This window comes from Phoenix dactylifera, chromosome 7, assembly GCF_051530095.1.
Source record: "Phoenix dactylifera cultivar Ajwa chromosome 7, Ajwa_hap1_PhDact_Kaust_v1.1, whole genome shotgun sequence".
Lineage (NCBI taxonomy): Eukaryota > Viridiplantae > Streptophyta > Magnoliopsida > Arecales > Arecaceae > Phoenix > Phoenix dactylifera.
In genome coordinates this window covers 5,339,855-5,403,956 of record NC_143196.1, presented here as the reverse complement: position 1 = coordinate 5,403,956, position 64,102 = coordinate 5,339,855, and the positions used below count along the sequence as shown (strand labels likewise).

Genomic DNA, 64,102 nt, shown 5'->3' with positions numbered 1-64,102 from the left:
GTTAGCAGGTTTTAGGGCTATAAAAACTTGGCTTAGGATTTGACCCCAAGGAGAGGTGGCATCCTCTCCTTCCTCAGAGCCCCGGGAGCCACCAGCTGTCCTCCCCTTCCGGCCAGCTCACAGCTCGGCTGCCGAGGGAAGGAGGAGGTGGCGGTTTTCTGTTGTGCATGCTCTGTGGGGGGTCTCTCCGTTGGCCACCTGGTGGTACTGTCCTTTCAGCCCTCGGGGAGATGGCAGCCTACTCTTCTTGGGCCTGCAAGGCCTGCTAACCCTTCCCTGGCCCAATACTATTTAACTGGGCCCTACAGTATTGGGCCCGGTCTGTATTGGGCCCGGACATTACATCGGGATGCAGCGAGAGCACCATTCCACGAAATTCATGCAGAGTCACACAACCCCCATCAGATCCAAAATTATGTTGAATCAAAACAAGTTCATTCACGTTTATATAATGTTTTGTAGAACCAACAAAATCTATTAAAGCCAACCTGACCTGAATAAAAGAAATTCTTTCAAGTACATCAAACAAAAAGTAAAATGCACTATTTAAAACATTATGTCAGTGATGTTTTGTTTTTTCATATAGTCTTTTTTATTAAAGATATAACAGATATTTTATCCAACTTAAAAAAAAAAAAAAAAAAGTATATGTTCAACTAAACATAAGTCATTTTAAAAAGTATGTTTTCTTTATCATTTTTTCATGATCAACCAAATATAAAAATATCACTTTCTCAGATATTATATATTCAGACATCAACTTTCTAAAAAAAATGCTCCAATGATGTAAAATTCTTCCAGTAAACTAAATCAGTCCTCACACATTAATAGGCCGGGCCTTGGATATAGTGAAGCCATGTTGATTAGATGCTGGATTAATTTCTAGATTATGGGCGGCATTTTTAGTTAGATCATTTTATCCAACCCAACCTAAACCCAAACTACCCAATCTGATTTGTTGGGCTCAGGTCAAGTATGGGTTAGTTGAACCCCAACTAGGCAAGGGTGTTAGGTTACGTTCGAGTTAGACTCACAACCTATTAGAACATGAGGTACATATTGAAAAACATAGTATATGATATAATTTTTTAATGGCTCTTTTTTTAAATGAGAAAACAGAGATAGAGAAGGGCTAAAAAATAGAAGTCCAAAATAGTATCTAGAAAATATAAAACTAATAATATAATATAATTTAAAAGATCTTTTTTTTTGTATCTAGGTAATATTGCATATTTAGGGAGTATCTCATACTCCGTTCCTTCCCAATCATCCCTTTATGTATATTGATCAATGATAGTGCGACTCATTAATGCATGCATTGATCAAGATATTATCCTATTTTTTTCTTTTGCAGTTAACCACCATGAAAACCCTTAAGCTAAGCATGTTCTAACCTAGAGGAGGAAGAAAATATAACGAACTTTGATGATTAACATTAAGGAGGTGTCCCAATGGTCAATGATCAGGTGGCAAGCACTTAACTTTGATGGAATAGGGTCCAACATAAAAGTTCAATATCATATAAGAGGCCCTCCATAAAAAATGGAGAGTGATATAGCAGGCTTTACAAGAAAAGGGTAAGGGATCCTGAAGTTGGGATTGAATGCAGAGTAATTGCCCTAAATCTAATAACTATAATAGAGTATGAAAAAGCTTCTTCCTATTAGGTCTTAGGCTTTAGGAGGGATTGATGAGGTGTAATCAGTTAAGAACTGAGATGGTAGGAGGTTGTAGTTGTTGTGTTTGTGTCCGATTGAATGGCTATAATTATATAAAGGAGAGAAGTTGGTTTAATGGCTTGGATTGAGAGTTGTAGGATCTAAGGATGACAATGGATTTGAGGTGGTATAGTTCTATTGGATGGAAGGGAAAAGGAAAGGACTCTCTCCCATCCATCTCCAACCAGTATTGTGCTTGAATCTTTTGTGTGAATGAAGGATTCACCTTCTTTGCATGAATCTACCATCGAATCATTCGCCACACCCATCTCAAAGCACTCTAAGTTCCATCATTCATCTGCCTGCATCAATATCAAGTGACCAATGGATGATCCAACTATAGATTACCACGAAGGAAGGTGAATTTTTCTTTTGTACAAAGATATAACCCCAACCCCTCTCAGTCCTAGCTGTTAAACTGATTCCAATCCTCACCCTTTATTCATGTGATTTAATGACTATCATAGAGAGTTGAAAGATCTGCTATATCCTAATGCTTTTAGAGCTACTTTCATGAGAATTCTTAAATTTTCTTTCTCCTGCTAAAAAAAATGATATTATAAATTTTTTTAGCCATCGTAAGTTTGAAAAGTAAATTAATGGTGAGCATTATACCTAGAATGGCATTTGATTTTTTTCATTTTACAATACAGTTTATGAAAAAAAATTGCATGCTTGTGCATGAAGAGAGAAAAAGAGAGAGAGAAAGAGGCCATCTTAACATTTTAAAATTCGATATGCTATCTCTTTTGTGTACATGGTTGTATTTATATTCTTTGGCACGTTATAAGAATAAGACTTTTTTCTTACTTCTAAAGGGACTATATGTTCATTTTCTTAGTCCAATTATCTTCAAAAAATTATACAATTGCGTACAAACAATTTGAAAATATTGTTTACGACACGATTTGTCTCAAAAAAGCAAGGTAGTTTTTGAAGATCTTAATATACCTTTTTTATGAACTTATGCAATTAATCTTCAAAACTTTTCCTGTCTCTATTATAAAACTATGCAAATGTGGTGGGGTGCCTAGAGGGCTATTTTGTGATAAAAGTTTGCTCAATTTTAAGTATCAATTACTCAAATTTGTACAAAACTATTTCAATAATTTTTATTTGGATTTCTTCTAGTAACAATACGGCCGCCAAGAAATATATTACAGTGGTGACAATCTAATAGAACTTTAAAAAAAAAAAAAAAGTTGTAGGGAGCAATTTGTTAATATTTGAAGTTGATCAACTTGTATCTTCAAGTCATATCTTGATTTTCTTATATCTAAATTCTAAATGTTAATTAATCCAAAATTAGGCTAGAAACGATCAACCTATATTCTCATCTTTACATTGGATGATTGTATTGATAAATAGATTTATTGAAGGAATATAGCAATGCAAAATGAAGTATTCGTGAAGAAATTGAAAATATAACTAATATAGATAATCATCAATATCATCCACACTTCTCTTTGATGTACATTGCAAGTGAACAAAACATGTGCAACTTTGATTGGTATTCTTGAATGATTTGACTATAATATTTCTGAAGAAAAAAAAAGAGAATGATTTGACTATAATACAAGTTGATTTTTATGTATTTCTCATGGCTTGTGTTTAGCTTAAATTTTACCAGCTCAAGCTAAAAAATATATTGAAAAAACAAAATTTCAAGTCTTCCATCTTCATTAAAATGAAAATTGGATGAGTTTACATCTAAATTTTGATTTAACACAGATGAGACAAGAGCTGAATTCAAGATGCCAAATAACAATATTATTGCATCACAATGGGCCTCCATCAAAACCGTTATCCCCTATTATCATTATTATAATGAACATTATTTACCTTAAAAGCAAAAAATCAATTTTTTTATAGTAAAATAATCACTATTGCAACAATATTATAACAAAAAATAATGGATAATAATGAAAATAATGAGAAATAATGGTGTTATATTTCCATTCATTTTTTATTATATAAAAAATATTATTTTTCAGATAAAATAATAAGAGAAATTTAATACAAAAAATGTCAACTCTTTTTTAAAAAATTATTTAGAGAAATGTACAAGTAAAACTATTGATCATTTACAATATAAATTCTTATAATGTTATATATGTAATATAAACTGTGATCATAAATGGTTCTAACACTTATTTTAAAACTTGAAAAATTTGTGGCCAACTTAGGTTTGGTTAGAACAGGCCATCATTTTCTTTTGGCAGAGAAAATAGGCCATGGTTCGACAATCAACTGCATGAATGATGGAGCTTGGAGGCCACAGTGACATTATTGCTGAAATCCTGCACACCATCAGATTCCTTTCCTTATTTGGGCCCCGGGCGGCCAGGCACGAAGACCGCAAAACAGCTCAAACCGGGAAGTGAGCAGCCGCATCCGTCAACGGTTCATTATCGCGCAATAAGAGATCGTTTGACCGTTGGATGGCAGCTGGTTAGCGGAGACAGATATAAATATTAATCAGACACAAAAATTCCTCTCCACAAGGTAGTTAAATTTTGTAATTATAAAATCAAAAATATTATTAAAAAAATAAATTATTTAAAAATAAATTAATCAAGTAATCTATTAATATGATAATTTAGTTTTTTTAAAAAAACTTAAATAGAATTATAAATAGGACAGGATATTCATATATGAATCGAATATTTATACAACTGTATTCATTTTTTATTTTTTATCGATAACGATGTAGATATGGATATTAGCGAGGTTTTTAAATTTATACTTGTATCTTGGTGGATTTAGATGAAAATAAATATGATCGATCCACTTCTACTCTCTCATGGCTCAATTATAACTCTTTGCGGTGTAAAATATGCACGATCAAGTGTCTTTAGCTTTATTTTCAGTAGCCTTATAAAATCTGGTTCACAAATATCTTAATCTTATTACCTGCAAATGTCTAGCTATGTTGTTTTGATGATAAATGCAATGCATGTCACGTCCCACAAACTAAATCATTTGATTGCACTTGTGGATGTTAGTTTGCGTGTTGAATGAGGGGAGAATACGCGTGAAAGTGCCCGTCGCTATTAGCCATTGGAGGCTAAACTCATTTATACACAAAATTTCGTGGTTCTATTGTAGCTTGTTTCTTTTCCAAATTGTGGTTTATGATCAATTATTTTAGCTTAAACTAATCAAAATATAGTCTATTGCAAATTAGATGGTAAGATTTTATTCAAAAAGAACATTGTAGGATTCACTTGAGCTTCTATTAACGTTTTGCTACCCATTCCCCTATATTTTCCCCTGATCTTTATGTTGCAATAGAGAATTGACATTATAAATAAGAAATAGAGGAGCATTGGCTGGGATTTGGCCATTTCCATTCTAAAACATCATTTTAGAACTTAGTTGGCTGACTTATCAGTTGTGAGGAATACAATAGTGATACTTTAACATTTTTTTTGTTATGCGTTTATCCAATTAGCTGCAAGTTTTGATAAATGACTAGATGAAAAATTGAAATTTAGAAGGAACATGAAAGGATGCATTTATATATATATATATATATATATATATATATATATATATATATATATATATATATGATACACCTAGCTATAGCATGTACCTTAAAGCCACTCATAATTTCAACATTGTCCATGCAACAGTAAGCAAAGAACTCCATGTCGTCCTTGTTTTTGGCCGTGAGGGGGCACACTTCCCATGCGTCCGTCCTTGGCCTCAGAGGCACACTTACCAATGCCTTATGAGCACTGAGGACAGGCATAAAGCTCACCAACTTACCCTCAGCCATGGCTTCTTCCATCTCAAACCCCACTTATTCCGCCTGTGACAAAAACCACCTCCTCTTTTCCTTATAGTCCCCCAACCACCCCCTCCTCCATTCCAAGGGTTTAAGCGGGGTTTATCCCTCGCCACCTCTCCCTTCCGATCCTCGCAACAAGAATAAGAGAAGAAGATGGTGGGCTTCTTCCTTCTCCTCTCCCTTCTTCCTCTCCTGGGTCTTACTGGTAAAAAAATGGACACCATCTGTGTTTTTTTCCCTTCTGTTCTCTGTTCTCTTTCTGTCATTCTCTCTGGAGGCTATTGAGTTGTTATTCTGCTTTCAGTTGCAGGTCAAGAAGCCATTGAGTTGGTACACCTCCATGAACCAAGCCAACTAAGCCTTCAGTCACTCTCCCACACCACAAGCAAGCCATCCATTGGAGTCGCAGTGAGTGAAGTAGACCTCCCTGTGGTATCATCCAGTGTCTTAGCGGCAGAAGGGTGGCTAAAAACCCATGTCTTAGCTCACTTCCCATCCACCAATATCACCACTATTGTGGTAGGAAAAGGAGTCCTTTGCAACAGAGGGCAGGAGCACCTCTGGGGCTTGGTCCTGCCCTCTGTGAAGAACCTTTACTACTCTCTTGTGAGATGGGGTATGGTGAAAGAGATCAAAGTCTCCGCTGCCTTCTCCTCTGATTGCTTGCAGTACCCCTCCTCTTACTCTAGATTTCGAGGTGATATAGCTCAGAACACACTCCAACCTTTGGCGAGCTTCCTCCGAGAGACTAGCTCAGGTTACACCATAGACCATTCTTCCAAAAGAACCAACTTGGTGTTCTCCGCTTACAGAGAGGCTTTGGAAAGGTTGGGTCGTTCCAGGGTTAGAGACATCAGAGTGGTGAGAAAGCTCTCTTCTTTGAGTTCTCTTCTGTCCGTAGAGGGGGCGAAAACATTGGGCCTTCAAGTCCCTTCTCATTTAGCTAAAGCCCCAAGGTTCCCATCTGTCCCACTTGCGCCGCCGCCCCCTGATGCCTCGTTTTCTTTTCCGCCTGATGCCTCGCCACCGATGGTCACCGCCAACCCACCTGATGCGTTCCCGGTCCCTCCGCCGCCGTGCTTGGTGGCGCCGACGGCCTCTGCGCCGGGCCCAGGGGAGGAGCAGAAGGGGGGCTTGTGGTGTGTAGCTAAGCCGACCGTTCCGGCAGAGAAGCTGCAGGAGGCAATGGATTATGCTTGTGGGGATGGTGGTGCTGACTGCGGGGAGATTAGGCCAAATGGGAGCTGTTATTACCCTGATAATGCTGTGGCCCATGCTTCCTATGCTTTCAATAGCTACTGGCAGAAGATGAAGCAGAGTGGAGGTAGCTGCAACTTTGATGGAACCGCTGTACTTATCAACTCAGACCCAAGTATGTAAATCATTTGTGTTTTCACAGTCTTTGCTTATGATCTTTCTCCACAACACTGTTTTTTTTTTTTTCTGGCTGCCTGTGGATCTATAACTCTGATAAAGTAATGCTAGTGTTGTTTGTAGCGGTTTTAGTGCAAAACTAGTAGTATCATATTGCTGTTCCCTTCTAGGTTTGCCAGCATGAGTGATTTGAGCTGGGATTTATTTTTCAATGAATGTCCTTGGATTTTTGATCTTTTGACTGGTGCAGGAAAAGAGATCACATAAATGAGATGTAGAATGGATTAATGATTCTTCTGGTTGAATTGCATATACTAAGCTAAGAAATTTTGGCATAAATCTTAAGCCTACTTATTATTTGTTTAAAAAATAAGGTTCATAGCTGACCATTGAGGCAACCAGCATAACAATTATGAGATTTGGTTGCAAAATTGAAGATGAGGAACAATCATAACATAACATTGTAGCTAAACGTGTATTGACATGATTATATAGATGTTATATTAAAGTGCATCACTCTTGATGGAACCACCTTTACATCATTTTATATGTATATTTTGTTACTGCCACATATGAATGATATGGATGGTTGCATTTTCCTGACACTTACTCCAAATAAAATCAAAATAGTGCTTTATAGCATAATAAGAGTTGGGAACATCATTAGCAGGAAATTAATTTGTTAACTGATTCATCTCCATGGTCAGGTTGATCATCATATCTTCTTCACTATGTCAACCAGATAATACTGCTTCTCCTCTGGATCTTCCCAGATAATACTACTGCTGAAAATCTGAGTCTTGAATAAAAAAAATGACTCTGTAATTTTATGCAAATATAGGAAGGATAATAAGAGAATCCATTATTTCTATTGAAACTTCTCCTGCAATCTCTCTCTAGTTTCTCTAGTTCCTCTCTCCCGCCGGCTCTCTCCTACCAAATAAATAATGGGAATTAACTCCCATTTCAGATTTCATTATTTCCAATAGACTACTCACCTTCTGTCTCTTCGTCTTCCGTTCTCCTAAACAAAAGGAAGGAGGAAGAATACATCTATCTCCATCCCTGTCTTCCTCTCACATCTCTCCCTTTGGCTCCCATTGAATATCACGAGTTGTCCATTCCCAAATATTATCCGAGTTGAGTTATGAAGCACAGTGACTGACATCAGGGTAACTTTGGAATATGCAAGATTGAAAAATTTTCATTTAGAAGTAAGGCATGCATTCTATGATGACTAATCACATATTGTATTTATCTTTTGGTTACACATCTAACTACATTTAATACTTTTTCTTTTTCCCAGATTTTATTGACTGCATGTATCTATTTTCTTTAGTTAGTTTTGTAATTTTAGTTGCTCTTTAGATTATGGGTTTCACATATCTATGACATTTGTTCTCAGAAAAATGCAAAATACAATGCAACACATATTCATTTTTAGTTTAACTAGCATCTATAACCTTTCCTAGTTTCAGTTCTTGAAGTATAAATTATAGATATAAAGCACCGATTTAGGAATTTGAGTTAGCAATATAATCCTGCATATTCATAGCTGAAAGAACTAGGGAACTATTTTATATGATTTTCCTTGTACAAAAGGACAGCAGGCATGACGTCAATATTTATTAGCATTATATTGTTGATAGTTTGATGCAAATTTTGATGTGTAATTTTTTTCTTTTTTAGTGCCTAGTGCCCACCCCCTGCCCCCCACCCTGTACAAAAGTTCTGGTGCTGTGCTGATACAGCCCAAATGTTTATTTATTTGAATACAGAAACATCACAGGATCATAGAGAGTTGACTTGTATTCATTTTGTTTGTGGTTTGGTGGCCAAACTTATGACTGAATGATATTACGTGTAAAATTTTTGAATCTGTGATGATCTAACTTTTAAATTATTGCTATGTAAAAGTTACATAGTGAAACAAACTGGGTCAAGATGATGAGACCTTTGTTGTTAAAAGAGGGAAAAAAATATGACATTTCCACTAGCAGCCTCTTTTGTTGTCGGATCACATGGGGCTTAGGGATTTTAGACTCACAATGCCTGACATTATGGAGGTTGCATGTGATGATCAAAATGAATTTGCATGTTTACAGCAGTGTGAAGATTGTATTGCAAATTGTAATGATTCAGAAATATCATGAATTATAAATGAGAGTGGATCCTGAACTCTACATCATAGCCTTCATCCCACTGCAAGAGCGTTTAATATATTGTCATTGAGGAAATAACATAACAAGATGGTTTATCACTTAATGATCATGACAAAGACTTGGTTTAGGTTGTGTGACAAATTATTTGTCATAGTTTGGCTTGCATAGTTTTTTCTTTTTTCAATATTTTGCTTTCACATTTAAAACAAGGTTGAGGAGGCATTTAAATTATAGCATATACAGCAGTTTTATAAAAATTCCTTTATGTACAATCCTCATTGTTTTATGCGATAGTAGTTATTTAGATTGAACCTGTTTAAATACAGACTGCACTTTTTGTTGACCCTTGGAATATTATCCGCAATGGGTTGCAGGCTTTCTCCAGTGTCATTTCGAACTCAGTTGAGGAGGGATCAGTGCTTGGGTGCTCTATCGTTGCTGAAGAATCCAGGCAAACTTTTCATTTTTGAAGAATATCTTTTAAGTTTTGACTGCATTTGGTAAGAAATTTAGAATCTGACATCCTTTTAAATGACCAAAAGCGTGATAAAATTATTAAGGAGAACTAGTGATTCACAATATAGCATCTCTTTCAGGTTCAATCCTGGTTTTAAGTACTTGTAAGAACATGGGCTGTCAAACAGGTGGTGTGAAGGGTAAAAAAAAAAAGAAGAAGAAGAAAAGGTTTGTTTTTTTCGAAAAAAGAAAAGGACCTTTTAAATGCCTGGAGGCCTGATAACATCACTAAGGTGAACCAGTGCTTCAGAATATAGCATCTCTCTCAGGTTAATATGGTGGGGACCTTCTTATAGGTAATTAGAAGAATATGGGTTGTCAAACAACAAGTGTTATGAAGGTTTTAAAAAGTAGAGTACTTTAGAAAAAAGGGACAAAGCAGTGTCAGAAATTATGGGCCCACCATGCTTCCGTTGCGCGACTCTGATGTTGTTCAAGCTGATGTTATTTATTTCTAATATTGTGCGCTGCTCTGATGTCGCTTCTAAGCGCTGATAAGAAGATGGTTGTCAAACATGTGGTGTGAAATGGTAAAACAGAGAAGAAGAAGAAAAAGAAGAGGTTTGCCTTTGAATAAAAGAAATGGGACTTTTTAATGCCTCTTTTGGATTTAATACAGTGGGACCTGCTTTTAAATACTTACTATATGACTATGGGTTGTCAAACAGGTAAATGTGAAGGTAATAGAAAAGAAAAAAAAGGAAAAAAAGTGACGGGAAGCTCTCTCAATATCAGAGCCAGGTTTCGATCCTGGGACCTGTGGGTTATGGGCCCACCACGCTTCCGCTGCGCCACTCTGATGTTGCTCAAGTTTATATTATCTATCTATATATTACCAAAATCAAGTCTCAGGTTCAAACAGGGAAATGGTTTTGTCCGCATCTATGGGTACAACTAGGTCAAGTAGGCAGAGATCTGACCAAAACTTTGACATGATTTGGAACTATCATAGACTTGATTCCTTATACAGCAAAAAGATAAGAATAGGTCTGAATGAAATTGGCCTCTATCCAATTGGACTCCAACAGATAGTTCAAATCAGCTGGATGTTGGACAAAATTAAAATAGTTCAAAGCATTTTTTAGAGCATTAAACTAACCTGACCGACATAAGCAAAACATTGATTGGGTGGAAGACAGTTTTTAGATGTGTTATAGATAGGAACCTCAGTGAAATGAGCTATAGCCAAGAGTTTGCATCCCTCCCAATGTTTTCCAAAGTATTTGATTTGAGTTATTCTCGAATTTGAAATGTTGGTGGTACCCCCACCATGATACACAGAAATGACACAGATGGAACTCTCTGAAATTACATTGTCCATTCATGCTTCCATTCATGTGGTGGACAGGAATATGGACATGGAGATGGGAAGGTGGATAGGTGACTAGGTGGCATCATTAGAAATACATGGTAGCCTACCATTGTTCATTCATGTTATTTGTTATAAACAGGGGATTTACAATTTGATGGCTTTATAGTTGCTAAATGAGTAGTGTATGAAAACTTAGATTGAGATTTCTTTGCATTGCTATTTTTGGTAAGAATTTGTTGAAAAGGATATGTGGAAGTGAGGTTATCTCTTACTTGCCTTTTGAAGTTTATATGGATTTCACAAAGCTGCTGTTTTGATGGATTCGAAAGAGAGGTTCTGCCACTTAAGCATAAACCTAAAATTTGGTGCATCATTACTTTGAATATCTGTGAAATTTCTATGCAAAAATCACTTGCAATGTGATGTACAAGATGGATTGCAAGGTTTAATAAGCAGAAAAATAAGCACAGCTCAGAATACAGATGATGGATCACTTCGCAAACTTGTCATCCCATTTTAAAAGCTTCTAACATGTAATCCAGGAAGTGACGTAACAAACTTGGAGAGATTATTTCATATCGGCTTTTGAATTAGATGAAGGGCCCAAGGCTCTATGTTTCAAAATGTACCATATTTTTTTTTTCTAACCTTTATTCCAATTTAGTATTTTAGGGTGCTGCTTTGCAAGTGAATCATCATTTGCTGTAATGCTTGTTAGTTTTTACCATTCTTGATATAAATTGAGCTCTTTTAGGTACATCATCATGACATTTGTAATACGAAACGAATTCTTTGAATTGCATTATGCAACTTATGCTGAGTGATTGCTGTTGTTTCATAGGCTGCCCCCATTGATCTGAGCTCATTCTTAGGAGGAGATGGAAAGCTTCGGTGCTAGTTTTACTATGACTTATTCTGAGGTCATGTATGTCTGTTTTATGAATGTATCTAAGTAATTCAACTCTTGTTTTCATATTTAGGCCTTGGAGCCCAGGTTGTGTTTTCGCATGAATAGAGTTTAGAGCGTATCAAAGACAATAGATTATCTTTCTATCTTGTTTTCGGGTCTGCCTTTAGCATCTCTGTGGAATACTGGTAGTTAAATTCAGGAAACTGCTTGCATACGCATGGTTTTATAGTTTTCAATTATATATATATATATATATATATATATATATATATATATATATATATATATATATATATGCATGATGTTTTGGAAAACTGAGAAGGAAAAGAAAAAACTTTAGGGGCTCGTTTGGTTCGCGGGAAGTATTTTCCCTTCTAGGAATATGATTCCTGGGAATCAGATTCCTAGGAAGAGGATACCTAGGAAAGCACTTTTGGCATGTTTGGTTAACCATGGGAAAGTGATAAATTTCCAAAGTGCTTATGTTTGGTTGACCATCCACTTTCCTAGGAAAGTTATGTATAATTCCTATTATGCCCTTAATAAAAATTAGGTCTTTAATGCCTCTTTAATGCTTCTTTAATGCTGAAGGGTCTTTTTGGGAAAAAATAAAAAAAAAGTGATTCCCACCTCATGGGAAAGTAACTTTCATATATTTCTCATGGGAAAAACTTTCCCATGAAATGTGGGAATCATATTCCCATGGGAATACAACTTTCCCATCTCTCTCCTTTGAAAACTCCAACCAAACAAGAGGCATTTCATTACTTTTCCGTTGACCACACTTTCCCCCCTCCCTTTCCTGCGAACCAAACGAGCCCTAGAAGGAAGCCACTGTCATTGCACCAATCCAGTGGATGATTCCAAGATAGTATGGGTACCTTTTTCTCTTCCGCTTTTGATCTATTTAGTTGTCTTCAGAAAACAAAAAGAACAGGAGGTGAAAAGAGTATACTTGGGTGTATTCAAAAATCAAAGGAAGCAAGGATAAAAATAAAAGATATGAATTCAAAAACCATAAACGCAGGGAATCTGAAAAAAACTGTTATTTTCTTTTTTTTAAAAAAAGAAAGCCACTCTAATATCAGAGCCAGGCTTCGGTCCTCGGAACGGTAAGGGAAAAACATTCACTCGAGTGATGAGGCATCAATCCAGTTGAGTGTAGGACTGCTTGGTTATGAAGGCAATGCATGAAGCTATGGAGTTGATTGTTTTGGCGGACGCAATCACATAATTATTTTTATGAAGATTTGAAGCAAGCAGTCCTTTGTAAATGGGATATGCTAATAAATGTTTTGCTTAAGAAATGTCATTACCTACAAGTTAAGGGGAAATTTCTGCTTAATATTCTAGCCATTGACCCTCACTTTTTTTTCCCATTTGAAATGTAGAAAGCCTATACGGATTCGTGTGGCATCTACTCATGGCTAGTGTGATAGACAATCCTCCATCTTGAATTTAGTTTACCTACTAGTATATAACCTGTGCAATATATGAGGTACAATTTTTTTTTTTTCTCTTTTCCACCATTCTTAAAATGCAAAATAGCAATGCAATGAATCATGGTAAATGGAAGACTTTAACAGACAATTTTTTGTTGCATATTAAATAATAAATTTTAATAATAGTCGAGCAGAAACACTCAGTATCATTGATATCGTATATAAGAGCCTTTGCCTATCAATATTAACAGCAGCGTGGGTACATTTTTTTCTCTGAACAATGTAATTATAATATATAAAAAGCTTCAATAGCTAAATATCTCTTACAATGAACTCTAATGATGCCAAGCATATGAAGATTGATATCTCTTGCAATGAACTCTAATGATGCCAAGCATATGAAGCTTGAGATCATTAATATCTGTTGCATACTAAGTAAAAATAAATAAATAATGATAGCTGAACGCATAACGGGTGGCATCCACATGGCTCAAAGGGTGCTTAACAAAAACTCTGCAATTCGACCAAGGAAATTTTGAACAGTAAACCCAGCTCCACAACCATCCATATTTAGAGCACCACTAAATTGGTTCAGGTCCAGTCATTTGGAGGGAGGACCCAACATAAGGGCAGATGAGGAGCCGTTGCTCGCAAGGGGTTGAAAACCTTGAAAGACTTGCATATTTTTCACTTTCGGTGATTAATTAGGAGCCCTGTATTTGTCTAAATATTCGAAACAATTGCAAGTACTAACCAATTCATATATGCATTGTCTAGAGCAAATTATGCACTTCCATCTACTTATTTATAAATAACTCAAACTTTGTTCACATATATATTCATATATATATTAATATTACATAAACTTATCTAAGGTTAGAAGTAAATTACAAAAACCGTCCTTTTTTTTTTAGTAAAAGATGATTAAATATATTAATTGAAACTTAATTTCCAAGGAGTTAAGAGACTTAATTTTCAAGGCAAAATATATGAAACTTTAGCACCTTAGTAATTGAGGGTGAACCATTTGAATCCATTAAACCTCCATCCAACCCACTTTGTCGTATCCAACAAACAAGAGGATAAGATGGTCGTCGGTTCGGTTGAACCAACTTGCGTTTCCCGAACTCGGATCTCGTTTTGTCAACCGTTTCTGACCGTTATAAATTGCCTCCTCCAACTTCCTTTTGAATCCACGCGCTTCCCGCCACCAAAACCGGACGCTTCTTCCCCTCCAGGTTCTGGTTTTCCTAACGCCATCCTCTCCAACCCTTTCAAGAAAAGGTCAACCCCCTCCTCCTCCTCCTCCTCCTCTCCTCTCTCTCTCTCTCTCTCTCTCTCTCTCTCTCTCTCTCTCTCTCTCTCTCCCATTGATCCTTCATGGCGTCCCTAAGCTCAGGAGTCCTTGAGAAGCTCCTCCAAGACATGGAATCGTCCATGGTTTCCAATGACAAGGCCTCCCCTGATAAGCCCTCCGCCTCGGTCCTCCTCCAAGTCACAGCCATTGTCCCTGCCCTCGCTGGTCTCGACCTCTCGCCCGACCATGGCTTCTACCTCAGAGTCTCTGATTCCTCCCACTCCGCCTACGTCTCCCTTCCGGCAGAGCACATCGATCTCATCCTCTCTGACAGACTCCAGCTTGGTCAGTTCATCCAAGTCCGCCGCCTCAAGCCTGCCTCCCCCGTCCCCGTCCTCTGTGGCCTCCAGATCCTCCCTGGTCGCCACCCTTTCCAACAAGGCACCGCCGACCTCCTCACCACCGACCCGGCTACCTGTTCAAGCTTGGATCCTGGTGACCTTTTCACTCCAAGTTCCACCCCTCCTCTTCCACCGCATCCTCTGCCGGATAGGAAGAAGCAGCAGCGCTCGGTGAGTGCTTCGAGAATGGGGGAGAGGAAGAGTGGTGAAATTGGCCCGCGGTCCAGGTCCATTCCCACTTCACCGGAGAATGGAAGGGTGAAGAGGAGGGAGCTGGAGAGGAAGAGCTCCGATGTTTTGAGCGAGCTGAAGAAGATCAGTGTAATTTGTGTGGACGAGGATAGCTCCGATTCTGATGAATCGACGCTCTCTTGCACCTCCTCATCTTCGTATTCTTCTTCATCTTGCGTTTTGAGGCCAAAAATGATGAGAGAAGGCTGGGAGGCCCCAAGAAAGATCAAAGAGAGGAGGCCTGACACAAGGCCTCTATCCCGGAGTCGAAGTGCTAATGTGAGTTTGCCCTAGCTTTCTCCTTTGAAAGAAGTTAGATGCCCTTCAGTTATGGCTTTCAAGAATTCTTAGGATTTAATCTTTGTTTTTCTGGGCCCTTTATTAGTGTTCAAGTCCCCTCTTTTTCATCTCAGAATACTTACAAGTTTTCATATTCCATTCCGATTATCGGTATGAGTTTGGTCGCCAATCAATCATATGAAATATTTTGACTTTAGCTGCTCGCAAGATTGGTGCAATGGGATACATGTTGATTTCCAATTTGCACAAAAGCTGTTAGATATTCTTGGGATCATGGTTTCGACTAATTGATGCAATTTAGAGTAGTAATTCCATCTTTCTTTTTGAATGCTCTGTCTAAATTTGTTTTGCCTTAGGATTAGGGAAATCCATGCTGATTTGATTGTTTTGTTTTCTATACTCTTGCTCTAATAGGTTTCTCCTGATAGACCAACTCCATCTCATTCAAAGATATTCAGAGATGACACTTCAGATAACCTACTGACAAGCAAAAGAGATACTGAAAGAGCTTTTAAAGTGCTATGTGGTACTGCAAAGAAGAAGCCGACTGGTGTCTCGAGCAAATCTTGCATGGAAAGCTCATACACCACAATTTCTTCCAGTCGATTCAATGATATAAGGTGGCCGGAGAGCACCGTGGTATGGGCATCACTTCCATCAACCTTAGTGAAGCATGGAAAGGTATTAGGACTGCTGTATAATTTGTGATAGGAAGAGCTCACTGTCTTGGTAGAAATGATTGTTCCAACAATTAGCTTTGCAGGACATCTTGAGGCAAAGAGATTTGGCACTGCATGCTGCTGTGGATGCATTGCAAGAGGCATGTGCTTCAGAACGACTGATTCAATGCTTGAGGTAAGTTAATATTAACCAATCCATTTTTTGAGGGAAGAAAGAAGGGTTGGACAGGTACCAATCTGGTTTTATTAATGCAAGAGATAGTAGCACAAAGAAGTGCTCATTTTCTTGAGCTCAGCTCAACTGACAGAGAATTACAACACTTAGTAATACTAGGATTAATTTCTCTGAATTTCTTTTCACCCGTCGCACTTGTCTGACTCATCGCTAAAAACTTGGTTAATGATTCAGTATGCAGAAGTTCTCATGAAATAATCTTTTGTTTCTCTCCAACCATACAACCAAACAAATCACCACAACCAGCACATCCCAAACCTTTCGCCACTCAGAATTGACGAAAGCTTCCCTCCATGAAGTCCGTAGAGACAGCAAACTCTCAGGAAGGAATGTACCCCCAATGCAGCCCCCAAAGAACTCAATATTGCACCAGAAAATTCCCACTTAACTTGAAGATTGTTGGTGGTCTTCCCTGTTGCATTGCAAAGACAGCATCAAAATGGGCCATAGAAACTTCTTTTCATCAAATTTTCATCAGAAATAGTTTGGTTCTGAATTGACAGCCATGAAAATACAATAGCCTTTGAAGGTAAAGAAACCCAAGTTAATCAGAAAACTGCTCCCCTTGCTCCCTCTTCTGTAAAAGTGTTTTCTGGTTCCTCAAATAGCTCTGGCTGAGAAGCATACAGAGTGTTCCAGTTAGCCCTCACTGATATAAAAATGGCATGAGCTCTTGATCTAGGATGAATCTAACCAGTATAGATGATTGTAAGCTGAGATCCACGCTTGGATTTTACGTGACTCATATTCCTTCATATGGAATCAGGCTGTGGTAAGCTTTTGTTAATTCATATATTCTACTGCAATTCCTGCTCCAAAATACCTCTCTTGCCGTATATGTTGAGCCTGATCCTTCTCTTGGACCACCAAGAACCAACTATGCTATAAATATGCCCACACTAACTTCACCTATGTTAATCATCTATACATTTTGTTAATTTTGTATCCTATCATATTCAGCAATAACAAGAAAACATTTTTGAAGCAAAACTGTGGGAGACCCACCTCTTCAATAAAAAAGACAGCATGGATCCATCACCATTCATGAAATAAAAGGGGAAAAACTGAGTATTGGAGAACATTTTTTTTTTTTGGTTCTAAGAAATATGACCCCTTCAGAGACAAGGGCAGCCAAGCCTTGCTCAACAGACTAGTGTTCTTTCTGCTTGTTAGACAGCCATGGCTCACCTTGTTTCAATTCGTGGAAGTTCAAGGAACAAACCAGGGCTCAGCCAAGTTCCGGGAGAGCACAACCAATTTACATCAAAAAAAGTTAGAGCTTCCAATTACACTCCCACAAGGATTATCCATGTTTCTGATCAAAAGAGTGGTGAAATGCCTTCAATTAATCTTACTTTGTATTATCAAAGCAATTCCTTTAGCTTTTCATTTAAAAAAAAAAAAACCCTTAAAAGTAACATTATGTATTATTTTCAGTTCAAACTTTGAAATTCCTTGACAGTTCTCATCCAGGAATTGGTATTGGGGTGATTTGCCCTCTGATTACCCTGCTTTATCTTGTATCTGGTCTCATGCTTTTCTAACCATCAAATGCTGCAATGAAGACAGCAGTCATTAATTGAGCATGGACTACCATGGCAACCTCAAAATGTTTATAGTCTCTCTACCCAAAAAAAGGAAGAAATAAAAGAAAAAGAAAATGTTTATAGTTTAAAATATAGTTCATTCTCAACCTTCTGACTGCGTTTCATATCAGCCAATTAGACGGTGAGGTACATAATAAATATGTGACGCATGTAATATACTAAGAAGTCCACCCCATACCTACCTTCAGTTGAACCAAATAGATAGACAGGTGCATATATTGTCTGTGAAGCATGTAATATAGTTTGAACTTCCCTTTAACATTTTTTTGATATTCTATATTTTTGCTATTTTCAGCATATATTCAGAATTACAGTCTGACAAGGAGGGTGATCCGCAGTACGTAGTTGATAAGTTCTTGAATTTTCATCATGACCTTACCCAGGCTAGATTGATCATTCAATCATTAACCAGACTGAGCTCATCAAGAACATGTGGTCATAACTCAGCCAGTTCAGCTTCTATCAAAGCAGCAGCTAAAGTGGTGTCGGAGAGAAGAAGATACGCAGTTTCATGGGTCAAGGCAGCTTTGGAGTCAGATCTTTCACAATTTCCAACTGAAATGAGGGAATCATCTGAACTAGTAGAGGATTCCATGACACATGGAAGGCTTCTAAGTATCAAGAAGAGAAACAATACTTTGCACAAGTGGAGCAATCTGTTGATGGCTGCTGACTCGGCAAATATATTGCAGTCTGAAAGCAATAGATGGTTCTTAAAATATATTGACAAGTTTCTAGATGTTGTTGAGAGTGAAAGTGGTTATACTGCATGCGAGTCTCAGGTTGCCAGCTTACTTTGCCAGTTGAAAAGAGTTGATGACTGGTTAAACACAATTACAAACAAAGAGAGGGCCTGGCCAAGTGATCGAAACAAAGACGGCATGCTATCAGAGGAAGAAGATGCTGAAGCATGTGAAAGAGTGAGGAAGAAGATATACAGCATCCTTCTAAGCCATGTATCAAGTGTAGCCTTTGCTCTGGAGAGCATGAGTGCAACTGATGAGGACAAATAGCAAGGGTAAACTAATTGAGGGTAAGGTATCAAGGTCCAAGTAACAAATAAGTTTGGTGTAACTCGGCTATCTAGGTGTTTGCTAGTATCTTTTGTATACTTTACAAGCATTAAAGTTAACAATGTTCACCTCTGGCTAAAAAATTCCTGCCTCCTAAACTAAATTTTATATTTTTGTTGGCAAGCCTTGAGTTCCAATAACATCAAGAATGAAAGGTATCAATTTGCCATCCTAGGCTTATACTATTTGAAGTTATTTCTGGTAGAATTTGAATTCTCTCATGGAATTTTTTGCAAGTGGGTACATGTAAAATATACACTCTCAACCTACCTGACTTCTAAACGCAAAGGCAGCTATAAAATTCTGATCAGGAGCAACTCAGGTCCCTTTACGTACTCCATTGAAGATGAAATAGCTTTTTCCTAAAGCCAAGGTAACACTAGGAAATTGTTTGAAGGATCTATGGACAAGGCTTGATAATACTCAAAAAGATTTGCATTCGCATGTTGACATGCAAGCAGGTTCCACTGATTTTTGGACCACTGGATGCCTTTTAACAGGGAGATGAATTTTAATCTAATAACTTTCGCAACCCCCTACCTTTCCATCACACACACATACACACACACACACACAGAAGAATTTTAACAAACAGATCTGTAATCTCTGCATCTCATCTTCCCTCTCTACTTCTTTGATTGATTTCTTGTTCTTTCTTGGGAAGCACTATTTTTCTGAGACCAATTTAGATTAATGATTGGAAAGCCACCATTCAGAGCTGAAGTCGAGCCTCTGCTCATTGCAAATGATGAGGAGAGTGGCGCAAATCCATATGTCTTCGATTCATTCAGAATTTTCTGATCTTTTCATCATTCTTCCAATAAGCAATAAAGATATTCCAAAATATTAACTCTGAGATGAGCATCATAGTGATCAGAATGGATCACCAAATTTCGAGCATTGAGGTGTCTTGAGCTATACAGAAAGAATAGATAAAAGAAATCCATATGTCTTCAATCTCCCTGAACAAAAAAGATAAGATCACATGAATGATGATCTAACCAAGTTTTATTTTTCTTCATTTTTTTCAATAGGAAGATGTAAACATTGATGTAGTTGAGTTAGAATTTATGCATGAATTGAATTCAAAAAAACTCTGGAGTATCTGCCATCCACATCTTCTCAGCATGAAAGTCCAGGTTGTCATATAAGAGTGAACCAAAGAATTCTTAGATATTTTGAATGTCTCCAATTATAATGCCCATGCAGGAGAAGCTTGGTCTTTTAAATAGCAATCCTTAAATAATTGCCAACTAATCTCCTCCTAAGCCCTTTGTTTCAAAGACGGATATCAGTGCTGAAGCTATAATTTTCCTGCAGTGCATGAGCTCCAAATTAGAACAATGTAAACAACATTTTCCGCAAAAGATTTTCTCACAATGTTTAAATCATCGAATATTTAATGCGTTTGATGTGAATATCAAGTGATAAGGAAAGCCAACGCAACAGGAAAGATTAAAAAAAAAAAAAAACCCCAAAAGTTCATGTAGAACTCTGAATCACTTGTATTTTTAATCAGAATATACCCATGCACATGCTACTCGTGCGAAGAAGGAAACTTAACAGATGATTTCAGGCCAAGAAAACGTTATGGGGCATATTGAGGTTGGGGTCCTCGAGTCCTCGCTCGATATATATACACATTAGAAAAGAAGAGTTTACAAAAACTTTTTATAAAGAATGCTAGAGCTATATCAATCACGCTCGAGTGCAAAGAGCAAAACCAAGTCTCTTAAAACCTCTTGATAAAAGAATTATTACTAATAAAATTTGAAAAAATTGAGATGACGAAAACACAGCGACGCCAGGGTGAAAGAGACAAATTATTGCTTCTTAACACACACAAGTTTGTAAGTATAATGGAAGTTGCTTCTAAACAAAGTTGCACTAATATACTACACTATACTAGATATTATACTATATAGTACCATACTATGTTACATTATATTATATTAGATATATACTGTATTGTTTCTCTCTCCAAGCCTATGTCTGCTAGCTTTTCTTCTCGTCCTCCTCTCTCCACTTGCACTTAATCCTTAGATGTTTCCATTTATCATTATCACAGTCACACACTCACACCTTCAAATTCCGCCATCTTAAACCAAGTTTTAAGTTCCGACGCCGGCAGCTATCAACCATACGCCCTGGAAGACAAGTTTTTGGCCCGGGACTGGATGAGCCCATTCGCGCGCGCGCGAAAGAGGAGAGGGAATGCCCCCTTCGCCTCCCTCCACTCCCCTCCTTCCCCTCCAATCTTTCGACATCGCCAAATTCGCCAACCGCTTCGCTGCCCACCTCCAACTCCTCGCCGCCGCCCTCCACAAAGCCTCCGCCGCCGCCGGCCCCACCCCCCTCCTCTGCCGCCTCCGCGCCCTCCACGCCCACATACTTGCGTCCGGCTTCAAGCCCCGTGCTCACATCCTCAACCGCCTCATCGACCTCTACGCCAAGGCCGGCGACCTCCCGTCTGCCCGCCGCCTCTTCGACGCCGCCTCCCCTGCCCCCGCCGACGCCGTCGCCGCTACCTCCCTCGTCAACGCCTACGCCGCTGCCGGCCACCTCCCCCTCGCCCGCTGCCTCTTCGACCGCACTCCTCTCCCCGCCCGCGACACTGTCTTCTACAACGCCATGATCTCCGGATACGCCCGCGCCGGCGACGGCCTGCCGGCTCTCCTCGTCTTCCGTGAGATGCTCCAGGATGGCTTCCGGCCGGACGACTACACCTTCACCGGAGTTCTCAGCGCCGCCGCCGCCATCATTGGTCTGGAACCCACCCACTGCGGGCAGCTCCATTGCTCCGTGGTGAAGTCCGGCACGGAGCACGCCATCTCTGTTTCGAATGCCCTCATTGCCCTGTACTTCAAGTGTGATTCCCCTGATACAGCGGTAATTGCTCGGGAGGTGTTTGATAGAATGGTCGAGAGAGATGAGCTCACTTGGACCACAATGGTTGTCGGGTATGTCAGGAGAGGTGATATAACTGAAGGTCGTCAAGTCTTTGATGACATGGAAGGAAGGTTTAATGTCGTTTGGAATGCGATGATTTCGGGGTATGTGCATTGTGGGCTTTTCTTGGAAGCATTGGAGATGTTTAGAAAGATGAAGTCAATTGGCATCCCGCTTGATGAATTCACCCACACGAGTGTGCTCAGTGCTTGTGAGAGCGCCGGGCTTTTCAATCACGGAAAAGCTGTTCATGCTCACATCATTCGTTCAGGGTCTGATCTCAATCCTGTATCAGCATTACCTGTTGAGAATGTATTGGTCACCCTGTACTCGAAGTGTGGAAAGATCGATGTTGCAAAAAGAATTTTTGATGATATTGAAAGAAAAGATCCTGTTTCATGGAACTCCATCTTGACAGGGTATGTAAATTGTGGTCACATTGATGATGCACTTGCAATTTTTAACGTTATGCCTCATAAGCATGAGTTGGCATGGCTGGTGATGATATCAGGTTTTGTACACAATGGGCTTGCCGAGGAAGGGCTGAAGCTATTCAGTCGAATGAGGGCTGAGGGTGCCAAGCCTTGTGACTATACATATGCAAGCACAATTGCTGCATGTGGTGAGCTCGGAGCGTTGAAGCATGGACAGCAACTCCATGCACAGCTCATCCAGTTTGGCTATGAATCAAGCAACTCAGCTGGAAATGCTCTTTTGACAATGTATGCAAAATGTGGGGCTGTGGAGGAAGCACACATCGTGTTCCTTGTGATGCCCAATGTGGACTCTATATCTTGGAATGCAATGATTGCAGCCCTTGGGCATCACGGACATGGGAGAGAGGCAATTGAGCTATTCGACCAGATGATTGGGGGCGGTATATTTCCAGATCACATCACTTTCCTCACGATCCTATCCGCCTGCAACCATGCAGGCTTGGTAGATGAAGGCTTTCGGTACTTTGAATCCATGAAAAATGATTATGGTATTAGCCCAGGGGAAGATCATTATGCTCAGTTGATTGATTTACTAGGTCGGGCTGGACGTATTCGAGAAGCTTGGGATATGATTAAATCAATGCCCTTTGAGCCAGGTCCATCCATTTGGGAGGCTGTTCTATCAGGCTGTAGAATTCATGGGGACATGGATCTTGGAATCCATGCAGCAGAGCAGCTCTTTAAGATGATACCTCGACATGATGGAACATATGTCCTTTTATCCAACATCTATGCTGCCATCGGGCGATGGGAAAATGTTGCAAGGGTTAGGAAATTGATGAAAGATCGTGGGGTCAAGAAGGAACCCGGATGCAGCTGGATTGAAGTTGCAAATAAGGTTCATGTGTTCCTTGTCAATGATGCAAGACACCCTGAGGTGCAGGAAGTATACAAATTCCTTGAGATACTTGGAGTCAAGATGAGGAAGCTGGGATATGTCCCTGATACCAAGTTTGTTCTGCATGATGTTGAGTCTGAGAAAAAGGAATATGCATTATCTACTCACAGCGAGAAGTTGGCTGTCGGATATGGGCTTCTAAAATTGCCTGCTGGGGCTACAGTTATTGTTCTTAAGAACTTGAGAATTTGTGGGGATTGCCACACTGCAATCATGTTCATGTCAAAGGCAGTTGGTCGAGAGATCGTTGTCAGAGATGTTAAGCGGTTTCACCATTTTAAGAATGGAGAGTGTTCATGCGGGAATTATTGGTAAAAAACAGTTTAATTTATACAAGTGGCATGTGCTTGAGATGGCGAGCTTCATATATAACACTCATATTCATGCCATCTCTCAAACTGTTGGAATAATTTTTGAATGCATTCCAACTGTGAAGAAGCTCCCAACTAAGGATCAGCTTAGATTTTAAACTTCCAGTTTGGCCGTCTACAGATCTGACAATCCCTCTGTTGCTGCATCAGTAAGTAGGACTTTAGGATATGACAGTTGATTAAATAATAATTTATCAGACACCTGAACCTTTCAGACTTGCCTATTGTTATGCTGACACTGGAAGTTTAATGCAGGTTCATCAATTGCTGAGACCTAGATTAGGACAGAAGAGATTAGTCTTACCAAATGTTTGGAGGCTGTTTGGAGATAGTTCAATGACAGTGATATCTCCTGTGAGTCATAGTAACTTATTTACATTCAGTGTTCACATTATCATTATTGATTCATATGTTGGTCATTCTTTATTCATAAACTTGATATTGCCATGGACCACTGGTTCCATGGGAGTTGCCTTAATACAGTCTATTGCCTTAATTTTTGAAAAGACTTACAATATTAAATATAGGTCGCCATGCTTTCAAGTATCTTTGTGTATTTTATCCTACTAGTGTGTCAAGAAATATGCTAAGAACATAGAGTAATTAATTGTGATGTTGATAGCTGAATGCATATTGGACCCAAAACTTATGAAAATACCTTTATATTTTGCCTTCCCATGCTATTTTGTTGTTTAAAATAATAAACATGTTGTAATATTTGTTTTGGCAATTTGGGCTAGATACATAATGCATATCCAAGATTATCTGGTGGACATGACTTGCCAAAACATGTACGTTAGAGATTCAAAACAAGCTAGATCATCGTCATAAAACAACTCAAAATACTTTAATTCAGAGTAAAAGGTTCATACGTTAGTGAGCACTCATGGTACTCTTTTATGTGCATAATCTTATGTGCTAATCGATATGTACAGATAATTGGTATGGTACATAATATCATAGTAGGTATTAATTCATAGGATGATATATGCAACTAAGAAAAATATTGATAGTCTTACTCGTTTGTGGAGCAATTGTTTGTCTATGAGGACACTAAAAAAAAAGAAGTGTTTGTTTCTTTGATGATCATCATCCCAAGGTGTTCTAAAAGTAACAAATTACTACTTGTGAGGACCAAGGGAATCCATGTAGGATGGAATTAGATCAGGCGAACAAGATTGCAAGGAGAAGAAATTGGTCATGTCATGAAATGCAGAAATCTTGCTATAATGCTAGTATAATGAATATAATGATATGATGATAAGAAGAGAAGAGGTGAAAACATTGGTTCAAATTTGTGGACCCATGGCCAGCTTTAAACAAGTAGTGCTTCCATATTAACTCCTCGAGACCACTCTGCTTTATTGTAAATAAAAGAGGTCAGTTGGCTGGGTTGGCTAGGTAGCCTCAATCTGATTTTATGGATCCACTTAAAGTTGGGCCAGGTTCACAGTTTCAAGGTTTAGGTCTGCAATAGATCCAACTTGGGCCATGTAGAACTTTAGTTCAAGATTAGGCTGAACTGAGTGCCAGCCACCCCTGCTTGCCCATGTCCCATTTAAGCATTGATAAGAAACTATAAAACTATATGATTGGTTCATGATTTAATTTTAAACATATGACCTCCTACATGCAGACAATGTAAAAAGTAAGATTTGTGCTGGTCGAGGAATCTATCCCATAGATGTTGTTCTTTAAAAACATTTGATGCTGCAGTTAGGAGCTTCACACGAAGAAGCCCTCCTATAAAGATAGAATATGGCCTTCAATAACTCTTAAGAAGGCATAGAAGGTGTATCTTCTTCTCTGTATTTGATTTCATCTTTCCTTTGATGCTTGCTAATGGGCCAGTTTTTCCAAATAAGGGATGCTATGTAATGAGTTATAATCTCAGATACCCATCTGACACACGTCATCTGGATGATTTCAGACATGATATTTCTAAATGTGAATCTATAAAATTTCTCATTGTTATGCTCTCATAGATACAGTTCTGTTTTTTTCTGGAGAAAATGTTAAGGTGACTGATGAATATATATGCAACAAAGTTAAAGTAGGCTGACTTGATTGACATGTGATGTTCCTCTTTTTAAAAATAAAAATTAAAAAAAAAGTGAGAAATGATTCTTTCTCAAAGGCTATGGCTCTTCCCAGGGAAACTGAATTGCGAACGATCAAGATTTTAAATATCGGTAGGATGGGGGTACATCGCACAGTCCCGAGTGTTAGGGGCACCATTCTATGTGTCAGGGCGGGATGAGTTTGGAAACAGGCCGGGACGGAACTGGATTTCCACCGTCCTAAGTGTTAGGATGCGGGGCCTCCCATTCCGGATGGCCCTGTCCCATGGTATTTAAAACATTGCAGAAGATAAATGGCTGTTCTTTACAGACTTGGCTGGAAGCCTTGGAGCAGATACACATGAAAGCTGTAACACTGTGACAGTGAGAGTGGTGATGTGCTGCTTCTGAATGGTATGCACTCAGATTTCTCATATGCAATCGCTCATAGGAGAATTCCTGAACAGCCAGAAAGTTGATAACTGCCTTCTTTTCTATATAATCCACCTTGATTTGTATTCAGATGGTTCTGCCTATTTATGTGATAGGGCTGGTTAATTATTAGCATGCAGTCAATGTGAACAGACCAACTTGCTAGTGCTAAGTTTTATTCTTTGCTTCATTGGGTTCAGAAATAGTTCCAAAGGGTTTAAAACTGCTGTCCTATGTTCTTGCTTGTGAGAGTGGCAGTTCCAGTGGGTATGACCAAAAGTGCTAAATGGAGACTGAAAATATTAGAAGATGGCTGCTGACTTGGCCTTCAAATGAAGCATTCAACTTGATGCTTGGATTTTATGAAGTCTGAAGCACTAGTAGCACTATAATTGTACAGATCTGTGTTTTTGAACTCAAATTTCTCAGATTTTGATGGTCAACCATGCTGCCTATCTTAATTGTATGGTACGTATTTGGAGCTGGTAAATTTCAATGTGTTCAATTTAGTATGTCTAATGCTAAGCACCATTGGAAGAGTAAGGCTGAAGGGTGTGAAATGGATAATGAAGTGTATGTGCCCTCATAAAAGATAAGAAAGCATGTGAGCTAAACCACTAGGGGGTTTACAGAGATGAGGACTGGAAATTTTACAAATTGAATTTGCATCAAGTGGACTTGATTTGTAGTTTCCTGGTTAATTTAGAGATGCAAGCGTTCTTCAGGGAGATTTCAAATTTCTACCTATAGAGCCTGGAATTGTGGGAAGCTGCAATGTTACTGGTTTTTCTTGCTGCTGCTGATGCTGCTACCTCCTGTCTCTCTTAAGCTAAGGGGTGTTGCCAGGGAGGTGTTCTAGCTGTTAAGTGCATGAATTGATGCATTTGGCTGATGAAACCCAAAGTTCAGAGTGGAAAGGCTGCAAGAATGACCAAATGCTTGGGAAAGGATTGTGTATCCATTAACATAGATAATGCAGCCAGGGAAGGTAAATTTTGGCTGGTCTGGAGCAGAAATTGCTATAAAATGAACAAGATACGGAGATTTGCTCAGGCTTTATCTTCTACCTGTGCCGTGAAGGCAAAGGCAAAAGTAATTGGGGCAGCTAATATGAAGGCATCCAGAAATCACAACTGGTAACCAGGGCCTTCAAGACTGACATTCTCGAGTAAAAAAATTGTGGAAAACAGTTATCCGGGAGGTTTCTGCTAGACTTTTGTAAAGAAATTATCATTTTTGCTTTGGAGGTCTCTAAAGCCACATGCCACCCGTGATCATGGAGCAACCAGTCTCAAGGTTGACTGTAGGAATTTTAATTTCATCTGATAGTTACTCATGACATCTATAACATTTACAAATGGATGATGTTTTGCTGGTGATGATGGTTTGTCTTTCTCATCTAATTTACATATAATTTTACATATATAAAAATTATAATCATCAATTGAATTATCTTATTTGCCTGGTTTCTTTTTTCCTAAGCTGAGCTCTCTGATTTTACTTTTCCGAACTTCTGTGAGTTCTTTCAATTCTTCTGAATTTTGGATCTTTTCACCACGCTTAATGGCTCCCAAACACTAAGCATGCATGTACATGCACCATTAAAGCTTTGGATGATGTACAGGATCTTTTGCATTGATGTGCAGCAATACTCCTGACACATCTCTTGAAATCCTGTAAGTACATGATGGGTTTTATGTGAAGGAGAGTAACCTTTTCATTGGCAGTGCTGCCAACAATACATTGTCTTGCCAGCAGAGTACAACATCTCTAAATGTCAGGGTCCTGAGGCATCTCAACAAGATAGAAAGCAAAGACCCCCCAACGGAGGGAGACAAGCGACCTGATAAATCCCTCGGTAGTACATAACCAACTATATTACTCTTAAATGCCAAGAATTCCATGACTAGCTGTCTTATGAGTGCAACAGGTTATTTTACATGCACATCTGGTGAGAAATATGAAAGAAAAGTTCATAGTAGTCATGCGCCCAGCAAGTATAGAAGCACAGAAATCCAAAATTACAAACTGATTATGTTTTTGTTTTTCCTATTATATGAGTGGTAAATGCCCACAAACTTTTGGCAGATCCACTGCATTCCTTCACCTGGAAAGCACAATCTCATACAGAGGATGGTTGTAAAGTTGTAATCATTGGATTAAAGAATTTTATCATTCATATCAATTGATAAAGTTTTCCTCCTTTTCTTGCACTCCCTTTGTTCCTCAGAGAAAATAAGAAATATATAAGAAATGACTTTTGGGGGGACACAGGTTAGGCAACTTGATGATCATGACAACTGATTCCTCAAGAGTGCAAAAGCTAAGCAATGGGGAGCGACAGCAGCTTAATTTCAACGGTTGCACCTTATGAAAGGCAAGCCTGAGGAATGAGACAGCACCAGTGTGATTTTCCGGTTTATCAAGGTGCCTGTGGGTGATATACTCTCACCCTTTTTTTGTATTATTTTCTCCTTTATTCCCCTGCAAAAGAGAATGGGGGCAACTGAACTAATTGATGAAAAAACGAACAACTAGACAAAAATAACAAACAAGATGCTTATATCAAAATTATTATAGAATGCTTTCTACCTTCCAATTCCATCTAAGATACCAAAACTGTTTTGTGGAAGCAATCAGAGTGGCATGCAAATAATTGTTTAGACATATAACCCTATCTTCAAAGACATCCAGATCGTTCCAGACAATGGTGATCCTATATCCACGTATGCATGCTCATCAGTAGGCTATATCATCTGAAGAGGTGATCGCAACTGATTTGTCCAACCAATTGGTGATATATGGTGGTTTGAAGAGGCTAGTCCAGAGGATCTAATGGAACGAAAAGGTGCTTTTCATGATAGGATGATCGTGTTGGGCTACAACAATATGACATTTTTACCAGATTATTACTTGAATTGATCATATATTGTTTTTCTTTTAAAGTCCCCACTAATTCTATGCAATGTTTATTTGTTTCAAAGAAAAATGCATGGAAAACTGACCCTCATGGTCTTAGCCACATGAAACTATGTATCACAAACCCGGTTTCTGGATATATCTCTACTGGAAAAAATAGAAATTCAAAAAGGACACAAAAATGTAACATGGTTGAGAGAACTACAGACATCTGCAAAATCTTCTTGAAAGAAAAATGATATAACCGTGCATGTGAATAGATAGTCAGAAAGATATTAAATATGCAGAACACCAGCCGCATGCATAACCCCTAAATGTAAAAATGGGCATATTTTAGAGGCATAGTAACAACCAAGCAAAGCAACCCAGTCCAAGCCTGAGACCACTCTGGTCTAGGCCAAGCTGTTGATGAGCATCCTATATGAACATTCTTTGCTTCAATGGCGACTACAACAATACCACAATAATAATGAAGTCAATGGCGACTACAACAATACCACAATAATAATGAAGAGGCACCCACTAAGGAGAGGTGCTTAAAATATAAGTTAAGAAACTAGAAAACTGATTTCCAACCATCATGACATATTTAAGTTAAAAGCTATGAAAAGTTACATCAGCAGTGCTGTACATCTGCAAAAAGGATTTAGTATGCTTAAGATAGCAGAGTTATATGAATAGAACTTAGAACTGACTAAAGCAAATTACAAGCACATATAGCCAGCCTCAGCAAGCCCCTCCAGACTTATAAATGCATCGTTTACCAATAGTACAATACAAACTACTAAATGTTTAAAGCACCAAAGGTATCTATTGATCCTTGTATTGTTTCTCATATATTTAGAAAAGCACTTGGTCCTGTTCTGATATTTAAGAGTTTATTCATCCATCTGAACAATCTAATTTGATATTCATATTTTTCTCAAAAATTAAATTGCGACCTCACACTAGGTCTAATGTTTTAGATGACTTGAACTTTGTCCGAAAAGAGTTAATATTTTGATGGGTCAACAGGAGTTTCAGCTGTCATTAAGTCAGCTAAGTGCTAAAATTTGAGAGTGTCCCCCACTTCATGTCAGTAAGCTTTGATTGCTGACATGATTTTAGAGATAACAATAATAAAAATTTTATTACTATAAGAAACAAAACAAAAATGTTCAGCCATGTTTATAGCACATAGATTCCACTCAAGTGTATAACTGCCAACAGCAAAATAGAATGGCAAATATACTACAACAGCAATCATCCTAGTCCAGATTTCTCAACAAAATGGTAACAGAATGTACCTTTTTAATTAAGCCTTCAGCAGACATGACTTCGTACAGTTTGTGCATAAGCATTTCTTCTTCAACCTTCACATCGATAGGCATAAAATCAGCAAGATAATGAAAAAGTAACCATCAAATAACTCATATATAGCTAGTATATAGAACCTAACAGAAGAACTTCTAGAACAGATAAATCAACCTGAAGTCTATGTAGCTCATGGGACATTGCACGATAAGCTTCCATAAGGACTTCACTTTGCTTCTCCAGATGTCTGCATATCAAAGGATGACATAAACATATATAATGGTACTACAAATGTTCAAAGAAGAGTTGCATGCGAAAAATTTACTTGAACATTTCGGTTGAGTGTCTTGCATCCATTTTTCAGACAGAAAAATGATCCTGTAATATAAGGTTTCAGAGGTATGAGTAACAGTTAGTCAGAAAATTCATGGCAGAGATCGCATATTCGAGGCAAGAACAATGAAATTTCAATAGCCATAGCCAAACATCTGGTTACCATTTTTAACTGTGATAATGTCAAATATGACTAGCAAAAAGGAAGAAAAAGAAAAGGGAAGAATAAGGAATAACTAACGATTCCACCCTTAGTAGTAGAAAGCTTCACTCAAAGATCTCTTCAAAAACTCGTTCCTACACAACTTCCTTAGTTATTTGAAATTCTTTTAAGAGATCTGCATACTCACATCTGCTCCTCTACTTCAGGTAACTAAGATTCCACCAAAACCAAAACTCAGCCTTATCCTTATTTAACTTCCTGATCCTTGTTTTGATCAGAGAAAAAGATTAGTTGTCTGAATAAAGTTTTACATGATAACCAAAATAAACTAATTCTAACCATCAAGCTAGAGCTCAAAGTTCTAATCTTGTTGAATACTTTCTAGCCCACTAAAATGAATGAAACTAAAAATTTTAAGTGTTAGATGAATCGAAAGTAATGATTTCAGACCACCACAGCAGAGCCGGCAGCACCCTCATCATTGCAAAGGAGGCACCACCACTATCACAGCAGCAGCACCACCACCAGCAGCAACAACTTCTGCTTGTGACACTACCACAGCAGCAACCGGCAACAGCCCTAGTTCCTCCAATACCATCTTAAAAACCCCCAAAAAAGGAAAAGAGAGCTAGAGAAGAAGAAAATATTTTTTTTAAAAAAAAAACATAAACAACTTAGCTCTAAGTGTCAACACCCATTGCCATTCACTGACTGCTGCTCACCATTTGTCAATCTTCGACCAACAACCGCAACCATCGCTAGAGCATGCTTGTTTAGGGTTAGAGAGAAAGGTGGATTTGGAGGAATGGAAGAAAGAAAAAAGTGAAAGAAGTTAAAGTAATTTGGATCAGGTACCAGATTGACTCGTACCAGCTGAACTAGTACCCGATCCATTTACTTGACTCCAATTTAGTGCCCAAGTAACTGTTCAAGTCTTGAAACTTAGGTTCATGAAAAATGTGTACTGGTCTGCTCAGTAAGTTTCATAATTTTTTTCTCAACTTCTGGGGCTTATGCCTTTAATAGCTGCTTCTGTTGTGAATAACTTGCTTTTGAGTATAAATGCACAATGGCATATTTTTATTCTTATAATGATCCTTTATATGGTCCAAGAATCCCTTCAGATATGGACATAACTTATCATCTTCATTTTAAAGTCATGTCAACCTTAAGTTTTAGTGATATTAATTTTATCATGGTAGTTGAAGGAACAGCACTAGCACCATTGGTCATATATTCATCATAATCGATGGTCCTATAGACAAATGCCCTCAACTGTAGCTGGTAACTAGTTGAACATTAATTAGAAATACTAAGAACATCAACATTGAACTATAATGAGCAAGGCATGCATGCATGGAAAGAGTGAGGGATTGCAAATGTTAGTTAGGCTATCGTGCCCAAGAACTTGTAGCTAAACACGCTATATCTACCAAGGAACCATGGCCAAAGAACACGTAAATCAATTGAGAGCACAGAATCAGAGGTGCCAATCCATTATGACCCTTGACTTTTGCAAGTTACTGAAGCTAGATATGTCTCAAATGTTATCCTTGGAGGGACTCCTTGAAGATTATAGTTGGTGATTGCTTAGAGAGGTAAAGACTGGGAAGTGAAACTACACCCTCTTTTCCAAGAAGCTAGCACTCATCATCACCAAGGTTTCCATTTTGTCCACTACAGACATGGACATTATAACCTAGGCTCTAGGAAGATTGAGAGGTTTCAAGGAAAAAATATGTATTTGTTCCTCATTGGGTATGATAGCCTAAAGCACAATTGCGGTTACACATGAATATGGAAGTTGAATGTCATATTCCAAGTATGATCCTTCATCATTAGACTTCTAATATTTCCATGACCACGTCCAAAATTAATAGATAAAGAAATAAGAACGAAGACCGACTACCCTACTCCAAAAGCCTTCACTAAATCTCTTTCTTCTTCAGTCTTCAAAACCTCCACCAACCCTTGTCCAAACAAGAAAAAGAACATAGAGTGGGAGGGAGGCTAGGGAATTTGCTCGGTAATGCATCTTAGAAAAGAGTGGTACCTGAAATGTGTTTGCCAATGGCATGGGGTCATAAGCAAAAGCCAAAGGGGCCAAGGGAAAAGACGGAGGCCCTATCACTCAAACTGAGCACGAGGCTCACGCAACCTCCCTAGTATAACGGAGTCGATCACTACTCTTTCTAGAGATCAACCCGCTTCTTCCTCCAATGGTGGATGGGAACTGCCTCTCCTTCATTAGCAAATAAGAGTGCCTCTCCTCTCCTCCACAGCCAAGAAATACATATCTATAGGCGTGGAAGTTCCATTCTCACAAAGTTTTGAGTTTCTCGGCTTTTGTACAAACTCCTCGGTGCCCATCAAAGAGAATATTTAGCCGAGATTTCAAGGTTGTCCTCTTGTTTTTGCTCTCTAATATGAAGCTTTAATTATGCATACTAGTTTTTATAGGATGATTGGTCATAGATTGCCTGCAAGTAGATATAGTTCAATCATGCATTTAGGATGTTCATAAGTATTTTCTAAAATTCTTCCATATCAGAATGAATTATCTTGTGCTCCAACAACTTGTCATTGGATCCTATGACAAAATCTTGCACCAGGTATACTTACATCTTTGACAAATTTACATAATCTAATAAGTTAATACCTATTTTTTGGACTTTGATTTAGTTTCGCGTATTAGGAAGCCATATGCCAAATGTTGCGGCAATGTGGTTTGTCAATGAATGAATATAGTTAATCAATGGACGATTTTGGGTTCTTGGGATCTGTATTTATTTGTTGAACTAAATGGAGGCTTCTTTAGTAGCTGAATGTATAGATAGATGGCTTGCTTAGCATGATTCATGAACATGGTATCTCTCTTCATTCCTTGTTCTAGATTGAGACAACATGCAAAATTCTACGTTGATGCCTGTTTTCCATGTGGGTTGTAAGTGGCTTCTAACATAGGATGGCTGCAGACCTCCCTCTCCAGTCCTAGTTTTCGATTTTGTATATTTCATGTGAATGGTGGCAGCCATGTCAAGTTCACAACCAACTCATTGAACTAGAGATTGGACTTATATTTTCTGGACCGATTGGGTCAGGTTATCATTGCTCTGATGCAAACCACTAGCATTGGAATTAATTAGAGCATGTCCTAAAACATTGCCTGATCTTTAACATGCAAGACCTCCAATTTTAGAAACCAAAATGTGACAAGAATACAAAAGACATGAAATCATTCTCCAACAGAGAAAAAGGAACATTTTTTTCTTCCTAATATTCTATTCAGGTGTTCATCAAACATACAGATGCATAACAGTTCTACGCTAGGCCACATAAAGACAAGCAATTGAGCTATTACCTACTGTAACCTCTGGAATAACAGCAAATAATGCAAAAGCTCCTGATTCCTCGGATAGCAAGTCCAATCCAAGGAAGCAACCCAGCGTTCCCGAGGAGAGCACTCAAATGAAGATGCAACCAAGAAAAAGGCAAACTACCGCCAAACCCAGAAACAGAGAAGAAGAAGAAGAAGACGACGAAGAAAACGAGGAGAAATCCCAAAGAATGAGGATAAGATCTACCGTGGGGACCTAATCTTAGAGATTACCACGATGATTCCACTTCGCCATCGATGGGAACAACTACAGGAACCGCCATGGAACAAGGTCTTGAAGGAGATCGTCGCCCCCTAGAAGAGTGGCGATGATGCGGTTGACGGCATCACGGCGGCAACAGATCCGTTGGAGTTAGGGTTGGATAAGGGAGCGGATCCGAACGGGAGAAGAAGAAGAGGAGGAGAGGGGTGGCTGCCACGGCTGTGATGGAAGAAAAAAAGAAGAGGAGGAGGAGGAAAGGGGCGGCTACCGGCTACGATCGGAGAAGAAGAGGAGGACGGGTTCTTCTCGAAGAGGAGGAAGTGAAGACGAGAGCCAGCGTTCTTCCTTCCCAATCTCTAATAAGCGGTGGCAGGTGAACCGGCCATGGGTCAGCCGCGGGACAATCTCTAATAAGCGGTGGCAGGTGAACCGGCCAGCAAGTCTCACCTGACGGTTTGGCAAGTCAACCGGGAGGTCCGGGATAGAGAGAGGATAAACCCCTTTATCCCATTCCCAAATGTATCCAAATCAATTAAATATAAATAAAATTTTGAGCAACGGACTAATACCTTTATCTATATTTATATTTATTTTTATTAAAAAAATAATATAAATATAGATAGACAACTATATCTAATTTTATTTACAATCCTATTTAATTTTATAGCACCCATGATCTTTAAGATAAATAAATGATCACATTAATATGATATTAATTTGGTTTATCATCTATTTTAATAATACTTTTGATTATATAATTATAAAATTTAATTATTTAATTTATATTCGTATTTATATCTATACTTTTGATATCTAACTTATATTCGTTCAAAATAAATATGGAAATAGATTTTTTACATCCGACTAACATTCATATCTGTATATGTATTCGTCAAACAAAATAAATATAGATATATATATTGCTAGTATCCGATTTGTATCCAATCTAAGTTCGGCTCTAAAAAAAATATGCTTCTTCATAATGCAATTTGGTAGAGCAAATAATTTTTCTTTCTCAAATTCAACTCCTCATCAAGACTCCTCAAACGCTTTCCCTCAAGCACCCACAACAATTCCATCAAACTTTTAAATATTAAATTTCAAGTTGACTTTTGCTAGACCTGATGGGTAGCAATTCAATTTGGCATGATAGCTTTGAACTTCGAACATTGGGTTGTGACCATTAGACTGGCTTTCACTTTAAGGCCCTGTTTGGGGGAGCTTTTAGAGGGCCAAAAAACACTTTCTGGCCCTCCAAAAGTACTTTTAGCTAAAAAATGGTGTTTGGTAAATTTTTTGAAAAGTTGTTTCAGCTTTTGCGGGAAGCTGAAAACAGCTTTTGGAGGGAAGCTCCAATTTGGAACTTTCCGAAAATGCTGTTTTCAGCTTTTTCGGAAAGCTATCTTTTTGACCAAAATACCCCCATGTAAAAAAAAAATTCTCCCCCCAAAACCTCGTCGTACCGCCTGTTCCTCTCCCAACTGACCTGCCCCAAACCCCCCCTCCCCCCCGCCCTGTTCCTCTCCCAACCCACCTCCCAACCCACCAGCACCCCCACCCCTCCCCCCGCACCACCGCCGCCGCTGCCGCTGCAGTGCCTCCCTCTCCCTGCAGTGCCCCGCAGCCGCACCCCCTCCCTCTCCCCCGCCGCTGCAGTTCCCCGCCGCCGCACCCCCTCCCTCTCCCCCGCCGCCGCTGCAGTGCCTCCCTCTCCCCCGCCGCCGCACCCCCTCCCTCTCCCCTGCCGCTGCAGTGCCGCACCCCCTCCCTCTCCCCCGCCGCTGCACCAGTCTCTCTCCCCCACCGCTGCACCCCGTCCCGCTCCCCCACCGCCGTAGTGCCGCACCCCCTCCGGCGGCCGCCGCGACCTGGCCCCCTTACGGTGCTACGGAGAAGGGGGCAGAGGAAGGAAGGAGAAGAAGAGAAGAAAAAAAGAAAAGGAAAAAAAGAAGAAAAGGAAATAAAATAAAAGAAAAGAAAAGAAAATAAAAGAATAAATAAATAAATAAATAAATGCATAAATAAATATTTATATAAATGAATGAATGAATAAATAAATTAGATAATAAATAAATATATTTCAATGGATAAAATAATAAATAAATAAATACATAAATAAAAATATATATACGAATGAACGTATAAATAAATAAATATAAAGAAAAATAATGAGTGAGTGGCAAATAATCTGATCCTTATGATATTGATAAGTACAGTGAATTTGTCGCCATTGCAAATAGTTAAGTAAAGAGATAATCTATTAAACAGATAAATGGTTATTTATTATTATATTATACTATAAGTATATTATTATATTACATTATATCATAATACATTAATATGTAATCTTAAATAATTTAATATTATGTTATATTATGAAAAATTAATTTATACTAATAATATATTATTTTATACCTTTATTATTGTATTATACTATACATATTATATTATATTACCTTATATCATAATACATTAATATGTTATTTTAAATAATTTAATATTATGTTATATTATGAGAAATTAATTAATACTAATAATTATAATATTTTATACCTTTATTATTGTATTATACTATAAATATAATATATATTACATTATATCATAATACATTAATATGTTATGTTAAGTAATTTAATATTATGTTATATTATAGAAAATTAATTTACTCTAATAATTATATTACCATTATGCTATGCTATGCAATATCATATTACTATATTATAATAATAATATTTTATATTATAGTAATATTATACTATATCGTATATTATGTATTAATATATGTTATGTTTTATCATGCTCTATTGTATAATACTATGCAATGTCCTTTATAGTAATTTTATCATATAAAAGTACTTTCTCAGTTTGTTTACCAAACATATGTTAAAGTGCCACATCACTTTAAAAATATAGTTACCAAACAACAAACAGCTTTTTATAACAGCTCTACTTCAGACAGCTCTACTTCCAACAGCTCTACTGCCAACAGCTCCCCCAAATAGGGCCTAAGTCAGTCAACCAAACTTGTTTCCATTTGGGACTTCGGAGTTCGGACTAGGCAAACAATTCCTTTTTCCAGTTCTACGGTCAAAATTATATTTTTTTTATTAAAAAAAAATTCTAAAACACTGTATGGTCCCATAAGAACTTCCGTCTCTCACCGACATTTGCTAAGTTAATCAAGCCTCGCAAACTTCTCTCCTCTCTCCACCTCCATCTCACATACTCTTGCTAATCTAATAAATCAAGCCTCATAAACTCCTCTCCTCTCTCCAACTCCTATTGTCTCCTGATCGTTTCCTCTTTTCATTTCATTCATGATTATGAGAATTGTAAGGAGCTTCCAAGTTCCAACTAGTCCAGTTCCCTTGTTTCTCTATAATTGAATAAGATTTATAAAGCTCCTATGCTGGCTCTCCATTTTTGATTAATTTTAAAAGTTTGATCTTTGGACTTTTTAACGTGTTGTGGAGTGTACAGTATCCAGAGGATAATTCAAGACACTCCGCTATTTCTTTTCTGCTTCCAGGATCAAAATATTACTCTCTATAATAAGGCATATTAATTATTACTAATATTATTAGAAGATTTAATCATCTATTTGTAGTATCTTTTGAGATGCCTCCAATCTATTTGTTGCATTTCATGGGACAACATAATTTGAAAATTGATGGTTAACTATACCACAAACTTAATGGCATCAATATCTTATTTAATTTTGTTGAAATGATATCGAGATATATGATTATTGGAGCTATTTATTTAACAAAAAATAGACACAATGTTGTCTCAATGGACCAATGCTTGGAGTCTTAGGCCCTGTTTGGGGGAGCTGTTGGAAGTAGAGCTGTCTGAAGTAGAGCTGTTATAAAAAGCTGTTTGTTGTTTGGTAACTATATTTTTAAAGTGCTGTGGCACTTTAACATATGTTTGATAAACAAACTGAGAAAGTACTTTTATATGATAAAATTACTATAAAGGACATTGCATAGTATTATACAATAGAGCATGATAAAACATAACATATATTAATACATAATATATGATATAGTATAATATTACTATAATATAAAATATTATTATTATAATATAGTAATATGATATTGCATAGCATAGCATAATGGTAATATAATTATTAGAGTAAATTAATTTTCTATAATATAACATAATATTAAATTACTTAACATAACATATTAATGTATTATGATATAATGTAATATATATTATATTTATAGTATAATACAATAATAAAGGTATAAAATATTATAATTATTAGTATTAATTAATTTCTCATAATATAACATAATATTAAATTATTTAAAATAACATATTAATGTATTATGATATAAGGTAATATAATATAATATGTATAGTATAATACAATAATAAAGGTATAAAATAATATATTATTAGTATAAATTAATTTTTCATAATATAACATAATATTAAATTATTTAAGATTACATATTAATGTATTATGATATAATGTAATATAATAATAGACTTATAGTATAATATAATAATAAATAACCATTTATCTGTTTAATAGATTATCTCTTTACTTAACTATTTGCAATGGCGACAAATTCACTGTACTTATCAATATCATAAGGATCAGATTATTTGCCACTCACTCATTATTTTTCTTTATATTTATTTATTTATACGTTCATTCGTATATATATTTTTATTTATGCATTTATTTATTTATTATTTTATCCATTGAAATATATTTATTTATTATCTAATTTATTTATTCATTCATTCATTCATTTATATAAATATTTATTTATGCATTTATTTATTTATTTATTCTTTTATTTTAATTTTTTTTCTTTTATTTTATTTCCTTTTCTTCTTTTTTTCCTTTTCTTTTTTTCTTCTCTTCTTCTCCTTCCTTCCTCTGCCCCCTTCTCCGTAGCACCGGAAGGGGGCCAGGCCGCCGCGGCCGCCGGAGGGGGCCGGGCCGTGGCCGGCGGCAGTCTCGGTGGCCGACGGCGCCGGAGGGGGTGCGGCACTACGGCGGCGGGGGAGCGGGACGGGGTGCAGCGGTGGGGGAGAGAGACGGGGTGCAGCGGCGGGGGAGAGGGAGGAGGTGCGGCGGGGGAGAGGGAGGGGGTGCGGCACTGCAGCAGCAGGGGAGAGGGAGGGGGTGCGGCGGCGGGGGAGAGGGAGGCACTGCAGCTGCGGCGGGGGAGAGGGAGGGGGTGCGGCGGCGGGGCACTGCAGCAGCGGGGGAGAGGGAGGGGGTGCGGCGGCGGGGGAGAGAGAGGCACTGCAGCGGCAGCGGCGGCGGCGGTGCGGGGGGAGGGGTGGGGGTGCTGGTGGGTTGGGAGGTGGGTTGGGAGAGGAACAGGGCGGGGGGGAGGGGGGGTTTGGGGCAGGTCGGTTGGGAGAGGAACAGGCGGTACGACGAGGTTTTTGGGGGAGAAATTTTTTTTTTTACATGGGGGTATTTTGGTCAAAAAGACAGCTTTCCAAAAAAGCTGAAAACAGCATTTTCGGAAAGCTCCAAATTGGAGCTTCCCCCCAAAAGCTGTTTTCAGCTTCCCGCAAAAGCTGAAACAGCTTTTCAAAAAATTTACCAAACACCATTTTTTAGCTAAAAGTACTTTTGGAGGGCCAGAAAGTGCTTTTTGGCCCTCCAAAAGCTCCCCCAAACAGGGCCTTAGATATATTGAGAAGAATGTCGATGTAATACTAATAATGCTTGAATCTTGTAAGTTTGGTCAAAGATTATTATTCAAAAGAATTTAAGTTCACTTTTGAGCCTTGTTAATGATAAACGTCCTTCATCACCTAATCTATGGCGGATAATTTTTTTTAATTTATTTGAAGTTTCTACTTTTATTCTTCTATTTTGTTACTTTTTCTGTGTTCAAAGTCTTATTATGCATTCATCGAATTGTATAAGATTGATTGGGAAATATATCCAAAAGACCAAAATTTTCACTGTAATCGAGTATTAGATACTTCCTTTAAATTTTTAGTACAATATTCCTATGATTCTAGCAATTTCCATCTAAAAAATTTTAAAATTTTTATTCCATTGCTTCTGAAAGATACAAGTTTTACTTTTTTTGAGGTACAAAACAAAAATGCATTCCATTGAGCTAACATGGATGCAATTGTATTTTGAATAGCGATTTCTCTGACAAATCACGCCTGTTTTTGAGTTTTTTAGTTCTTTTTGACATCAAATTTTTGAGTTCTTGTTCAGGTATTTGTCCCTTAAATGGTTGGATTTTGTATGCTATTTCTGATTGATGTTTTCTAATGTATATTATTTCATTCTATAGTTTTATTTGAAAAGCACTTCATCCATATATATGCATTATTTACTCATCATTGTATTATGTAAATACTTATTGATTCACGAGGTTCGTATAACAGGTTTTTGTTTTTGTCTCTCTATGCTACAAAATCAGCATGATGTTAAAAATGCTTGAGTATTACATTTGCTTTGGCTATTGATGGATCTTCAATGCTTATTAGTCTTGTCAGCTTTTCACTATTCATGTCTGATTAGAATGAAGTGCAGCAAGTTACAAATGACTATTATGAACAAGGAAAACAGAATATTGATAAAAAAAAAAAATTAGTAAGAAAATATTGAGAAAATACTAAAGTTTGTAGTTTTTTCCTTCTTTTTTTTTTTTTTTGCTGCTGCTAAGACATGTAATTCATATCACACGTGTACGAATACATCCAATAAAGTTGAAAAACAGAGTATCACGGAGCTTCCGAGGCAGCTTCCCATCCTCCGCCCACACGATGCTATCGGCGTGGTTGACTACGTAGGTAATCACCCAGTCCGCAGCTCCATTCGCTTCTCTAAACACGTGCTTAGTCAGAGCAACCCCTCCATCCCTCATCATCAACTAGATGTTTGAAAGCAATGGATGGTCGTCGGCAGCAACCCTCGGTCCCCTCGAGATCCAGCTAATGACCATAGCTGAGTCACTCTTTTAGAATTTTTTGAAGTATTATATAGTTTTGGAGTATTAACAAAATATTAAAATTTTGTGGTCCTTCCCTTTTTAGGACCTTTTTGGATTGTTCCATAGTTTTGAGAGTTGCAAGCCAAAGTGGTTGAGGGCAGCAGTAACAATCATGTGGAATATCATAGAAGGGTGACTCTAGAGGAATTTGCATGGTTCTGATATGTAGGTATGGTAATAAGATCTTTGAAGTATGGAACTACACTTTATTTTCTCAAAGGTTGTTGAGATTTCTTCATATATATGGAGGCTCACTTTGATCAACATTATAGTATAACAAGACCTTATTCATTCGAGTCATAGTGCACAAGCATGGGCATTCTAGATACCGGCAATAAATGAACAAAATATTCAAAAGCAATTAAAAACTAGATATCTAGAGGGGCTTTGTTAAATTACCCACCTACTTGGAAAACTGCACTACCAAATTTATTTTTGAAACTAAAATCATGAATTTGATGGAGATGGGCACACAATATGTTATGCGAGATTAAGCATATGTATTGTAACTAGTTGTGATGAATGTTCCAAATATTCAAGAGCAAGTGGAAACTAGATATCTAAAATAGAGGGGCTCTCTTAAATCACCCATTTATTTGGAAGATTGCACTATAAAATTTATTTTTAAATTAAAATTATAAATTTGAACTTTTTTTTTGGTAGGACGGACGAATCATACATATCTAGTATGAATATATTTCATAAAGTCAAAATATCCCGAAGCCGAAGTGGGATGGAAGGCAAACCAGTCCACAAGATAGAGTGCTGACCTACATAGAAAGCAATCCAATCGGCCACCCTATTGGCTTCTATGTAAATGTGTTTGGCCATCAAGGACGCACAATCCTTGGAACTCCTCCGAATGTCATGTAGAAGTGGGTGGGCAACAGCTGACCTTGCCTGTCCTTGAATTCACCCAACCAGCATCGCCAAGCCACCTTCGACAATAATGCAATCAGCTCTCAAAACCCATATCGTAAAGGCAATACTAGCCCAAGTTGTTCTCAGCTCCGCCTCAGATATGAGGTCTAAAAGATCAGCATACCATCTGCGGCCACTAAGCTTGAATCCAAGCCTCAGATAACAAAACCCGCTCCCCTACACCCGCCACCATATTGTTATTGAAATTGACCTTGAGGAAACTCCGATACGTGGGCTCTTAGGTAAAAAAACATCACCTAGATTGCTGTAGAAGTAAAAAGGAAGCTCCAAATATCTCGAGCAGTAGAGATATGGATAATCTCAACAGCCTATATCAAGACCCTCCCCAAACGAACCTCGCTGTGCCCTCGAAAACGAAACTATTTATGGCCAGCCAAAAATCTTGGTAGGCAACGAAGGTGGCCTCAAAGATGAAATTGATCTCCGCGGGACACGCAAGAGATAGGAACAGGGAGCCATTCATAATGACACAGATAGAGACAAGCAAACATAACGAGTAATTTTTTTATTAATAAACAAGGACACCAATTCTAAAGAGCACCATTATTACTAATAACTAGGAAAATTTTATATTAATAAACAAGATTTCAGGGATTTACATGCAAAACAATTTAAGAAACAACTATAAATAAAATATTTGAAATAAAAAAAATCCAGGCCTTTTACCTTCAACATGCCCAAAACGTGAGTCACGGACGGTGGGCCAGACCGAACCCATAAACTCGCGAGGATCAACTCCCAAGACCCGTTTTCAACTCCGACGACCAAAAGTGATAACAACAAACGGTTACGATGAAAACATCCACCCAAATCTCCGTGCTACTTAAGTAACGAAGAAAGAAGAAACCAGCTCCAGTACGCCTTTTCTCCCTCGCTAGTCGCTCCTTCCCTCCCTCCCTCCCACGCCTCCCCCCTCGGGCTCCCAAAACTCTCTGTTTTCGATCAAAACCCTCTGTTTTCGATCCACGCCAATCTCTTTTAATTATCTTGTTCCCATCGCTCTACTTCTCTCCGGCTTCGGTTGGGTCGGGGAAGATGGGCCGATCGGACGGGCTCCTCCTAGGGTTTCTCTTCGCGGTTTGGGGGCTGGGGCTGGGGTTTTTGGCCTTGCCGGCGGCGGGGAGGTTCGTGGTAGAGAAGAACAGCCTGATGGTGACCTCGCCGTCCGAGATTCGGGGGAAGCACGACAGCGCCATCGGCAACTTCGGAATCCCGCAGTACGGCGGGAGCATGGCGGGCACGGTGGTGTACCCCAAGACCAACAACTACGCCTGCAAGGAGTTCTCGGCTTCGGATTTGTTCAAGCCCAAGCCGGGGGCGCTCCCCAACTTTCTTCTTATCGATCGTGGAGGTAAGCCTTTCCGATTCCCTAGTGTTCTCGAAAAGGAACGGTTGAAGTGCGAATCTTGTACAGATTTCTGTTGGCATTCAATTTGCTGCTTTTAAAAGCACAGGCTTTTCTTTAGCGGTTGAAAGGCATAAGCTTTGGATTGGAAAGATGTGCATGAACTGTAATATGATGGGGTGACACTTATTTGATGTTCCATGATAACTGCGGTTAATTTATATATGCTGAGTTTGCCCCCCTCTTTTTGATGTTTGATTTGATTGAATTTTCCTGGAAGTTTGTTTATTGGGAAGTTGGTATCCAAATCAACTTTTAGCTGGCGAAGTGACCTGCAACAGATGGAAGTTGCATGGAGTGATTTTTACTGTTGCATTAGGTTGTTTGTGGACTAAAGACCTTGTCAATCAACATAGGATTTTTTTTTTTTTCTTTTGATGCAAAAGATTGTGGGTGGGGGGGTGGAGTGGTACCTGAACATAAAATGCTTAGGTTACTTAATATTGTGAACAAATAACACATAAGGGTACTGGATAGATATTACATTTGTCTTCCATTTATTTGTAGGAGTTTCCATTAGAGGCACTGAATCACATGTCATGCCAGCATTTGTTAGTTCACAACCTACATATCATACTGTTCTAAATAGTCATGTGATTTGAACTGAAAGGCATAACCATGCATGTAACTATACTAACCATATGATTGAGAAAATTGTCCCTTGTGACAACTCAAGAATGGATATTTTTTTGATATATTTATGTATCTAAGCCGAACAATTTATTCATCAAAAAAAGAAGATTAAGTAATGGGTGGTTCAAGTTAAATGAATGAGATATCTAGAGACACTATAAGGTCCATTTACTAGCATCATGCAAGATGGATTATGTGTGCTTGTGGATAGGTACCTAAACTAAAAAAAACTTTGGTGGCATCTTGATATTTTTGGGAATTTTGCTAAAAGTAGCAATAGGAAAGTGAGAGCTTGTAAGTTCAAAGATTATCAAAGAGATGAATAGATCCTTTAAGCAGCACGGAATTCTGGGGAGAGGAGGGGAAACTTGGAGTGTTAATTCATATTATTTATTTATTTATTTTTAAATACTGGGTTTTAGGAGGATTTTTCTGTGATCTCAAGTAGGTTATATGAATCAGTAATATAAAGCCTGTTTGAGAAAGATTAGTAGGTTTTATTGTCCATTGATTAGGTTTCTGTTTTTCTGTTGACCTGCTAAAGTGGTTTACCTTGACAGCTATCTTAGCCTTGAGTTGACTTTGTTACTCCTCTAGGAAGGGTTGAGCCCAAGCTTCATTTTTTTCCAAAAAAAATATTACAGGTGGTTTGTAATTCCGATATCAATTGTTAGTGGGAAGTGGGCGTGCATCAAGAAATTGGAAAACTCAATCAGTGTTTTGCTTAGAAACCTTAGATATGTGAAGAGCAAGTTGAAGGAATTGGGGATTGGATGTGCTTAAGATGTCAATGGAATTTGAAGTATAAATTTTCAGAACATTTGCAATTTTGGCATTAAGGTGAGATGCAGGAAATATTAGATTTGAACAGACCCAAAAGGGAGGAACTATTGATTTGAAAAGAGAGTAAAAGTGACCTAAAGAGGAAAAAAATTGCTTTGAGGCTTAAATCAAAGTTAATTTAGCTTATAGTGAGAGAGAGTGAAATTGAATGTTAAAGTGGTGAACAAAAGGATCATGGTATTCAGAAATATATTTGCTTAGATATAGAGAAAGGGGTGTTAAGCTATAATTCTTGAGATGAGGGGACAACAGTGAGAACGAGGATTTTACGGCAGAATAGATGAAAGATGCATGTTCCATACTTTAGGAGAAGAAAGTCCCTAAATAGCTATACCCTTGTTGCCTAATCCAGAACTCTACATAATATGAAAGGCAAAGTGATGAATCTTCTTAACCTTTTAACAAAGAATTTCCCTTAAAAGAATTTTTGTGCTGCTTAATATTCTCTTGAAAGGAAGAAGTCATGGATAGGAAGGATGATCGACCAATATGTTAGGCGGTGTTTAGCATCAATTTCAATTTCAATTTCTTACAAGCTAAAAATATTTGTTTTTTTTTCTTTCTGAAAACTGAAAACCCAAAACTTGTTTGGTAGTCACTAATTGCATTTGCTGGCGGTGGTGGTGTTGGAGACAATGGTGACAGCCACTGGTTAGTGGCCAATGGTCAATCAATGGTGGGGGTGGTGACAAGTGGGGGGTGACAAGGTTGGTGATAATGGAGGCAATGGTGGTTATGGGTGGGTTCAGTTTTCAAAAGCTTTGAAACTAGAATTTTAGTTTCTGCAATTTCTAGTATCTGAGAAAGAGTTTTCAAAAAACTGAAAATAGAAATTGGGTTACTAATCATCATTTTTGCCTCACTTTCTTTTTCTTGAAAAACTGAAAATTAGAAATGCGAAGTGATGCCAAACAGGGCCTTAGTTAAGCAAAGTGTTTTAAAGAGGTTGAGAAGGAGTTTGGGTCTGTGAAAGAAATTTCCCTTTGTTGAAGTTAGGTGCATGGGTAACAAGTTTCTACCCACTCACGGTTGCATTACTGCTCAAGTCAATAAAGGCAAGGTTGGTTTCTGTTGCGGAAGTGACCCTCATAGAGAATGATTGATTCATGAAAAAAATAGTTTTGGACAGAGATGACTAAGGTGGATGATGAACAATTGTTATGACATCTTCCTTCCGTGAGCTTGTTGATGACCCATCCACAGGTTTCTTTTGCAAAATGATCCCATTTCCTCTTCATTTTCTTTAATGTGGTCTCTACAATGTTCATTAACTTAATTTCATTGTGCTCGAGGGGGGAAGAGTTAAAGAAAATCTTGTAACAGGAGCTTTATGATTGCAAGGACATTCAAGTATCTTACATGTAAATCCAAATAGTGCCCGCATCTTCGTGAGGATTATCGTTCATAATTTTGGATATTGGGAAGGAACGGGTAACGCCATATATTATGCAAATGGTGGTTGAAATATGTTATTGGGAAGAAAGGCTTGTAAGACATTGGTATATAGGAGCATATGAATGGATTGGCATTCGGTGGTTTTATAAAATATGTCATGAGAAAAGAAATCTAGAAGTGGAATTGAGCACAAGATGGGGAAGCATGATAGGGTAAATTTGGCTTGACCGATAATGCGTCTAGTTCTCCTTGACATCATTTGCCCCTAAGCTATTATCTACTATGCTAATCCTTGGGCGAAGGCTTGAGATGATTGGTCGATGGCGTTTATAGTATAATGTGTAGATATTCTCAAGAGAGATCTTAGTCGGATAAATGAGGTGGGAAAAAATTGCTGCATTTTCTTTGATGAAGACTGGTGAGGGAAGAACAATTCTTGTATGTGGAGACAGGATATTAAGCCAACTCCACTGGTTTTTGGTGTTGAAAAGTTGCTCCTTGGTTTTATGAGCTTGATTTCTAACAATTGAGGTCGGCTCCTTGGTTGTCTGGAAAGATCAAATATCATGACTAGAAGTTGTAAAAATCTGCTTAATCCTTACATGGATCCTTCTTAACTTGGTGGTCTGCTAATGTGCTCCATAATTGACCTCATGGTGAGAAAGGCTTGGATGATGATGTAATGGTGTCTACTATCCCAATTTGGAAGGAGTCGCATGTGTATTATCTCTTTGTTCTCCGTATGGTGGTACAGCATCTATTTTGTTTGGTTGTTACCAGTTAGACTCCTTTTATTAGCTTATTGGTCTAGAGGCTTGCAGTTTCCTAATGTTCTTTTGCCTTTTCCTTTGCTGTTATTTTTCATCTTATCATGAAGGCGGTGGAACTACCTTTTGATATCTAGTAACACCGACTTAATTTTTTCAATTAAAAAGATTAGGTCAGTCTATAACATCTGAACAAATAATTGCATGTGACAAAATTATTAACACCCCAATTCTTTGTCAAAAGTCTTTTAGAAGATTTTTAACATGCCTTGGAGTTGCAATTCACTTCAAGAAGGACTACGTTGTCAAAGTTGGAAAATCATCCAAAAAATTAGTCTATATTTATAATCATGAATTATATAAAAAAAGTCATTATTTTATTGCAATGAACTCATTTTTCTCATATAAATTTAATGTTTATCATCATCTAATGCACTAATATTTCATAAGCATTTTTTAAAAGAAATATTTTAAAAAATAAATCTTAGATTCTAGATTTAGTATAAATTTCCAATTAATGCAGTCGTGTGGAAAAACAGGTTTATGTGGATTTCAAGCAAAAAAAGGGATTAAAGAATTAGCTTTTCCTTTCATAAGTAACTTAGCATTGTCTTGTGGTATGTATTCCATATTCCATATTCCATTAGATATTGGCGATGCACACTGATATTTTGCAATATAATTAAGCTGTGGCTCTATGTAATATTGATATTCAGTAACCCCCAAAGCTGGTAGACATCATCCTGTGCTGCATATCACCTTTACATATTTTAACCCAAGTTTAAATGCTAACAAGTTTTTTCTTTTCAAAGGTGTTTCCTGTGTATTATATTTGTATTGATTACTCTATTCTTTGACAGAATGTCTTTTTGCTAAGAAGGTTTGGAATGCTCAGAATGCTGGTGCCTCGGCAGTGCTTGTTGTCGATGACAAGGATGAACCACTGATTACAATGGATCTGCCTCGAGAGGATGATGAAGCTGCAAAATATATTCAGAACATAACAATTCCCTCTGCACTCATTGATAAAAATTTTGGTGAAAAGTTAAAGAAGGCTGTTCGTAGTGGTGAAATGGTCAATGTGAACCTTGACTGGAGAGAAGCTGTTCCACATCCAGATGATCGTGTGGAGTATGAGTTATGGACTAATAGCAATGATGAGTGTGGGCCTAAATGCAACATGCTGATGGATTTTATAAAGGAATTTAAGGGTGCAGCTCAACTACTTGAGAAAGGTGGTTACAGTCAGTTTACACCCCATTATATAACATGGTATTGTCCTCAGCCATTCATTTTTAGTAAACAGTGCAAGTCCCAGTGCATCAATCATGGGAGGTATTGTGCACCTGATCCTGAGCAGGATTTCAGCACTGGTTATGAAGGAAAGGATGTGGTTGTTGAAAACCTGAGACAGCTCTGTGTGTTCAAAGTTGCAAATGAAAGTAAAAAACCCTGGATCTGGTGGGATTATGTGACTGATTTTCACATTAGGTGCCCGATGAAGGAGAAAAGATATAACAAGGAGTGTGCTGATGCTGTTATCAAGTCATTAGGTTGGTTTATTTTCGAAGTTGACTAATATAATTTAATTGGTCTGACTTAACATGATAGGGAGGTGCTATAATTCCAGTTCTATTATTATGCCTAAAAAATCCTCTTTCATACTTCGCATATGAAAATATATCTAAGATGGTCTGATATGTTAGAGCACTAGGTTTGCTATGGTGTGTGACACCATGAATGTAAATTTGGTAGCAATTTCCATTACAATATCTAAAAGCATCAATTTATCGGTTAGTAGGACAATTATAATATTCTTACATTTAAGCAGGGCTAGATGTCAAGAAGATAGAAAAGTGCATGGGAGATACAAATGCAGATTCTGAGAATCCAATTTTGAAAATGGAGCAAGATGCCCAGGTCAGTATTTCATTATGTATTTGGTAGATTGATCTGTCAAATCTGTTATGAACTTATGATGAATTTCATACTCTGAAATTGATGCCTATATAATTCATTCTGAGTTTGTATTGCTAATTAAATTCCCCACCTAAATGTTAGACAATGAAAATTATTTGCACAGGTTGGAAAAGGTTCGAGGGGAGATGTTACCATATTGCCTACTCTTATTGTTAATAATCGACAATATCGAGGTTGGTCTTGGATACATTATTTATCTAATTTTTAGGCTATTACTGGTGCTAACATATAAAATTGCAGGAAAATTAGAGAAAAAAGCTGTCTTGAAAGCTACTTGTGCTGGCTTTGAGGAAACTACTGAGCCAGCTGTTTGTTTAAGTGATGGTAGGATCCCACAGCTGCCAAGTTATTTTAAAAATGTTTTTCCATTAACGTTGTAAAATTTTATATTTGAAGCATAGGTTTCTTATTTGTATACGCTTTCAATACAGATATACAAACAAATGAATGCCTGGACAATAATGGTGGATGCTGGCAAGATATAGCCTCCAACTTCACTGCCTGCAAGGTTTCAAGTGCTTAAGTGTATAGTTCACATGCTTCTGGTTGTTTCTCTGTCCTAATGGCCGGATTGCCTTTCAGGACACATTCCGTGGCAGAGTTTGCGAGTGTCCGGTGGTTGATGGTGTTCGTTTTAAGGGTGATGGTTATAGCCATTGTGAAGGTGATCTTTTTTTTTCTCTCCACATTTTAATTGAAGTCTAACATTTTAAATCCCAGTAATATGCTTGAGTAATCAATCCTATATCATTTGGACATCATCATCATTATTTTATTTTCATGAGCGAGTGCTTATCAAAGCAAAACCAAGTTTATGTAAAAAATTCATGTTATACTGGGGTTACAATCTATGGGTTTAATTGATAGGCAACTTTTAAGTTCACAAAGATATTACCTTACTGTTTCTGTTGCATCTTTTGATCACTTTTTCATTTCTTTCTTGGTATTTGAATGTATCAATCAGCTGCTGGTGCATGCTAAATGAAACTGATTATCTCCTGAAAAGGGATACTCTCATTTTGCACAGCTGATTGGTGGTACTTTGTTGAATTCGTGCATTTCTTTTCTAGCTTGTAAACTGATCAGTATAAACCATACACGATGTGCCTATGAACTCATAAAACAGAAAAAAATCTTCCAAAAATAACTAAGGGCCTGCTTGGTATTCCTTTTGTTTTCTGTTTTGGTTTTCAAAAACCGAAGAGGAAAATGAACTAGACTGAAAAGCTTGTATGATGAAACCCTGTTGTTTTCTTGAATTGTTTGTAAACTCTTTGGACCTTTTGGTAGCAAAGAGTTATTGCTTTAAAACAAAGAATGAAACTAAAAGCAAGGAACAACAGAAGTTTTGTTCAAATGCTACCTTCAAAATCAATCTCCATGCGATATTTGACTATTTTGTAGAGAAACCAAAACAAAAAAAGAACAAGAATACCAAACAGACCCAAAATATTGTACTATGAAGAATTCCCAGAGGCATAAATTGTCCAACCTCAACCTTTATGAAATTGAAACTACTCAAGCGGTCAAGCCAGATACTCTGAGGTTGTACATTTTATATACAATATTTCTGCTGTTATTTACGTTTATATGTGGTTCTATTGAAGCACAAATTAATTACAGAGCACTTGGTAATGATTCTAGATGTTTTAGAGCCTTTGGGTTTGAGAAAGGGTATATTTGTTGGAGAATTAGTGTTTTGAGGTATCAAGATCTGTTATATTTATTGAAGAATAAAAAGATGGTTAAAGGGTATATTGCAACTTATTGAAATTGTGCATCTCAAATCTAATAATAAACGGTATGTGATGCTCAAGTATATGTTTACCCATAACAGTTGGAGCTCATTTCTATGTTTGGAGCAAGGGAGAAAGGAGGCGGAGCAATGACAATTAACTAAGATCCTACCAATGCAAAATGACAAAACTTATGTTCAGCCTTTTGATAAGCTAGTTATAATGCACGTGCAAATGCACATGGTTGCTAGTAAAGATTTAGATATATGACAAATTTTAAAAAGATGTTAGTATGGATTATGTGCTAATATACCAAAGTCTTTGGTCGGAGGGCAGGAAAGAACTTGTTTTTGCTAATCAGCAAAACAAAAGTGACAAAAAGTGGACTCCAACAAAGCACTATCTGCCAAGCTGTTATGGACATTGAAACCAGAGGAGAGAGGGCTTTGGAGAGATACTCATGGGGATGGCAAGAAAAAAGGATCAATGTGTAAAGGATTTTTTATGTTATATTCTTAATGTTCATGGGCTTAAGTTTTTCTATGACCAACGAATCATTATGAAATTGAATTTTGAAGTATATGGGACTCTTTTAATGCATAGAGTCATGGCAATCCCAAGTTGAGGAGAGTTTTTCCCTTGGCCTCTTTTCTAGAGTCCATCAGCATTAGGATCCTTCTTGTAGAAGTTCAGCATGATAAACTTCTAAAAGAGATATTTAATTAGGCTTATAATGAGAATTGAAAACTTGGAAAACATGGCCACTTTTATATAGTGGTAGGATAACTCATCTTTTCTGACAGTCTAAAATGCCTAAAAGTTACAATTCAAATGCTTTGCAGGTTTCTGCAAAATGCATCAAGTGGTCACAGAACCACTTCAGTAGTGCAACACATAAACCAGTGGATATTTGTCAGTTCTGGTTGAAGAAACGACACTAATCTCAGAAACATCCGAACCAACCAAAGAGCTGTAACTTATTGTCAGTCAACCTTATGATTATCAACTAACAGATCAAGTGAAAAAATGAAGTGGAAAAAGAGATTAGATGATCTTGTGGAATAGAAAAGCAAGTATATGGTGATCTAGTGCTTAATTGATGCTGATACTTGGCATATTTATACGGCCAACTGCCATTCTGGGCTTGCCTCTGTTTCAAGGAGTAAGAGTCCTCATCAAATGAGTGAATGTAAGCCCCTTCTCTCATCAAGTCAAAATTGAGACGATACAAAGGGATTTTGAGCCCAAAATAGGTAGGACAAGAGGAGGAAGTGAGAGAGAATAAAGGAGCAATATGCAGGACTAATTGGGGATGGTCTGCAATGTTTGCGAGGAACTACAGGAAGGATCTAATTAGGGTTAGGTCTAACATTGCTCACTATCCCAAACATATATATGGACATCAGTGATCGATCTTTGAGACGAAGGGCAAGTAGATGGTCAGATTGATCCAACCTAATGTTTGGTGATTGGAAAGGATAGGAGAAACAATGTTCTAAAACAAGGTTTGCCGAACCTATACCATGTGCCGTACCGGTCGCTGACCTATACGGTATGACATGGTGTACTGATCATCTGATAAGTATTCCATTTTCTTTTTTTTCTTTTTTTCATTTTTTTAGTTTTTTAATTTATTTTTATTTTTAGTATTATTTTTATCATTATGATTGTTTGATTTAGTATTTTGATGTTGTTTTATGTCTTTTTTGTCATCAAATGGACTTGAAGTACAATTAAAGTACTTATATTTGAATATACATATAATATAACAAATGGAGTCTCTTTAATGGACTTAAAGTATAAAATATGTACCGATATCTAAAATTTTGTTGAATGTCTATGATGTCCAATTAGTTTTGGCGCAAACTAGATGCAGATTTTTTTAAAGCTTTGTTTTGGTGTTAGCTATTATATTGTTGTCATTTTTTTATTTATTCAAGTACGTAAGCTATGTAGTGTCAATTTGAATTGTTTTTCTTTTCTTGAGTTAAAAGAGGGGATAGATAATAAATATAACATTTGACAGGCCAAGGCTTCTGAGAAGGCCTTTATTGTGTGTGTCACAAAGATTATTTTGAATTATAGCGCATTTCAAAAGAATGATATTTTTACATAAAATAAATACATCTCATAATTACATCAAGGGTGCGAATTGGCTCAATTGGTAATATCACTGGGTGTTGGATTCCAGTAACCTAGGTTTGAGCCTGCCCCCATGCTGATTTTGGTCAATCTTCCTCCTACCACAATTTTTCAAGAAATAAAAATGATAGAAAAATCCATGGCTATATGCATTTGATTCAATAGCCCCTTCACCTCAAATATATGAGAAAGTAATTCCTAAAACAAATGTACTTGGGGGTTTACTAAAACATAAAGAAAACTATGTGATTGTTCTATGCACTTAAAAGGCTCCACGTCTACTAAATATATTGTTTTTAACAATTAAAGTCAAGAAGTAATAGCACTGTAATTGATATTATTCTTCAAGAAAGCAGAAATATTATTGTAACTGGAAATAAAACTTTCAGGAAGGCAATAAAACTGGCAATCTGTTCTCAAACTTCGTTTAGCCTCTTGGAAAGACTTAGCTCCTCCTTAAAAGGCCTCAGCACATTCCTCCCTTATGTTTAAAATTGCATTTCATTTTCTTTTTTCTATGTTTCTGAGATTCTGCTCCGAAACTTTTGTAACCTTCATTCCCTTACTGAAGTTTGGTGGAGTGCTTACTTCATTTTCTATTAAAAAAAGAAATAATTTAGCCTAAAACTTGTCGAAACTATGCAATAAATAATATGTATCAAGGTTTGCCAAACCAGTACTAGAACCCGTATCGGTTAGCGAACAGCTCGGTACGGTATCAGTTCGGTATCATACCGACACGGTATGCCAAGGCATGCCAATTCTGAATTGACACGCCAAATCTTTTTTAAAGCTTTTTAAGTTTGATTTATTGGTAATTATTTTTTTTCATTTTTTCAATCATTTTAAGTATAATTTAATGTTTTTTGATTTTTTTTAATGTTTCTATGATTCCGACATAACCTAAATGATGCATCTTGTTGTTTTAAAATGGTACAAAATATAAAATGATTAGTGAGATGTTGCATGCTACAAGAAGCAACATGAAATATCCTAAAATCAATTAATGTGATACAAAATACAAAACGATACAATCAATTACATATATTTAAAGTACAATATACATATTGATATTTAAAATCTCGTTGGGTGGAAATGCTTCTCGTAGATATCCAGATCATTAGCATAATCAGAAGGCATATCAACCCATCCCTCTAACTAAACAACATTGTAGTCTTGTACACTCATCCTATAAAGAACGCACTCTGGATTATAAGAATATCTCGCTGAAGTTCTAGCTCTGAGAGATGTCCTTTGGCTGATAATACGGCTATGGAGGAGCCCATCCGAATATGCCAGCAGCAAAATTTGACCTCTAAGATGCTTCGGGCTACATAGGATAGTTGCCATCGGAAGACAATGCCTCAGACGTACCATATCCATATCCGTATCTATATAGGTCATAGGTGCGGCGCCTACGGCTGCGGATGATAGGATCTAATATACAGCCACCACCTCTACCGACAGCCTTCCTAACTGAGGAAGTTCTTCTGAACTCTAGATCGCAAAACTGGAGCCCGACACGTAGTGTGAGGGCCCAAATCGAGCCATATGTCTGGCCACCTCATCCTGCTGCCACTGTTCATCTAGGCTCGTCTGAATGACAACCAGGATCTGTCTCATCATCTGGAGCACACGCCTCATATGATTTTCTGGAGTGATAGAAAGGGCTCTGCCGCTCGGCAGTCCATCTCTAGCTTCTAGGAAACCCTCTACTTTGCTACTTTAAAATGAATGAAATGCTTTATCAGCAGCATTTCCGGTACATAGATACGTCGGGATAACTACCAGCTAGGTACTACTTCAACCTGGTTATCCTTCCACCATTGAACTATATGTTGCACTAGTTGCACTTCCAATGGTGCCAACTCAAGAGCATTTACCCATGATCCCAACCAATGTGTCGCTCTAGCCTCTTTCTTTAATAGTTCCATTCTTGCAGATTTATCAAGTAACTCGGTTTATCAATTATTTTAAAATAGCAAAATGTTATGATGATTAAAAAATATTTTTTACTTTAGAAAATACATCTAACTTATCTAATATATGGTACTAATTTTTCATATTTTTTGATTTATTTATATATTTTTAATAATTTTTAAATTTAAAAATATGTTTAAATACTATAAATTTTTAAAAAAAATTACTTCAGAAAATACTTCTAAAATATGTAATACGTACTACTAATTTTTTTTATTTTTTTATATTAATTATTTTTTAATATAAAAATATTTTTTAAATATAAATATTTTTAAAAAATATTTTGAGCTCGGATCCATGTAGATATATATAGATTCTTGGTGAAATAAATATATATATATATATATATAGTTTTGAATTTCTCTTCTTCCATATGTCTTTTGTTCACCTTCCTTACACTGACGCTTGAGGATCACCTCCCAAACAAGGACACCTTTGACCCAGGACATGGATTCATTCCCCCACAAGATTTTTCCAGAAAATCTAAAATTATTTCAGATTTAAACATGAAAAAATGGATCTGAGCCTAATTTCTCATTCAATCATCCCAAACTTTTCTGCAGCAGAATGGCTATTATGAAAATTACTTAATGTTGTTATATTGCAATGTAACATGTTTCCAACAGCCATTGATTCTTTGTTATACACATTAGAGCATAACTCTTGTACCCAGAAACTATTTGAATGGCAATTAAATGCCATAATGATGGTAGTTGTAGAGGCTGGAAAACTTGAAGTCAGGTGATTAACTGGAGGAAATCTCTTATAGCGTACATCCTTATAATAGAAAATAACAGCTATCCTCTTTTTTGGATGCATGATTTCTCCATTCTACACTGTGACACCTTTTAATTAACTCCACTTCTCTGCAGCAATTGGTCCAGGAAGGTGCAGGATAAATAATGGAGGTTGTTGGCAGGAAACACGTGAGGGCAAGACCATCTCTGCTTGTCAGGTTGGTTCAGAGAGCTCTAGGTTGCAAAATACTGTTAATCAAATGCAGGGTTTAGGGACAGTGACTGATTAATTTTCATGATGGGCTATTTTTTCTTTTTTTTCTTTTTTTTTGAAGTGATTTCAGCAAATTCATGTTCTTGGTGTGTACAGGATGCTGGAGACAGCAAGTGCAAGTGCCCCACTGGATTCAAAGGAAATGGTACGAAAACTTGTGAAGGTAAGATGCTCAGTTGACTACTATTCATTACAATTATGTTGTATCAGATAATATATATATATATATTTAAATATATATGTGTATATACATATGTATATGTATACCTATATGTAGGTATCTATGTATATGTATGGATGTATAGTATATGTATGTATATTGCAGTCTTTCTTGCGGAAAACAATGCTCAAAATCAAGTAAATTTATTTGCTTCACACCTCAAGTAATCATATCAGCGTTTAATATTGCAAAAATAAATTTTCCTATATGTCAGATGGCAAAACCCTGACAAATTCTTCGCCCTATGCAACCATTTCATTTCTCATCCGCAGATATTGATGAATGCAAGGAGAAGACAGCATGTCAGTGCCTTGAATGTAGCTGCAAAAATACGTGGGGAAGTTATGAGTGCACTTGTAGTGATGGCCTTTTGTACATGAGGGAACAGGACATTTGCATAAGTGAGATTTGTAATTTAGCATATTAGTATATACTCACATCCTGGTAAAACTGTATTATTTGATATTGTTTGGATGGTTTATATGCAGGTGACAGTGCAAGTATGGCCAAGGCAACATGGATTGCTTTTTGGGTGATCCTAATACTCTCGGCTTTTGCTGCTTTGGGAGCATATATTGTGTATAAATATAGATTAAGAGTAAGTTCATAATAACCGGTCCATTATATTTAAATTGATTAATTTTGAAGTGGAGATTTTGTTCGATGTCTCTCTTTGGCTGATAGTTTGTGGTCAATAAAATTAGATGCAGTTCACCATATCAAATCTGTCCTTTATACTTTATATGAACTATTTCATCTAGAAAACCTCAAATTGGCATTTAATTGTTTGCCTTGGCTTAAACTGAATAGAAGGAAGGTTTTCCTATCTGCCAATTAGAGTGGAGTAGATTTAGAAGCCATCGTTGTGCAAAGGTGGCTTAGGATCTCGTGTGAAACCACGGAAGTTCTGCCGATATCACATTTTTGGCATAGAATCATTCATTTCTGACATTTAACATCTTTAGAATCAAGTAACTGCAAGTTAGTATGTCTGTGCTTCATTTTTTTAATGAATTTATTGGCACGATCTTGCTTCCAATAGCTGAAACTTTCTCCCTGCCTCCATTTTCTTGACACCCACTGAAAAGTTTGACGGGTCTCTGAGAATTGTTGTATATAACATCCCCCCTACTACATTGCTTTGACTTTTTGCTCATCTGAAAATTGTTGCTTTTAGGCTATCTATTTTGATAATTCTTGACTCTGCATACCTTTTGCTTTTCGTTGCAGTCATACATGGACTCGGAGATCAGAGCTATTATGGCACAATACATGCCACTGGACAGTCAAGGAGAGGTCCCAAATCATACCCATGAAGAAGATCGTGTCTGAAATGGAGGTTTGGTTTTCATGAAGAAGTACCTACTTATTCACTCTCTGCCCCTGCGAGAAAGATATAGAGGGCTTGGTGGACAAATAAAAGATGAAAGAGAGGAATGCCCATAGGAGGAACATTCAACATTATATAGATTCGTAAGGGCTGAGGAAAATTGTTTGCGACTTAGGATGGATTGAGCGTTGTAAAGATCTTTAATTTTGATCAAGACAGTACATGTATAGGTTTTTGTGCACATCATATCCCAAATCTTACTTGTAGTTTGATAACATAGCCAAAAGCATGAATACTCAACAGAAATTGTGCTTGGTGGTATGATGGCCTTTTTAGTTCATACGGCGATAGACCAGCATGACAATATTCTAATATTTTGTTTATTTATATGATTGTTCCTTGGTTGCATGAGCTGGAATTACAATATAGATTCTTATTCTTATCAGCACAAGACATTTATAAATTCTGGACTTAATCATCTCTATATATGTGATTTGACAACATAATTTATGGAAAAATTCTAGAGATGGTGCTCCATAGGATGGTTTCTTATTTCATACGTGTTGCCAGTGTACAAGTTTAAATTGCAACTAGTAAAGTAGATCAGTAGATTTTCCTGCTTGCTGACTGGACATGTGGTTTTCATTGGTAATCTCTTGTCGGAATTTGTCTTGGCGAATAATCTGGCATCATGTTCAAAGGATGCTCGTTCATAAATTTTACTCTAAAGCTGACCTCTATTCCATGTGAGGGCTTGGAATCGTAATGGTTGCCCTCCTCTCTCCCTCTCTCTCTCTCTCTCTCACCCCTTCACCAACGTTAATGTTCTTTTTAGGGGGACATCCATCCACACTATATATTTCGACATCTGTGCCTTTTGAGAATCTATGCCTTTTCTTATATATATATATATATATGCTAAAATTGGAATCCCTCCAAGCTGTTGCTTCCTAAATCTTTTGCCCAGTTTTCTCTAGCCATTCCCTCTGCATGCTGGCCTAACCATCATCTACCTCCTAGTTCTCCATATTATGTTTCCATGTCCACTATTGAACTCAAGCTTAAAGTCTGCAAACCATGCATGCCACAAAATTTGGAAGTGGTTGAGATATCAACTGGATATTCATTTCCATGGATATGTATACAAATTATAAATTGAAAGTATGGATATCGGATATAAGTTAGATAGTTAAACTTAATGTCATCAAATCAAAATTATCACAGAGTGGTAGGTAAATTAAGTCAATAACAATTTATTATGATTAGTTATTTATTTTTCTTAAAGGTTATATAGGATTATAAATAGAACCAGATAATGTAATACAAATTGAGTAATTGTCTATTCATGTCTATATCTATTTTTCATGAATATGAATATAGATATGGGTATTAGTTGGATGCTTAAATATGCATTCATATTTACATAGATTTGGATATGCATATGATGTTATCTAATCCACTTTCATCCTCATGCATGAATTTCATCTCAGTAATATATGGGTGGGTTTGCACCACTTGCTCCCCACCACCGCCGTGAGTTCAGACATGGTTGATGCCAATGGCAAGCTAAAACCTTTCCATGATCTTCAAAGCTATCACCGCTAGGTGAAGGCCGCATTCCAATACAGAGATTTCTCCCACATTCATTGGCTGAACCATTTTACATGGATTAGGCTAACCCTTAAACTATGGCTAAAATAACACTTTATAGAGCTTGTCCTACTCATTTTAATGACAAAAATAGAACCAAACGAAGCCCATAATGGACACAAAGGCTGCTAATTTTTGAAGAAATTTTACTGAATCAGGGATCAATCAACCTATTTTAATTATTAAGATTCAGTTTTAAGTGTAAGCATGGCTATTTAGGAGAGGGCTAACCCCCATTGTATAGCCCAATCCTGGTGAAACCCAAGTCGACCTGATGCCATTTATATTTTATGGGTCCATTCAGGGTTGTATAGCCGTAATCCGGAGTTGTAACTGTGATTAGCCTCCATTGGTCATTGCTATCTTGGAGGAAAGAGTTTTAGCAGTGCCAAGCTCATTTCAATAGGAAATTTTACATATAATGAACAGAAGAATTGGTGTCGATGTTTTGAAAGTGGGGGTTCACCCCATCTACATCCCACACTCAGAGATCGGTGTAAAAATCTCTGAGATACTGATCAATGTGATCATTAAGCTCAGTCCTCAGATAGAAGAATAGCTTATTTAGATGCACCTATTACTATGTAGTAATGAATCTATAAAAAAAAGAATAATGATATAATTTTGAGAGACTTGCAAACAACATAGATGCAGCACCATCTCTCTGGCTGTGAGTGCTAGTGCAATCTCAAAAGTCTTGAGTCCATTTGGATCTCACTGTTGAAGGTGGAGATATTGTTAGATCAAAGTCCAATGTTAATCCCATTGTAAGCGATGGGAGCATACATCCACAGCTCGTCCGAGCTCAAAAGCTGCACACATAAATTGGAGAAAAATTACTACAATTCAGATATCTTGAGTAAACTGGTTTAAATGCTAATTACATCAAACTACCTTGTCTTAGGATAAAAGAAAATGTATGGTTGTTAAGTCTTCAATAGATTTGGACTTGTTTATGAGCGTGTCCTTTAGTTTTGTGTTGTTGAATTTAGTTTGTACTTTAACACTAAAATGAGGCAGAGAATCCTCACCTTAATTTGGAGTTGGAGAAACTTCACATATTGAACTGCTTCTTCAAGCATTGTGCTAATGTCTACCTGTAAGATCATACCCATTTCAACTCACTAACTATCCGGCATTTTTCAATCTGAAAATTTTGTAGCAAAGCAGGACTAGTGCAGTAACCAAAACTTACTTTGGTCCCATTGGGAACCAAGTTCTGCAGGATCCTTAATCTCTTATTGATTCTTTCTCTCCTTTTCTGTTGAAATTATTGAAGTGGCAACGACATCAGAACCCCAAAAAGTTCGCAGCAGGATTATTGCACCATAGGTTTCAAATGAAATCCAAGTATTTACCCTTGCATAGAGGCTCTGGGGATCAGTCGCCGACCGCCGACCTGCTCTTGTTTTTCCTCCTCCGATCAGCTCCTGGGAGGCATTTGAATCATCCTCCGAGCTGTAGCAGCTGGAGCTCTGCCCATTTAAGTCAGCATTGCTGTCTTCCTCATTGCCAGTACATACACTCTTTTGAGCTTTCTTAGACTGAGCATTCTTCCCCTTCTTAGGTACCTAATATATGTAGCACTCTCTTCATCAGAATATCTAGAAAGTACTCCAATGGAAACTTAGAGATCAGATATGTGTAGATTTGTAGTTAGAAAAGAAGTTGCACACTCACCAGTGTCGAGGCCCGAGCCTTCTTCTTAGGACTTCCAATCGAGGTGCCATCTTTTTCATTTGTAGTGGGCTGCTCAGCATCACTTACATGCATCCTTTTCTTGGCGGCTTGTGAGTTCTGATGAGAAGGAAGAGCAGGCACCGATGACTTCTCCTTTGAGACTCTGAATTCGTCGCTGCATGTCTTCTCTGTCGCACAAATTGGCTCATTGAATTGATGACAGGAAACAACAGCAAGGGATGGAGCAATGATTTGCTCTTTCTCAATGCTAAAATCCACTGTGGTGGTGGGACTGATGCTGATCTCTGGAACAGCATTAGAATCACTCAAGTAGCTGCATCCATTGTCAGCAAGGGGAAGAGAGAAACTACTAGTACTAGTGCTACTTGTCCCCTGAGAACAATAGTATGGATTGTAACTAGTTTCATGCAAACAATAATACTGATCAGCACCATGGTCCGGCCCAAAGATTGGTGGCATTTCGATGGTCGGGTCTTGATCAAGCTCATTCAGGAATTGGTGGCCACCTAGCAGGTGTGCAATCATCTCAGACTCCTCGGCCGACATCACTGCATCGAATGAGTTCCAGCTTGCTTCTGAGACCAATCCTTCAGGCTCCATTTCGGAGTTAGAAATCTAGGTGGTGATACAAAAGGAGGGACTCAAGGTGGAATGAGCACTGATAGAATGGCTTGGTGAGGCCTAACGAAGCTGATGATGGTGTACTTATAATGGTTGGTTTTAAAGAATGCGACAAGCATAGAGTTGGCTTCAGTTGGCAGAAAATCGTTTAGTTATCAATAATAAACATATTTCATAGTCCACCATGGGGGCGATACAGCTCAAAGAGTGCTAAATTCAGGCAATGATGGAATAAAAAAAAAGAGAAGGGTTTCTTTGCAGGAGAAGAACAAAATAGCTTATCTAAGACTTTGTGAAGTTGGCATTCACTGGGATTCATATAAGGGCTTCCAGGGTCTAAAGCGAATGATTGGAAAGGTGATAAGCTTATGATTAGGAGAGGCTTAGACTATAAATGTAGGTAGGAAGGACGTGGGGAGTGTTGTTAAGGGATTAAATTAATCTAGGGATGTTTTTTTCTTGTTGTTGTTTTTGTGGGAATAAAGAAAGGAGGGGAAGAGAAGAGGCCTGCAGGAACGTGGGGAGGAGTTCTGGAAATTCTGAAGGGAGTTCTAAAGAAAAAGGGACAGAGCATCAGAAGAAGTGATTTATTGTCTCCCATGGATGCTGCACATTCCCTGGCTTACAGATTGTTAGGATATCATGGTTTTTGGCAGCTACAAACAATTCTAAGCACTTTGTGGATTAAACGTCAGTCCTCTCTGTGAGCTTGAGGTGAAAAAATAAAGCGACTTCCAAAATCACTCTATGAAATTTTTTGTGTTGATTCATTATTCTGCAGCTTCTACAGTTTTAGTCTTTTCTTACAATGAGTATTAGGAATGTGCTAAGTTAACACTTGCCCATTATTTTGTTTGTTCTCTCCATCTCCATCTGAAAGGAGTCGTCTTTTTTCTCTCTACTTATATTTGTAGAAACAACAGCATTTTTTCTTTTCTGAAAAGAAAAAATGCAGAGAGAGAGAGAGAGAGTTGATACCAATATTTTTCACCAATCAAGCAAAAGTGGCTTGGGAGGTCATTTTGGTCACTTTCTTTTGATACACAAGGCTGTAGTAATTTTTTGGCTACACCAATAGAACGTAGCCTTCCTGAGAACTCGATCCTATGTTCGTGGTGCTACCACCATGAGACTTTAGCGAGATCTCAAAGGGATGCTCATCAGTCTTAACAGTCTTGAGGAGCTCATATATGACTTGGTGGATAAAAGTGTTGATTTAAGTAGCTTTATCATGGTATCTTCTTTATTTTTTTTAGGTATCTCCTCTAAGATCCAAAATCAACAATCAAAATTCGAAGATCTACACAATTTATCATAATATATATCAACTAAAATATTTAGAAATAAAAAAAATGCATGTTTTGATGTTCTCTAACTTATATATCAAGCAGACAAAAAGTGGATGGTTTACATTATATAGAGATATTAATCATAATCTATATTTCTTAAAAATTGTAGAGATTAAAATTTAACATATTCTAATACTTAGATTGTATACCCATATCATTTTAACCATTCATTGTTGTATTTATTCGATGCATAGATTAGAGACTCTCAAATATGTGATTTTTGGCTTTAAGGTATTTTTACTAGTATAGATTATGATCAATAGTATGGATTATTGATTTAAGTATCTTATTATTGAGTTTAGACTGAGAGAATTAGATATCCTTCGCTTTCAAAAAGAGTAAAGTCTGTCTACTTGTGCGCGCACGAGAAAAAGAGAGAAAGAGAAAGAAAAGGATGGGCGTGTGTTACATTAATCAAGAACTCAATTATTGTGCAGGGCATTTTCTGTTAACTTTTAAAAAAAAATTGCTCCATAGTCATTTTATATAGTAAATATGTGCCACCTATAAAGCAAGTTATGGCCCATGCGACTAATTGCTAATATCATTGCAAAAGTTTCAGGTCACGGACTGGAGGAGGAAATAAGTTTATAGAGGCAAATTTTAATAATCCTGAGGCACCACCCTCCAATGCCCTGTTACAACCAAAAAAAAAAGAAAGAAAGGTAGGACTAATTTTCTCTAGTAATTATCTTAGCACCATCTCCCTACTTTGATAAACAGAGCTAGAGCTTGTGAAACTGGGATTAAGTTAATTGAGAGTCGAAGCGAGGGCCGGCACCACTCGGAATCGAACCCCCTTCCTCTTTCTTCAAAATTAAGAGATAA

General features: G+C 37.5%; 5 protein-coding genes, 1 non-coding gene and 1 pseudogene across 13 annotated transcripts; 4 read left to right on the top strand and 3 right to left on the bottom strand.

Moving 5' to 3' along the window:
* Window positions 1-5,347: 5,347 nt before the first annotated feature.
* Window positions 5,348-12,002, top strand: LOC120111076 (glucan endo-1,3-beta-glucosidase 4-like). 2 transcript variants are annotated; one of them, XM_039127462.3, is made up of 4 exons: window positions 5,348-5,719; window positions 5,819-6,886; window positions 9,425-9,501; window positions 11,720-12,002. In XM_039127462.3, exons 1-3 carry the CDS (start codon window positions 5,668-5,670, stop codon window positions 9,454-9,456), a joined length of 1,152 nt encoding a protein of 383 aa, XP_038983390.2. In that variant the 5' UTR covers window positions 5,348-5,667; the 3' UTR covers window positions 9,457-9,501; window positions 11,720-12,002. The 2 variants fall into 2 exon arrangements, with proteins under 2 accessions (XP_038983390.2, XP_038983391.2); XM_039127463.3 differs by having other exon boundaries at window positions 5,503-5,719; window positions 5,825-6,886.
* TRNAM-CAU (transfer RNA methionine (anticodon CAU)) lies at window positions 10,296-10,367 on the bottom strand. The gene has a single exon. It is a non-coding gene; the product is annotated as a tRNA-Met (tRNA).
* A 2,608-nt stretch (window positions 12,003-14,610) lies between the features above and the next one.
* Window positions 14,611-18,994, top strand: LOC120111198 (protein CORTICAL MICROTUBULE DISORDERING 2-like). Its single transcript, XM_089924110.1, has 4 exons — window positions 14,611-15,438; window positions 15,874-16,140; window positions 16,223-16,314; window positions 18,277-18,994. Exons 1-4 carry the CDS (start codon window positions 14,611-14,613, stop codon window positions 18,992-18,994), a joined length of 1,905 nt encoding a protein of 634 aa, XP_089780236.1.
* Window positions 16,813-34,966, bottom strand: LOC103705295 (uncharacterized). 4 transcript variants are annotated; one of them, XR_016395883.1, is made up of 6 exons: window positions 34,331-34,966; window positions 30,799-30,851; window positions 30,648-30,720; window positions 30,467-30,532; window positions 20,129-20,368; window positions 16,813-20,016 (listed from the first exon to the last, which is right to left on the bottom strand). XR_016395883.1 is itself a non-coding variant. In XM_089924214.1 (5 exons), exons 2-5 carry the CDS (start codon window positions 30,828-30,830, stop codon window positions 20,333-20,335), a joined length of 207 nt encoding a protein of 68 aa, XP_089780340.1. In that variant the 5' UTR covers window positions 30,831-30,851; window positions 34,331-34,966; the 3' UTR covers window positions 16,813-20,332. The 4 variants fall into 4 exon arrangements, 3 of the variants coding, with proteins under 3 accessions (XP_089780340.1, XP_088557204.2, XP_088557206.1); XM_089924214.1 differs by having other exon boundaries at window positions 16,813-20,368; XM_088701078.2 differs by lacking the exons at window positions 16,813-20,016; window positions 20,129-20,368 and adding an exon at window positions 28,260-28,745 and having other exon boundaries at window positions 34,580-34,960.
* LOC103705338 (pentatricopeptide repeat-containing protein At1g25360-like) lies at window positions 21,015-28,474 on the top strand. 3 transcript variants are annotated; one of them, XM_026803959.4, is made up of 3 exons: window positions 21,015-23,918; window positions 24,025-24,123; window positions 25,924-28,474. In XM_026803959.4, the coding sequence occupies exon 1, from the start codon at window positions 21,269-21,271 to the stop codon at window positions 23,711-23,713; it is 2,445 nt and encodes an 814-aa protein (XP_026659760.4). In that variant the 5' UTR covers window positions 21,015-21,268; the 3' UTR covers window positions 23,714-23,918; window positions 24,025-24,123; window positions 25,924-28,474. The 3 variants fall into 3 exon arrangements, with proteins under 3 accessions (XP_026659760.4, XP_008787226.4, XP_088557203.2); XM_008789004.5 differs by having other exon boundaries at window positions 24,025-28,474; XM_088701077.2 differs by having other exon boundaries at window positions 21,015-24,123; window positions 26,462-28,474.
* Window positions 34,967-43,263: 8,297 nt separating the features above from the next.
* LOC103705337 (vacuolar-sorting receptor 3-like) lies at window positions 43,264-58,361 on the top strand. Its single transcript, XM_039127464.3, has 12 exons — window positions 43,264-43,862; window positions 48,415-49,107; window positions 49,386-49,474; window positions 49,638-49,707; window positions 49,775-49,858; window positions 49,966-50,042; window positions 50,117-50,198; window positions 56,265-56,347; window positions 56,500-56,566; window positions 56,896-57,024; window positions 57,112-57,221; window positions 57,854-58,361. The coding sequence occupies exons 1-12, from the start codon at window positions 43,547-43,549 to the stop codon at window positions 57,953-57,955; spliced, it is 1,902 nt and encodes a 633-aa protein (XP_038983392.2). The 5' UTR covers window positions 43,264-43,546; the 3' UTR covers window positions 57,956-58,361.
* Window positions 58,362-60,146: 1,785 nt separating this feature from the next.
* Window positions 60,147-61,907, bottom strand: LOC103705336 (uncharacterized; annotated as a pseudogene). The gene is made up of 5 exons (XR_015967105.2): window positions 61,284-61,907; window positions 60,962-61,174; window positions 60,799-60,864; window positions 60,635-60,700; window positions 60,147-60,415 (listed from the first exon to the last, which is right to left on the bottom strand). The product of XR_015967105.2 is annotated as an uncharacterized LOC103705336 (transcript).
* Between the last annotated feature and the right edge of the window lie 2,195 nt (window positions 61,908-64,102).

Excerpts from the sequence above, each read along its gene's own strand:
- LOC103705337 (XM_039127464.3), top strand. The coding sequence starts at position 43,547 with ATGGGCCGATCGGACGGGCTCCTCCTAGGGTTTCTCTTCGCGGTTTGG. Across the intron at positions 49,475-49,637 it reads AAATGGAGCAAGATGCCCAG|GTTGGAAAAGGTTCGAGGGG; the intron begins GTCAGTATTTCA and ends TTATTTGCACAG. Across the intron at positions 56,567-56,895 it reads TGGTACGAAAACTTGTGAAG|ATATTGATGAATGCAAGGAG; the intron begins GTAAGATGCTCA and ends TCTCATCCGCAG.
- LOC103705295 (XM_089924214.1), bottom strand. The coding sequence starts at position 30,830 with ATGGATGCAAGACACTCAACCGAAATGTTCAA. Across the intron at positions 30,533-30,647 it reads ATGAGCTACATAGACTTCAG|GTTGAAGAAGAAATGCTTAT; the intron begins GTTGATTTATCT and ends ATCGATGTGAAG. Across the intron at positions 20,369-30,466 it reads CTGAAGGCTTAATTAAAAAG|GAAAATTATAGCTTCAGCAC; the intron begins GTACATTCTGTT and ends CATGCACTGCAG.
- LOC103705338 (XM_026803959.4), top strand. The coding sequence starts at position 21,269 with ATGCCCCCTTCGCCTCCCTCCACTCCCCTCCTTCCCCTCCAATCTTTC.
- LOC120111076 (XM_039127462.3), top strand. The coding sequence starts at position 5,668 with ATGGTGGGCTTCTTCCTTCTCCTCTCCCTTCTTCCTCTCCTGGGTCTT. Across the intron at positions 5,720-5,818 it reads TCCTCTCCTGGGTCTTACTG|TTGCAGGTCAAGAAGCCATT; the intron begins GTAAAAAAATGG and ends TTCTGCTTTCAG. Across the intron at positions 6,887-9,424 it reads ACTTATCAACTCAGACCCAA|GCTTTCTCCAGTGTCATTTC; the intron begins GTATGTAAATCA and ends AATGGGTTGCAG.
- LOC120111198 (XM_089924110.1), top strand. The coding sequence starts at position 14,611 with ATGGCGTCCCTAAGCTCAGGAGTCCTTGAGAAGCTCCTCCAAGACATG. Across the intron at positions 16,141-16,222 it reads CCTTAGTGAAGCATGGAAAG|GACATCTTGAGGCAAAGAGA; the intron begins GTATTAGGACTG and ends TTAGCTTTGCAG. Across the intron at positions 16,315-18,276 it reads CGACTGATTCAATGCTTGAG|CATATATTCAGAATTACAGT; the intron begins GTAAGTTAATAT and ends TGCTATTTTCAG.